General features: G+C 50.1%; 2 protein-coding genes and 1 pseudogene across 2 annotated transcripts; all 3 read left to right on the top strand.

The window, feature by feature from the left end:
- The first annotated feature begins 24,272 nt into the window (after nucleotides 1-24,272).
- LOC149330916 (uncharacterized) lies at nucleotides 24,273-25,750 on the top strand. Its single transcript, XM_089559514.1, has one exon. It carries the CDS (start codon nucleotides 24,273-24,275, stop codon nucleotides 25,707-25,709), a length of 1,437 nt encoding a protein of 478 aa, XP_089415640.1. The 3' UTR covers nucleotides 25,710-25,750.
- Nucleotides 25,751-42,888: 17,138 nt separating this feature from the next.
- LOC149330915 (uncharacterized) lies at nucleotides 42,889-49,816 on the top strand. The gene is made up of 2 exons (XM_089559512.1): nucleotides 42,889-42,919; nucleotides 47,550-49,816. The coding sequence occupies exons 1-2, from the start codon at nucleotides 42,889-42,891 to the stop codon at nucleotides 49,814-49,816; spliced, it is 2,298 nt and encodes a 765-aa protein (XP_089415638.1).
- Nucleotides 49,817-65,902: 16,086 nt separating this feature from the next.
- Nucleotides 65,903-69,984, top strand: LOC149330914 (uncharacterized; annotated as a pseudogene).
- Nucleotides 69,985-71,653: the final 1,669 nt, after the last annotated feature.

Here is a 71,653-nt window from a genome sequence, read left to right as displayed (position 1 = left end):
ACCAACCATCACGTGGCTCCACCGTGCGCGCACCGCCTGCTCTCCTCTTTCAATGACAACGTACAGAAGTAGACAGACGGGTTTTTGTTCGCAGCACTGTTTTAGTGGTAACGCATTAAAAAAAAGCAGGCTGAGCTAGCTTCCTACAGTTCAGCTGAGTGCTCCGGCAGCGACTAGGAAATAGAAACCCGTTAATTAGTGCCCGAGAAGGTATTATTAAAAGTTACTAAATTAGCGTGATTATACGATAACTGTTCACTACTGCCCTCAAGGGGCGCATTTGGGCATGGACAGAGATGAAGACCTGGATCAGTGGTGAGCGTGCTCGCCTGCTGAGTGAGTGAGTGAAAACTTTATTGTATCTTTCAAGGGATTCGCGGTTGTGAAGTCTCCGTCGTCTTCTCTGGCGCTGGCGACTTGAGGCTTCTCGTCAGCAAGGGTGGGCCCCTATTCCAAGGCTCCACTGAGTCGTGCTGCATCAGTCGCGTGCTACACTAAGGCCCTTTGGGTCGCGAGCTCGCCGCTGGTGAGCCGACTCTCCCATTGCTCCGCACTCGGGTGTTCGTGTTGGTGGAATGCTTTGTTGCGTTCGCATTCCCACGTGATATGATAAAGTGTAGGTGTGGCATCGCACCAAGGGCAGGTGGCTCTGTATTGTGTCGGGAACATCTTATTAAGTATGTGTAGGTTAGGAAAGGATGGTTTAGAATAACTTTTTGTTGGGCTAGACAGTGCATGTTGTAAGAAAGGAATAGTAGCGCAACCAAGACGAACACAAGAGAAGACCACACAGGACTAGGAAAGGAGTTGGTCTGTAATCTGCGCCAGCCGGTCGCTTCCTCCTTTGTTAGGGCTTTGTGTGGTGGTGGATATCTAATTCTAGCTCCCCTATGCAAGTGCAAGGTCTCTGCGTATCCCCCCTCGCAAGCCTGTAGGCGGAGGTTCACTTCACTTCACTTCACTTTATTTTCCTTAAAGACCCTTTTCCAGGGTGTTACATAAGGGGTGGGGTTTACAAAATGCAGGAATCAGCAGTGCTTGAAAATGATGATGAACATGTTATGGCAGCAATGTTATGGGGAAGGCCGTTCCAGTCAGCTGCTGCACGAGAAAAAAATGAGTTGGCAAAAACTGTGGTACGGCTACGTCGACGCAAAACTTGAAGAGAATGACCGATGCGATGGGACCTCCGTTGTGGAAGTGCGCAAATGTATGGTTCTTGTTTTAGTGGTGAATAAAAGAACTTGTGAAACAGGACAAGACTGGCTATGCGACGGCGACTAGAAAGATTAGCTAGACCTGACTGAGATTTGAGGGATGATATGCTCACGTCGTACGAGTATGAGGAGTGAATGAATCTGATAGCCCTGTTTTGAACAGCTTCGATAGCGTGTGTTAAATATTCTTGATGAGGGCTCCAGATGGGTGATGCGTATTCAAGTTTAGTTCTAACGAATGAGATGTACGCTTGTAGTCTTACGTGTTGTGGGGCTTCCCGTAGGTGACGTTTTAAGAAACCTAGTGTTTTATTAGCAGATGATATCAGGTTAGTCACGTGCAAACGCCAAGATAAATCATTAGAAATGGTGACTCCTAAGTATTTATATGACTGGACGAGGTCAACTGGGGAATTGCAGACTGTGTATTTGAAAACAAGAGGATTTCGACGGCGGTGAAAGGACATGCACTTGCATTTGTTAGAGTTGAGCATCATCATCCACTGGGAGCACCAGTCTTGCACATGGCGCAGGTCTGCCTGAAGGGATTCTTGGTCAGAATGGTTAGTCACTGAGCGATAAATGACGCAATCATCGGCGAACAAGCGGATGTGACAAGAGACATGCTGGGGTAAATCATTAATGTATATGATGAATAACAAAGGACCGAGAACAGAACCCTGTGGGACGCCAGAGGTTACAGGAAGCGGGTTGGAAAGTTCGTTATTAATGACGACGGACTGAGAGCGATGCGTGAGGAAAGCTTTAATCCATGCAATTATGTTCGGATGTAGGTTTAACTGGGAGAGCTTAAGAAGCAAGCGTTGATGAGGTACTTTGTCGAATGCCTTAGCGAAATCTAGGAAAATGGAGTCAGTTTGTAGGTTAGTATCAAGGTTGGCGTGAATATCATGTAGAAAAATGGCTAGTTGAGTTTCGCAGGAGAACCCCTTGCGAAATCCATGCTGTGATGGATGGAAGAAATTATTTGAATCCAAAAATTGCATGATTTGAGAGTAAATGACATGTTCCATGATTTTGCACGGTACACTTGTTAATGAAATGGGGCGATAATTAAGAGGTGAATCAGTACTACCTGATTTGTGGACGGGAACGACCTTCCCCACTTCGCAGTCGTCTGGAATGGTACCTTCGGAGAGTGATTGCGAGAACAATGAACAAAAAATGCTGCAACAGACTGATTTAGTGTTTTTCAGGACCTTTGAATTGATTTCGTCTATGCCGGAGGCCGAGGAATTGTTAATTTTGTCGATTATGCACGAAATTCCATTACTGTTGAAGGTTATCGCGTCCATGCCTGTGGTGATTATAAGAGGCAATCTAAAACACGGTGCTTCGGATTCGTTAGTAAAAACGGAAGAAAACGCAGTGTTAAACGCGTTTGCACATTCGATATCAGTCATCCTTTCACCAGAATTGTTAGTGAGGGTTGGAAGACGTGCTTCCTTCGGGTTTATCAATTTCCAGAACTTCTTGGGGTTATCGGTTATCATTTTTGGCAGATCAACTTCGTAAAATGAACGCTTCGCACTTCTAATCGCCGCCAAGTACGTGTGTTCGGTTTCGTAGTATTTATCCCAAGCCTGCTGGCTTGCTTGACGCTTAGCTGTACGAAATGCGCGTTTTTTCTTATTTTCAAGCTTTTTAAGAGCTTTTGTAAACCAGGGTTTTTGATTATTTTTTCGAAAACTTCGTGTCGGAATATATTTATTGATCAATTCCGAAAACTTATGTTTCAATAGCACCCAGTTGTCGTTTACACTTCTACTATGAAGATCCGTTTGAAACGTCGATAGAAAGTTAGTTAGTTCGGTGTTAATTGCGTCATAGTTTTCCTTATTGTAGAGGCTAATAGTTTTCTGAGTAGTTTGTCTTATTACAGGTGAGAAGTTAAAACTGGCATGGATTACTTTATGATCGCTGATTTCCCTGAGACACGTAATGAATTCTAGGCTGTCTGGATTGGTGGTCAGTATAAGGTCGAGTGTGTTAGCCGTTTCCCCTGCGACACGTGTTGGTTCGGAGATTAGTTGGGTTAAATGAAAATTAAGGCAAACGTCTATAAATTCTTTTGACTCCTCTTGACTGGCTATAGGCTGAGACTGGTTATGCCAGTCGATATTGGGGTAGTTGAAATCCCCAAACAGGAGGATGTGTGCTTTAGGGTGCTTGGAAACCATGTTATTTAAAATATTGTGAAGTTTGCGAGGAAAGTCAGGACTGCTGCGAGGTGGTCTATAACACACACCAAGTAATATTGTCAATGGGGATGCCCGGCACATGATCCATAGAATTTTTAAGTCAGAAGTGACTTCAATGCTAGAACAAGAAAACTGCGCATGGACTGCAATCAGAACTCCTCCCCCCCGAGCATCTTTGCGATCAGCGCGAAAAAGACGAAAATGAGGCAGGTCGAACAATATCTCGGAATCTGTGTTGTCGTTATTCAACCATGTTTCAGTTAGAACGAGCAGATTGCTGCCTGATGTTGTTACAAGATTTGACACGACATCACGTTTCGGCAGGAAGCTGCGAATGTTAGTAAAGATTACCGATAATGGAAAGTTGGCACGAGGAGTAGGCCTGGAAGATCGTGATGACCGGGAAGGATTAGTTGATTGTTACGATATCTCTTGTACAGACTGAGATGATTCATCAAAAATATAGCGTTTTGGGCCAATATGCATCGTTTTGAATCTCAGGGAAAAAGACGCAGACTTTGCCTTGGAAAAAGCCACAAGGTGTTTTCGGCAATTTTGGACACGACGTGAAAAGTCCTCACCGACGCTATAACCGGTATCCTTGAATTTCGGACATTTTGAAAGAACTGATTCCTTAGTTTTGAAGGATATAAATTTAACGATGACCGGGCGTTGCCGGTCTTCAGAGTGGCGTCCGAGGCGATGGGCACGTTCTATATCATTTGCACTTAGCTGGGTGTCGAGGTGTTCGGAGCAGTGACGAATTATTAGGTCCTCGGACTGCGAGTATGTTTCAGAAGGGTTAGTGTCAGGCAAACCATAGAAGATTAGGTTGTTGCGTCGGGAGCGATTTTCCGCGTCGTCAAGGCGATCCTCTAGTACACCAACTAGGCGAGCAGTCTCGGTTGCTGTGGTCTGCATTGCCTCTAGATCTGAACAGAGTGTGGGTAGATTTTCACAGTGGGTTTCTAGAGCACTGAGGCGTACGGTCAAATTAGACATTTTCTGGTCCATTGAGACCCTTAAAGGGGTTGTGAAAAGGAAATGAAGCTGCCCGGTTTTAATTTTTACTGCTTCCATAAACATTAGACATGCTGATTCCGAAATATTTCGACTCAATATTGAGTCTGCATATAATAAAGCCTGTTCGAAATCGCTGCTTTTTTGTGCTCATGAAACGACCATGCGCCGCCGTCGGCTGGCACACGCACTACTCGACGACGTCATTTTAAGATCTTCAGAAACGTACAGATATCTTCAACTTTCGTTTGCCCTAAAATAATAGCTTGATGAGAAATTCCGAAAGTGTAACAAGGTTTTCCAATTATTTGCACGCGTAACTGCACTCTGTTAAACTGCAGTACGTGGTCATACACCAATCACTGACCTGGGACTAGTTTCGATTTCGGTTCTGCTTCTCCATCTTCCTTGGCTTCAGTATCAGCGGCTCGACATAGCCTTGCTTACGTGAACCTATCTGTGGTGTTCTGAAAATACTGAATAAATAAAGATGTTTTCAATCAATCAATCAATATCTAGGTGGTGTTCCTTGTCAGCGGTGGTTTGAGTCAGAGAATCAAGCTGAGCAAGGCCAGCCCATCTCGACGACTCTGTTTACATGAACTCGATACGAACGAGTCAGCTATCGCGGCGCGCATCGGCTCCGCGCTTCTGTTCTTTGCTGCAGAAAAATATATTCCAGAAGCGTGAAGAGGGTTAGGCATAATTTGCAGACGGGGCTGCGAGTCAACCGACCCCTTGCGATAGAGATGAAGACTCGAGTCCACGACCGGGTTCGGAGGTTCACGGTCGGGGCTCCCGCAGGCAGAGGTGTCGCGGGCTCTCGGCATGACTGCTACTTGCCGGGCGCGCGACGTGCCGTTGCGAGAGGCGTAACAACGACTGACAGCAGCTCGCCGCCTGCGCTCAACGCACGCGGCGCGTCGCACTGACAAGGGGCAGAACGCGAGCGCGCAGAGCGCCAGAGTCATAATGACGTGGGGGCGCGTTTCTCGGGGCCGGCCTGTCAGCCTGGATGCTGGCCGCTGGCGTCAGAAAAACACGCTAGTATTATTTGTTCACGCTCATAACAAGCACTGGAATAGATGAATGCCAAAAATGAATCATTTTTTAGGATCGTTGGCTGATGCCGAGTTGCTGGCAGTATTTAATTCGGCGATACAAGCAAATTTCATCCCATGACCGCTTTATTTACTGGCTGGTCGCCGCTCGCATAGCTGGCATTTGCTAGCTCCGCTGGCGTCGCGGAAATCGAGCATATCTTTATTTTATTATGGGACAGGTTCGCAGTTAAAGGGGTGACGAGAGTAGTACCTTTTACAGCGCTGACCAGTTCCGAAGCTCCCTCAGCTGCGGTATCGATAGTATCGATGCAAAACCAGGTACACTGTAAACACAAATAAGCCCAAATAGGAGTATAAATGGCTAGTGTCCGCTTTTAAACTCCTTTTTGAAAATTGCGCAATCGACTTTAAGTTGTAAAAAAGAGGAAATCCTCCTTTTTTACTGCCGTCGCGAAATCGAGGAGTAAAATAAAGCATTTACATGATTTTACTACTTTTCCAAGCAGGAGTATGTCGGCTTCAATACTCCTTCAGGCCCTTTATACACTCCTTAGTGTCTGCCCGCCGCCTAGTGGCAGCTGCCGGTTCGCTGCACTTGCAGGTGACGACGCCGGCTCTGTCGTCGCTGCCTGCTCGCCTCTGCTTTTGCTGCTTCACGCACGTTTGTCATGTTACAAGACACCGGATCGCCGCAACCTCGCGACAGTGCCGCAGACAGTGCCTGTGAAGCCCCCAGTGTATTCGGAGAACGCTTGGTGTTGCATCGCCTGCGACGGCAGTCTGCGAGAGGCTTAGCCAGCCGAGCTCAGCCGAGCCAACATGGCGGTGTGTGACGCGTCGACCTCCCCGAAGCCGCCAGTTTGCCACCCGCTCCTTTGCGCGCTCTTGTCGTGACTTAAGACTGGACATCACCGAGCTTAGCAGCAACGTGCTGCAATGAACGTCTCACTCAAGCCAGCAATATGTGCAGAAGCAGCGGCTAGTCATTCATTGTCTACGCAGCATACAAGTGTTGGCTGCTGCCGTTTCGCCGCGCCGACATGGCGGTGTGTGTGTGACGCACCAGTTTTCTCGACATCGTCGGCCCCTCGTTCTTTCGCTGTATTGCAAGAATACTAAAGACCGGATTATCATCGTCGTGTGTTCTGGTAAGCAGTATTAAACTCTCCTTTGATGCCATAGACGCGCATGCACTTAACGCCGCTCCCTTTTCAGTGTGCGTAGACTTGCTGTGAACCGCGGGTGCGCCGAGATGAAAGACTTAACGAGAACAGCAAAACAGCAAAGGCTTCATTGTGGTCCGGTGGAGCCAACTCAAACAGCAGGCATGAAGTAAGTATCTGAGAAATTTGTTGTTGCATGCGGCTGAAAAAAAGAGTGTGGCACTGCAGTCGTGGCTGTTACGCTAACATGTACAGCTGGAAGTACGGTCAGTTCTTCTAGGGACCAAATTTTCTTCGTGCGTTCACGCCCCATGAATATGGAAAAGCTGTACAGGCAATGACAGGTGAAAATGCACAGCCTTGGGGTCTGTGAATTTTTGTCACGTTATTACGAACAGTGCTGAGAACCCTGCCCTAATCGGTTGTTTCCTTTCCTGTGTTTTAAGAGGGCCTTGTTATGCAAACAATGCAAGCGATTTTATTCTTTTCAGTCATAGCACAGGACATGACGACGGCTTAGCGCTCACGGAGATTAGCTAAACTGTTACGTTTTCCGAGTTGGTGGCATCTTAACGTCGCAGCGATTTTCGGCAGCGGACATGAGGTTTCAACCATACTGAACGCTGCCTTTTCTGGATGGTTAGGCGTCTAGTTCCAAAATGTGGTATCTTGTAAGCTCTTCGCATTTGAAAAATGTTAAAAGAAGTTTCCACTTCGCGTGCAGTTTCCGAACACATTCCATTATGTGAAACTCGTGGAGGCAAGCGTTCCGGTTCAGACTGCTGATCCCAGGAAGGCAGCGAAAGAAAAAGAATAAAGCAGACGCCAGTGTACAAGATCCCCTGCTCGTGCTGGACGTAGTACATTGGCGAAAGCAAGCATTTCCCAGAAAAACTGAAGCAGCACAAAGCGGATGCCAAACAAATGAACAAGGAAGTAAGCGCGGGTTGACAAGACTGACTTCGAGGGAACTATCCTTGCATCAACTGTCTACGATCAGTGACCCGGCGGATGACTAACCGAAGGCTTAAAAAAAAGGCAAGCTGTGACTCACTCGCAGTCACACCTGCTGAAAGAACCAAGATGATTCCGAAACATGTTTTCTTTTTTCATTGGCGTTCTTTCCCGAAAGTATATTCCTTTCCCAGCCAGATAGGCCTGTGTAGAATGTTTTCTTTTGAACCCTGGCCACGAATGTGAGGGCAAAGCTTAACAGAAGACAGGTGGCGGCGGGAGGGTGGGTCTGTTGGTAGCTTTCTATTCCTAACAATGCCTGCTATGTCAGTCACCCTTGCCCTGCCTTTGACCTATACACAGAATGACGACGTCCTGAAAATGCGTAGCTGCGGGCTCTCCCATCAAGGAAATTGCATGTAAGCTTCCGCTGCGTGTATGCAAAGCGCTGTCTTTTGTTTGCATGTTTTGATTTCAGTAATGGGTTCTGATATGGTGCCTGAAAAGCATGAGGGACCTCTGACAAGTAAAAAAAAAATTATATCTCGAGGCCTCTTTCGGTGCAGGAACGCAGCCAAAGGCAGCGCGAATGCGCAAGTGCCTCAGTAAGACCATTTTATTTTTTTCAGTTTTATGCTTTGCGGAAAAAATGTTCCCTATCGATGCTGCTTCTCATTCGCCGTATTGCCTTAACGTTTACGAAAGCGGCTCTCTGGAATTTGTGATTCCCTGAAAACCGCGTTTAGCCGCTGTCATCCGACAGGGTACAGGTATGTATTAGCTAGTTGATTACCTACTATGTTCTACTAGCTAATCTTTAGTCATGAAAAACGTTTAAACTTCAATAATACCTACTTTATTTAAAAGTGCACTCTGAACGGCTTTGGGACGTTGACTTCTACACTTGAAGCACGTCATACTTCAAGCTTAGAGGTGCAATTCCTCTGATGCATTTTTTTTCTAATCTTTCTTTCAGAAGGAGCCTGTATGTTGACAGCGAAGCATTTCAAAGTTCCCTCCTTGCTTTCAAGTGTGGCATGTCTATTTTCATTCCTTTGGGTATTTAAATTATGTACCCAAAGACAGCGTGGGTTAAGGCACTCTTCTTTTCTACAGGGGCCAAGACGTAGGTTCTCTGTAACCGTCGAAAGCAAGCTGCCGAACACATGTCTCAAATGTTTTGTACCCAATAAAATATTGTTTGAAATAAATCACTGTAAGTTCATCGACGCATTCATCCTGGAATATCAAGCTCTAAAATGAGCCTTCCATACGAATACTTTATTTCAAATCGGCTTCCGCATCAAGTGAAGTAATATACTTGTCTGGGAATCATAAATGTAACCCTATAGTAAGAAAAATTTCTCGAAAAATTTTCTGTCAAAACTACTTAAAAGGAACAGGCACGTACTCCTGAAATGTACTATAAAAGTAGCTGCAAAGGAGTATATAATACTTCTATTAATTGCCATGCTAACTCCTTTGTGATCACAACTTTACTCCTAAATAAACTCCCGTCTGCAGAGCGGTAACACTTTACTCCTTCTAGCACTCCGAAAGTACCCCTTCAAGCAGAGGAGTAGACGATATACTCCTATTCTGAGGAGTATAAAAACCCCTTTTCGGGAGTGCGCTACGCGATGAGCCATTTACTCCTATCCGGGTGTTTTTCGGTTTGCAGTGTAGGCTTAGCGACGACCAGGGCCGCCGGCAAGCCACGCATTTCATCGCCCGGCGCGTCCGCAGGCGGCGTCGTTGCCGATAGCTCGGCATGCTGCCACTGCTCGAATATAACAGGCAGCCTTTCTGATAGCATGGCTGTTTTGTTTTTTTCTGGTGTGAATGTGAAATACAGCGAGTCTGCAGGCCGGCCGGCAAACCTGGATCCCGTCCGCTGGCGTCATAAAAATGAGCTAAAGATTTTTCTTCACGTAAATAATAAACTGTGGGAGCAAGAAGTGTGGAAAATAGATCATTTTTGAGGATCGTTGAACAATGCCGAGTTGCTGGAAGAAGCAACAACTGTAATACGAGCAAATTTCTTGCCACAACCGCCGCTCAGCTGCCGCTGCCCGGCCGTTGCGGTCCGGCTTGCGCGCCTGGCGTCCGCTATATAGCTCCACTGCCGAGCGCACCGCAACAATGACCATATTTTTTGTTGTGAGACGATGCTGTTGACAGTAAAGCGATGCCAAAAGCAGGCATTTTATTATAACCCAGGCTACTTCCGAAGCGCTATCACCGCAACTTCGATGCGAAACAGGCCTAGCGACGACCAGGGCAGCCAGAGAGCAGTGCAGTTCGTCGCCCGGCGCGCCCGCGTCCAGCGCCGTTGCCGAAAGCGCGCTACGTGGGCAGGCATGTTTTGTCGCCGTCCGAGTACAGCCCGCAATCTTTCTGATAACATCGCTATTTTGTCTTTTCTGGTGCAAACTTCAGTAGCCAAGCAGCGCGCAGGCGCTGGTGTGCGGTGGCAAAGTGTTACACCGGATGTGGGCCGGGCATGAGTCTAGCGGACTTCTTACACCGTAGTCTAGCGGCGCAAAGATGCTTGCCGCTCCGTGTCCCTGCTTGCAGTAGGCGGCAGTTCGCAAACATCGACTGGTGCGGCGCGCCGGCCAAGTTTTCGCACATGTGTCAGCTTAACAGCTAGCAGACTCCATTCTGAGCATGATTCTGAGCAGACGACGGTGCCACATTCGAGTCAATATGCGTGCTGTAACCTCGGTCAACTATGGCTAAACAGGCCTCGCTAAGCCGCCATGTTGTGTTGACGACAGAAGCCTCTGATTGGCTTCTTAAAATGACGTTTGCTATGAGTTGAGGGGGACGCGCGCTGGGAAACCGAAATTTAGTTTTTTTCGCTATTCAATCAACCCAGACAATGTAACGAACCAAAGTAGACTATAGAATGAAGGGTCAGAATTCCAAATACACACGTCGTTCAAAATTTTCGGAAAACATTTCACGACCCCTTTAAGCCCCTGCACTTCATTCACTAACTCTGCCTGGCTAGAAGACACCTTCTTTAGTTCGCTAAGGATAGTGTCGAGCTTATCGGGGCCAGGGTTGCTCTCAATGTCACCGCACAGCAGCAGAAAAGACCGAACAACATTAAAGCACTCGACACTGATAACAAGGCAACACTGGAGCATTTGACTGCCCTGCTCGGAATGCGTTACCTCGAGCTAGGCTGTCTGCCCTTTCGTTCCCTACTATGCCCGCGTGGCCCGGGATCCAGATTAGGTTATGCCTGGGTTTCTCCTCGGCGGAGGTTACCCCGCTGAGTATGTTAAGGGCTGTTCTGCTGATCCTGCCCCTCGTGTAGTTCCTACACGTCTCCTTCGAGTCCGTCAGTAAGTTGAGAGATCGGCCCGTTCTGTAGCCTTCTGCTGCCGCCAGCGCAACGGCAATCTCTTCGGCCTCCGCTGTGCCGGCGACCTTTGCCGTGGCACACGTGATCATGTTTCCTTCCTTGTTTACCACTACCGTCGCGGCTACGCGTTCTCTCTCGCGCGGATATACGGCAGCGTCTGTGTATACGGTGTTGTCTAACTGGGCTAGCGTTCTCTCCACGTACTCGGCCCTCGCTTTTCGTCTGTTTTCGTGAAGATTGGGGTCCATGTTTTTCGGCAATGGTCCTACGTTAATGGTTTTCCTAAGGTGGTCCGGTACGTCCGCGTATCTGTGTACCAGTCCGCTCGTGTCCCGACCCAACCTTCTTAGCAGCGCTCGTCCCGTGGGGGTGCCTCTGAGTCTCGTGGTTTGCGTTTCCAGCAGAGCTTCGGCGAGCTCGCTGAAGGTGTTGCTGATGCCTAGCTGGAGCAACTTTTCGTTCGACGTGTACTTGGGTAGGTGCAGAGCAGTCCTGTACGCCTTCCTGAGAATGATGTCGGCTTGCTCTCTTTCCGCCTTGGTCGTCGCGTGGTACGGCAGGGAGTACGTGACTCGGCTTACAATTAGGCTGTTAACTAGCTTGAGAGTGTGTTCTTCTCTCATTCCATATCTCTTTTGGGAGACTCTGTTGATCATACGGCCCACCTGCTCTGCCGCCTTACTCAGCAGGCTGATGGTGCGGCTGCATTTCCGGCTTCCTTGCAACCACATGCCCAGGATCCTTATGTTATTTTCCGGGATGTTGTGTCCCTCGAGAACGACCTCCAATGTCGCTTGGGTGGGATGCTTGCCGACCCTGAGGAGTTCCGACTTCTCCGTCGAGCATCTTAGCCCCCTCTCTCTGGTGTAAGTTTCTACGCAAGTTGCCGCTTCCTGTAGTTTTTCTTGCTTCTCCCCGAGTGATCCTTGGGTGACCCATATCGTGATGTCGTCGGCGTACATCGCGTGTTGGATGCCCTGGATCTCCTTGAGCCGTCTTGAAAGTCCAATCATTGCCACGTTGAAGAGGACGGGCGATATGACGGATCCTTGGGGTGTGCCTTTGCACGGCGTGGGGAAGACGTCGCTTCTCAGCTCGCCCAGCCCCACGGTCGCCGTTCTGTCGCTCAGGAGGGCTCTGACGTAATCGTGCGTTCTCTTCCCGCAGTTGGTGTTGTTGATGCCCTCCATGATGGCCGCGTGGCTTACGTTGTCGAAAGCCCCCTTTATGTCGACGGCCATGACGACGTTTTCGCCCGCCTTCGGCATCGCCTCGAGCACTTCCTCCTTGAGTTGGAGCAGCACATCTTGCATAGAGAGGTTGGCTCTGAACCCGTACATGCTGTCCGGGTACCATTGTTCGTTTTCCAGGTGCGACTGGATTCTCTTCGTGATCACTTTCTCGTACAGCTTGCCCAGGCACGACGTTAGAGAAATCGGCCTGACGTTCTCGATCTGGAGCTTCTTGCCTGGCTTCGGAATCATCACGACGACGGCGTGTTTCCACTCCGCCGGCACTCTTCCCTCTTGCCAGAGCTTGCTGAGGTAGGTCGTAACCTGATCTATCGCCTCGTCACTGAGGTTCCTTATTAGCGAGTTCCGGATCTTGTCCGCCCCCGCCGCCGTGTTCTTCGTGGCCGATCTTATCGCTTCGACGACCTCCTCTCTCGTGATGGGTCGGTCCATGGCCGGGTTCTCCTCGCCACGGTATTCTTCTTGGTAGCTCTCGACCTGATCTTTGCCTTAGCACTTGATCCGGACCTCTTCGAGTAGTTGTTCGTCCGTGCCTTCGTATTGGTGCACCAGCCTCTGTATCGACTTGCTGCCTTCGGATTTGTTTTTGCTCGGGTCCATGAGGGCCTTGAGGATCTGCCACGTTCTGGCTGTGCTGAGGGTGCCGTTCAGCGAGTTGCTGAATTGCTGCCACCCCTGCCTGCCCAGCTGCGTCGCGTACTGCTCCGTTTGCTTGGTTATATCGGCAATTTTCCTCTTTAGCTTCCTGTTGAGTTTTTGTCTCTTCCACCGCTTGGTGAGCCCGCGTCTCGCCTCCCATAGGTTGAGGAGCCGCTTGTCCACCTCCGGCGTTTGTTCCGTTCTGTCTACTTCTTTCGTGTATAGGTCTTGGATCTGTCTGAGTTGTTGGCTCCACTCTTCCGCAGAACCGATGTCGCCCTCGAGCTGCTTGCAGTGCGCTCTGAAGGCGTCCCAGTCCGTCAGCCGAGCCGTGCCAATCTTCCTCCTGACGTTGTCCGCCACCGTGCAGATCCTTATTATGTGGTGGTCGCTTCCAAGGTTCTCGAGTAGGTTTTCCCACTCCGCTTGTTTGGCGCCCCTTATGAAGGTTAGGTCGGGACTCGTGTCTGGACTGACGCTGTTCCTCTGCCTAGTCGGTTGATTCTCGTCGGTTAGCAGCTCGCATCCTACGTTTTCTGCCGCCGTGCAGATGCCGCGCCCCTTTTTGTCCTCTCTGTTATAGCCCCATCTCGGACTCAGCAGCCGGCTGAGCCGGCTGCTGAGCCGAGCACCCGGGTTCAAACCCAGCCACACAGCGGCCGCGTTTTGATGGAGGCGAAATGCAGAAAGGCGCCCGTGTGCTGTGCGATTTCAGAGCACGTTAAAGATCCCCAAGGGGTCGAAATTATCCTGAGCGCTCCACAACGACACCACTTTTTTTTGCTGCCGCGGTGGATCAGTGCTTATGGCTCCCGGCTGCTGACGCGAAAAGGGCGGTTCGATCCCGGCCACGGCGGTCGAATTTCGATGGAGGCGGAATTCTAGAGGCCTGTGCGCTGTGCGATGCCAGTGCACATTAAAGAACCCCAGGTGGTCGAAATTTCTGCAGCCCTGGAGCCTAATGAAGCTTGAAACGGGCACGCTACGGCAATACTAAAAAAAAGCGCCAGGAATCGCTAGTGGCGCTATTATAATAGCGTACTAACTGAAAACACAAACCGCCGTTGTCATTTCCAATTAAAAGGCATCGTGAAAAGCACCAAGCACAAATACATGGAGAAGCAATATTTACACAACCCTGAAGGCGTGTCGCTTCTTCCACGGTGTTTCGAGCATTTGCGCTGCTAATCTGAACTCGATCCAAAAAGGCTCACTCTGTATATTAAGGCGAAAGCCTTTTATGGCTCATAGTCGCGGCCAAGGTCACGTCCGGTGTAACGCTGTCTTCCACGAATAACGCGGCAACTAACCAGGATGGTAAGAAGCGAAGGGTAGCATCACACAGAGTGGACGAAGTGTAACCCCGACGCCAAGTTTGATGACTGCAGAGTGATTAGTTAATTAGTTGCTAACAATTATAGCGCAAAAAAAAACAGAAAACAACGAAATGTGTCGATATAGCGCGGACGTCGATATACGTGAATGGTGTGACGTCACATCCACAAAAAATCCTCACAGCATAGTGAAAATTATCACAGAATGGGTGGAAAAACGCCGGATTTGTGTCAACTTGGATTGAAAAATGTGTAATTAAGCGTAAGTAGTACTTAAGATCACCGGAAGATCTAAATTTGGGTAAATACCGCTCAAAAACGAGGGAAAGTGGATGATGACGTCACATCAGACGAAACGACGTCGAAGCAGTGTGATCCTCCGCCAGGCAACAACTGCCGACGTGCTGAGCATGCGCAACGTGACGTCACCGCTTCCTCTCGCCACGCTTTTCTCTGTCGAGAAGTGAATTTAAGCGCGGCAATTTCAAATCAGTGCAGTGAGTCGCAAACGGTTTTCGCCTTCCCGCGCTTAAGAGATATCTAAGTGCCTCCAGCGAATTTTTTGTTGATCTCTGCTATTCTGGCGCATTCATTTCACCTATCTACGTAATTACGCGATTGCTTTCACGCTCCTGAAAGAACCCTAGGTGGTTGAAATTTCCGGAGCCCTTCACTATGGCGTCCCTCATCGCTTTGGGACGTTAAACCCCCATAAACCGAAAGAAAAGAGATTGGAGCTCATCCGTGCCTCCACCGAGCGAGTGCGTCGTGGGAAATGCCGGAATTGTTCTTAGTCTCAGGGGTATACGCCTTCCGTCACTAATACTGCTACTTCTCTTTGCAGAGTTTACCGACTAGTAGACTTCACGCTAAATGTCTTTGGGACATCAGTACTAGTTACTGACCAGTACTAACTGCTAACCAAAAAAATGGCTGGTGGTTTATTATTGCTATAAATAGAAAATAGTGCATGAAAGCACAGTTTTCTGCAGGTGGACATCACCGCCACATACCTGAATGCGCGATTGAGGTGTCCACTGACCCAGGGAGCCAGCTAATGCGCCTTTCCTCTCCTCAAAATCAACGGAGTCTACATTGTTGTCAATGCCAATTTACCCAATGGACGCCGGCCTCCAACTGCCCCAGCTCCGCGTTTCCCCCACAACGTTGTCAACGCCAAAGCACGAAGCGCACACCTCTCAGGCACTATAGCCTCGTAGCTCAAAACGCGATTGAGGTGTCCGCTGACCAAGGGAGCCAGTTATGCGCGTTTCCGTTCCTTTCGTGACTATCTCAGGAGGTTCACGTCCACCTGCGGAATTGAACGTGGTCCACCTGGCCTGCCACGTAGCTCTGTCCTGGATGGAGGCTGTATGTCTGAACATCGTAAAGGATGCGTCAACAACAGAGGACTGCGTCGCAGTGCTACACGTGTACACCAATCTCGGGTAGCATACTGTTGTGACGTCAGAGTGGGCCCTGCTTTCGAAACCGCCGTCGAATAAAAATATTGAGCGCCCCATTTGAACTGCGTGTCTATTATTTGAAAACTATTCAAACACTTGAGAACGCATTCGATTCGTTTCGAATAATTCTGAACACATATTATTTCATTTGTTAAGCCTAACGAATGGGAGGATATTCGATTCGATACTCGAAGATGTCGGATATTCGCGCACCCCTAGATGTTGCAGCGCATGGTTGCTCGCCCCGGTAGGCCCAATGAAGCTGAATTTTATTTATTATTTATTTCCAAATACTGTTGGCCGTGGGGCCGTTACAGTGGTGGGGCGTGACACTTGAGGAGTAACATGGTTCCTTTTGATTATACAAAAATACAAAGTTCATCTTCATCTACACAATCATATTTCTTGTAGCGTGATGTTTCTCTTTTTGTACAGAAGCAGTGTTAATAAGTATTACTTTAAAAACAGTTATTTCTGACAGAAAATGAAAAAGAAAACCATTTCTACATTCCCCTCCTGCCGCTGGTTTTGGGAGGCTTGTACTACCAGCGACAACAAGCCAATTAGCGGAAAGCAATGCGCATTCTCGTCTTACTATTTTTTACTTTTTATGGCTAGGGCTCAAGGCTGTCGCCGTACGCTCCCTCCGCAGTTTTTTTTTTTGTTCCTTCATGCGGGTTTGTAGGCATGTGGCAAAAAAGAAGGCGCTGCAGAAAGAGTTGTGCAGACGACGCGACGCCAAGGCTACGCCCAACCTTCTCCCGTCAGTCAGAACGGTGCACCAATGGAGTGCCTTTAGCGAAAGTAACCCCCATGACGTCAAGGGGGTTGAGAGTAGTGGGGCGGGTACGTTTTTGTTGAAGGAAAGAACGAGCGGGCTTTGATTTGAATTTTTGCAGCTTTTCGGGGGGCGCATGGCTCTAGTATTTTGCAGAGGTTATCTTCGATGCCTCATCTATGCAGTGGGCTTATTTTTCAAAAATGTCCGGAACCTGGTCAGTGGCCCTTTAAAGGGACTATGCAATAAATTAATTAAGGTCACGTAAAGCAGACGAGAGATAGCCATTCCATCACTCGTCAACCCAGCGCAAGAATTTTTGAGCTCACATCAATAACAAAGAAGTTACAGACGATTAAAAATCACGCCCTTCCTCTAAATAAAGAAAATAAAAAATAAAGAACACAGCTCTGGGAACGGGCCCCGCCCATGAAACGTCATTCGCTGACGTTCGTTTGCGATTTCCGGTTGTCGCACCCAGCACCCCAGCAGCAGCGTAGGCAGCGTCTCTCTTCGCCTTTCTGGATTGCGGCGCGTGTCGGATTTCTTTGCTTGTCACTGCAGTCTTGTTTACATGGGGCCCGATGTTGCGGGTCGGGTCGGGGAGCGCCAGATGTCGGGCTGGCCAGCCGGACCCCAGCGCGTTTACATGAACCGGTCTTCTGTGGGGTGGAGATTGTGGCTACCCCTAGCGTCGAGCAAGCAAACCACACGCATGCTAGAGGAGGAGGAACGCCCGGACGAAAAGTTCCCTTTCCCGACTGCTGCTCTTTCCGGTCAGTTGTTCGCCCGTCCACGTGCGCGCTCTCTTCGAGGCCGGTAGCGGCTCGCTTTGATTTCCAATGGGGGTCTCGGCTGCGGGAAAAAAATATCTCCAGACCAGAGAGGAGGCAAGAGAGGAAGAAGGAGAGGTGGCGCTAAGTGGCAGAGTCAACCAACCCCCTGCAGTCGGCCTGGCTCAGCTGGACTACCGGTTCTTGGCCCAAGCCTCCGGCTTTTGTGGGGCGACGACCGCGAATCCTCGGAACCTGAAGGAAGCAGGAACCTTCTCATCCCTCCCTCCTTAATAAAAAAAAAGAAACGCAGGAGCCATAGGCTGCTTGTTGTCGCTTAATAATAGAGCCACTATGGTCGGGAGGCAGGCTGGCGGCGGAGGGCTAGTTGTTGCCTCTCCAAAGCCAGTCGATGCTCAATATCTTATCACACCAGAGCTAAACGGCATGACGACTGCAAGCTGTGCCCGTGCAATCTCCGGAAGCTAATCAAGTGCGGTCATCGGAAGGAGTTTACGAGTTGTCAGAATAGCCAACGAAATGGGACCGTTGATAACTCTGTGGCACTGCAGCCAAAGCTACAGTCGGACACAGCTCAAGAACGCGACGGCTTTACCCCGTCAAAGGACCCCCCGTCTATCCAACGGCGTGGGCAGATTCTCATGACCCTGCTAGCTTGACAGTGCAGTAAGCGGCGCCACAATGGAGAGAAGGGTCTATCCCCGACCACAGAGGGTAGGGATTATCCCCTTTCATCTAACACTCTCTGCTTTGTCACACTAGCAGTGTCACGAGAATCTGCAGAAACAATTGGCTGGAATGGGGTTCTTCGATGGGGAAAAGCCGCTGTGTTCTTGAGTCTTTGTCCCCTTGCCCTTTGTGCCAATCAGGTCGGTCAGTAAACAAGGGTTGTTTCCGCCCGCTCCGGAAAATGAAGCTTCTGCCAATGATTTCTCCCCTGGTGTCTAATCTTGCGCAATTGATAGGGGCGGCTCGCGGGGTTGTTCTCTCATTGAGCACGAAAAAGCAGGAGCATATTTTATATAAACCTGTTAGGTTTGTCACCATGGTCTTGGGGACTAATCTACATAGAATGTTTAGTACTGCTTAGAAGGAAACCGCGCAAAAAGAGGACAAAGACAGGAACGTACAGCACAGGCGGTGACGTACAGTTGTAAGTCAGTGCCTGTGTTGTGCGTTCCTCTCTTTGTCCTGTGTTGACGCTGTTCCATTTTAAGGAATGTTAAACCAACTAGCCAGCAACAACACCCTCGTGGGTGTTTAGCACCTTGGAATCAGTGCGAAAGCAAGGATTTGTGCTAAGTAGAAGACAACGAAGAGCGGACAGTGCCGCGGGACGGAGAGCCCGCGCTAGTCCTTCTGCGAACAGGCAAGGGAACAGACAACGGACTATTTTGCTCGGGTTGCTGCTACCGATCGGATTAGTGCTTATGCACAGATAGCACTGACTGCTGACTCCAGGACAGTATTCGCCCCTGTTAAGCCAAAAGATGCAATTGCTTATCGGCGAGGTGTATGGTGTAACCGCACTCTTCCCTGATGGACACACACACAAATTCTTAAGAATGAACTGGAAAAAAAAAGTATATACGAGCTGCAACGTATAATTTATTGCCACCTTAGTACATGGCGATATCTCTAGAACACACTCCTGCAGAAGGCGACGCAGAAAGAAGCGAAACGACCCAGTAAAGAGATTCTCCGTCTCCTGCTCCGGCATGCACTGCTCATGCTACGCGCTGGACAACAAAGTTTGGTTTGCTTGGTTTATAAGGTTTAACGTCTTAGTGGACGCCTTGGGGTTCGTTAACGCGCGCTGACGTCGCATATGCACGCACGGGCCTCTAGTTTTCCGCCCCCATCGAAATGCGTCCCCGTGGCTGGGTCGAACACGCGTTTTTCGGGTCAGCAGCATAGAGCCGTAACAAAGGCGGCTGTGGACAACAAAATGGCGAAAATCGTGTTCAAACAGTAATGTTATCTGTTTGTCCAGCATACAAGCATTCTTAGTCATAAAAGAAAACCTCTTAACCACTCTGCACAAGAAAAAAAAGAGGCTTTGGTAGGAAGTTGTTTTCGCTTACCCTGGAGGTGTGGGAAGTGGGAAGAAGTGGGACGCGTCGTCTTCCAGACTAGACGTGTTAAGCCCCACCTCGATGGACACTTCCGAGGCGTACGGGCGGAGCGCCTACGCGCACGGGCGTAGGCTGGAGCCTGTCTGCGCATGCGCGAGGCGCGACGCGCGAGCAGGCGCGAGCGGGGCGCAGATATCTGTGCATGTCAGATATCGGCGCCTGCGCACGGGCGCTAGCGCGCGCGTCGGAAGCGGGGTCCGGTTGACAACAATCGGAGGACCGCGGGGCTCTCGAGGACTCTTTTCTTCATAGCTTCGTGTTCCCCGAACTTTTCTTCGCGGTTTAATTCGTCCTTTCAGCGCCCCCCAACCATCTTTTGTTCACGGCTTGACATTCTTTCAGTCGGCTCGGGAGGGGGAGCGAGCCAGCACCAGGAGCATGGAGGTGAATGCCAGTTTTCGACGCCCGTCGCGGCGCGTGCTGGGCGCGCAGGCGCTTCGCGTGTACGCCTGGGAAGTGTCCATCGAGGTTGGGCTTTAGCGATGCATCGATGCCACGGCGCGTTCTAATCACGACGGGCGGCACTGACCACCGGACAACCGTACGCGCAGAACTGCTGACAAGAAGTGGTTGCGGTGCGGAGAGAGAGAGACGACGGGAGACCAACACCAAGGGGAAGGAGTTGGGAATGTTCTCGGTGGAGAGAAGGAAGCTCCACGTGCAAGCGTGGCTTTTTGACAAGGGTGCATGACCGCCGAGGGAGCGAGCTCCTGCTTTCGCCCACTTCTAGGAAAAAGGAAAAGGAGGAGAGAAAGCCATCCGCATCGTACAATGCCTTTCTCTCTGCCAAGGTAGTGTCATGAATGCCTTTCGCTTGCCGGCGGTTGTCACATGAGCCAAAACTTGCTCGCCGGTCGACACTTGCGAACCGCCAGTCCACTGCAAACCTGGCCACATGGTCCAGAGGGTGTGGACACGGTGCGGCAAGCATCGATGCGGCGCTAAAAAATCGCCCCCCCCCCCTGTTCCTCCTTGGTTCAGGGCGGGGGTGGGGTGGGGGGGGGGGGGGGGGGGGGGGGTTCTGTTGCAAGGCGCTTTCGGGTGCCAAATCAGCTTCCCTGCTGACAACGGCATCTCGAGCTCCGCCCACAGCCAGTGCCACACTTGCGCACCATGCAGTAGTGCTTGAGCGCTACTTGGCTTGGTGTGCTTGAAGTTGGCAAAAGAAAAGAAAAAACAGCATTAGAAAAAACGTATTGCCAAGCATGGAATCGGCAAGCCACAGTACAGAATGGCAAAGGATTCCACTCTTTTATGGCCTAAACGAGAGGAGGCCATAACAATCTTGGACGGCGGCCGGCGTCCACGCTTGCAGGCCGGCCCCTAGATGCTCGCCCGTATACGTCAGGTAGATTTCACCTCCATCGAAACTCGACCGCCGCGGCCGGGATCGAACCCGCGTCTTTCGGGTCAGCAGGCGAGCGCCATAACCACTGAGCCGCTGCGGCGGCCTTCGGTATTCAGCTTCATCTGGGGCAGTCAATGTTTCCTAAATTCGCCTACATATGAGTATATTTGGTACCAATAATCACTGTCTGAATTTACGCATAGTTTGTGATACTGCTGGTTTTCCTCCAATTAGTGTCTCATATGAGAGAAGCCAATAGCCACAGAAACTAAGAAACACAGGGGACTTTTTTACATTTATTTATTTTGTGATGTTGATCAATGAAGAATATTACTGAATATGTTACAGCTTAAAGATAATTTATTAGAAAATCCGAAGAAAAAACAACCTCATGCCGCCGGTGGGAACCGAAAAGCGAGAAACAGCAGCTGCGCGGTGGTTCCGCAGACGAGGTTCTAGTTTTTCCGGCAAGCCAGATGGCAAGCCTTAGAGCCAGATGGAATTTTGGATTCACTGGAAAGATAACACACTTAATAATTCAGACATTGCGTCAAATGCATAAGCTTGTTCGCTTGGTACAAACGGACACCAAAAGCCAGAAGGCCAACAAAGGAAGGATCTGAAGCAGTTGTGGGTTCGCCTTGCGGCAAAACATGCCTGTGTGAGTATGTTGGCAGTGCTGGGTGTAGCTTTTATATACTCTTTTTACGGGGATCACCGCTTGCAGCCCTTCCCATGCTCTCAGCCCCTTAGTGAAAAAGAGACGGGGGACGCCCTCTCTAACGATGGACTATCTGAATGCCAGAAACACTGAGAAAGCCAAATTCCTCCTGCCCCATCCACGAAAACCCGCCTGCACTTTTTCCCAAGTATACTTGCTGTTGTTTTCAGTAGCAGTGAGCCTTCCTCAGAAAAACATAGGGCTCAAAATAGAGGACATCCAAGGCGGGAAGGGCTACATAGATGAGATGCGAGTCTAGCTGATAAGATTTCTTTCTAACAATTGTCGCAAAGGGAGATTTAATGCACGCAGAGTTCACAGGAAATGAAGCTGGTCCTAACTTTTCCGTCTTCCTTTAGCCATTCATTGAGTACGAGCGGAAACGCGAATGCCTTTCCTTTCCGTTTCTTTATTCCTCCCTTTTTCATTTTTATGTCACGGGGAGTAGGCTTAACTATGTCGACGTCCATGGCTATAGGACGTCCGTTTCCGAAACGGGCAAAATATGACGCCGTCCACGACTATCGTGGAATCCGTTTCCGAGACGGGCAAACTATGTCGACGTTCATGGATATCATGACGTCCGAAAGACCTTCGCGGAACTCGAACCGACGACCTTCACGGGACTCGAACCCACAATATTGCGGGATTCGACGCCATGACCTTCAATGACTCGAACTCAAGGCCTTTTTGATATCCCTATCATCATCATCACTATACCCACTATCAGTATCACTGTCACTACTACTATCTATCTCTAGCACTGATCCCTATCGGTAGCTATAATTATCACTATCAGTAGCCAGCATTCTCACTACCATAACTATCTCTACCCTCTGTCACTGTCGGCAGCTATCAATATCATCCTTACAACTACCACTATCTATCTTTAGCACTGTTACTAATAATAGATATCGTTATCACTATGTATTACTATTTTTTCCTATTTACTATCATTACATATACATGGCCTGTTCTGAAAGTAGTAGGACTCATTTTTTTAAACAAAATTTATTCAAGAGAATAGTACAAACGATTGCAATTTTTCAAGGTAGCACCCTTCCGCATACACGCTGCTGCCAATGAGTTTTACAGTTTTCGTACGCCTCCAGGAACGCCTGGACCGGAATGCTGTTTAGCTCCCTCGTCACGGCCTGTTGAACCACCTCTACCGATCCGTGATGTTTCCCCTCGAGCGTCGATTTTATTATCGGGAATAGAAAAAAGTCTGGCGGGGCCAAGTCGAAGCTGTAGGAGTGCTGAGGCAGCGTTGCCACCTTGTGCTGGGCAAAAAATAGGGGTCCTCATTCACATGATGAAGAAGATCCTACCGGTTGGCCTTTTCCTCCTCTGACAATACTCCCGGCACCAACTTCGCGCACGCTTTCCTCATGGATAATTTTTCTGTCACGAACTCAAAAACTTGGCTTTGAGGAATGCTCAAGTCATCAGCAATCATTCTGATACTCATTCTACGATCACTGTTAAGTAAATGTTGCACTCGCTACACATTTTCGTTGGTCTTGCTGGTCGAAGGGCGTCTCGAGCGGTCGTCTTCCTCCACTCTTTCCTTACCTTCTCGGAAAAGCTTGTGCCACTCAAAAAACACCTGATCTACCGATGGAAGCGTCACCGTAGGCCTAATTAATCATGTTGTGAGTCTCTTTGCCCGTTTTACCAAGATTTACTAAAAATTTGATCGCGTATCGCTGATCCAGTAAACGCTCGACGATTCAGCGTGACGAGACGTTTCGACAGAGGTTCACAGTACAAGCGACCTCCTGTCTTCAACGGCCGAGAGCCTACTGCCGATTTTCCCCAGCATCCCCAATATCCCCTTTCAACGATCCTGCACGCGCAGACAGCCTCTCGTCCGCCCGTTCGCCCAGGAAAAAACCAGTCCTACTACTTTCACAACAGACCCTGTATATGTAGCATATCAACTGCTACTTGATCAACTTTTACACGGTGTTTTATCACCACACAACTTGTGATTGACAGTTCTTGCGGACAACCTGCGCCTACAACTTCCGTCCACGTCACCCATGCGCCAAGAAAGGGTTTCGCCTTAGGCTTTCCCTCTCAATCTTGTAGGGGGAAATTGCGTTGATGATGATTATTGAAGGATGCTTGACGTCTTGCATATTCGATATTGCTCAATCACGTTGCTAGAGGACACTTCTGGAGAGGTTAACTTTTTGTTAAAATTAATAAAACAAAGAAATATAAAAGCTAATAGAAAACTTATTTACACTTGGCTGGCTCGTAGTTTTACGTGACTAAACCAGCCCTCGGTCCTGCCGAAACAGCTGGTTCTGAACCCAATGTCCTAACCCTCGGTGGGGACGGTAACAAGTCAGGTAACTCTACAAACATCCCCCCAATAAATCTTTGGGGAAAGGAAAACATCATAAATCAACAAGCGTGAACGGACAACACAGCCGATCAATGATTGGGGAAAGAGGATAGCTCATCTCGAGAAACACTGCACAAATATGTATGTACACTTTCCACCATCACGATTTCGGAGGATCCTACCTTCCTCCCGTGAGCTGCGCCAACATTCTCGCTTTCTCACGGTGCAAGATATATCAGCTTCCGGTTGACCCTGGTTCGAAGATAGTCACCTCAAGGCCCATCTGTTTAATATTGTTACTTACAAACTGTTATCAAGCCTGCTGCAATTTCCTGTTGACCGCGCATCAAGCTGTTAACGCGCGCCGCTGTAGACATGGGACAAAAGCTGCTCGACGCGGATCCGCCTCACCGCAAGAACGTGCACAACGGGATGCGACCTGACGTATGCGTTGCCGGATGGAGTTTGACCTCTCCCGTTTTTTTTTTCGGAATCCTCCGCTATACGGCGCCCCCCTATCACGCTGGGCTTCGGCAGGGATGCCCATTGTCTCCCCTCCTCTACCTGCTGTATGTGTGCGGACTGGAAAAGGCACTTCTACAGGCAAACCTGGGATTCGGCCTTAAGTACAGCACCAGAGGAATTGACAACTCCAGCCGACTGCCGGGTCTTGCCTTTGCTGATGACATAGTAATTATGGGAGAAACACCACAATATGTACAGAAAATGCTAGACGTTTGTGCCGTGGAGCTGCGAAGCCTTGGACTCAAGTTCAACCAACGAAAATGCATGGTTGTTCAGCTGGCGGGCGAGGCGACTGATCAGCTGTTGCTAATGCTGAACGAAGAGCCCCTGACAGTCGACACATCGTACAAATACCTGGGCATAAATTTGTGCGCTGAGACTGACATGTTCAGGCTGCACGAGGCCAAGGTCCGTCAGTCTGCTCTCCGAGCGCAATGCATCCTCAGACGTCGGTGCCTGTGGGGGTGCCATCAGTACACTATGGTCCGCGACCTCTGGAAGCTCGCGCACGTACCAGGACTCACGTTCGCCAACGCGGTGGTCTGCCTCCCATCAGCCCCCAGGAATTGGCTAGAGCGCAGACAGATAGAGGTCGGCCGCACTGCAGTCGGTTGTCATGGACGGGTGGCCAATGCAGCCATCCAAGGCGACCTTGGATGGTCTAGTTTTGAGGCAAGGGAGGCATGCAGCAAGCTAGAGTACCGCGGTCGACTCCAGTTCATGAGCCGCGACCGATGGGCTAGGCGGGTCTTTGAATATCTCGCTGCGACATGCCTACGCACTACATGGGTGAAGCGCCTCCACCGGATAGAAGGCAAGTATGGCCTTTTCCAGACACCCATAAATGCCGAATCAGCAACGGCGTGGAAACAGGAGGCAAGGAGACGGGTCCAAGAACGGGAGAATAAGCAGTGGCTGCAGGCGCTCGCTGAAAAACCGACACTGGCTGTGTACCGCGAGTGCAAGAACAGCATCGGACCCGAAAAGATCTTTGACAACGGCGTTGGTAGCACACTGCTGTTTGAGGCCCGGGCCGGAGCGCTGCGGACACTGGTGTACCGCCGTCGCTTCGATGCAACATCAGAAGCACAGGCAGCACCATGCCGAGCGTGTGGCGATGTGGAGGAGACCATCGAGCACCTGGTGATGTCGTGCCAGAGACTCCATCCGATGCCGACAGAGGGCACCACATTCCCTCAGGCGCTCGGCTTTCACGATCCTGCGGTGGACGACGAGGGAGACAACTCCAAGCACAAGAGCGAGGGTGTGCTGCGAACCAAGCGTCGACTGACTCTTTGGTGGCGCACTGTGTCTAACCGCGCGAAACCGCAGAGTCGGATGTGAACGCGGTCGATGAGCGAACTCCTTGCTTTGAACTTTGCGTTTTTTTTCTCTCCTTTCTTGTGCGCTTTCATCTCGTTTTTTTTGTGTGTTTTTTTGTTTTTTGGTCTGGGTGCTCACTTTAGTGGTGCCCGCCCGTTACAAAGGGTACGGCCTCAAGTATCTATCTATCTATCTAGCGAGTGTGACTCACCGCCTTCTCTGCAGTTTTGCAGAGGGCAGAAGAAAAAAACGCGATGGGCATTCCATATCGCGAACCCGGACAATGCACAGCACCGCGAACTTCGCTCCCCTCCTTTTGCTTCGGCACGGCCACCGATGCTCAACCCACTCAAATTTGCCAGCAATGTGGGTACCACGTGCGCACGCAAACGCTGCTGGCTGGAGTATGTCGTCTGACCCACCCACACTGGTGAGGGTTCGTCGCAGCGCCGCAAGGCGGCGACTCTTCTCTATCTCACGGCCAATAGAGGGGCTTCAGCGTTGCCCTTACCCATGCCCTTACCCAAGCCATGCGAACGTATGCAGCGGCGATGCCCTGCGCATGGCTTCCTTACCCTCGCCGCCAGATAATTTTCCTCTTCTACAAAGCGCTCAGAGTCTTTCGCTTCGCAGTGCTGCTAAGACCTAGCGATAAGGTGGAGCACGTCGGCCACAGTGGACGAGCCTACTGCAGCGACGTCAGACTCTGTCCTGCCTTCGGTAAGCTGAACGAGTTTTTCTACCAAAATTTTTGTTGGGCACAGATGTTAATAGTTTTTCTTCCTACCGCCTCACTCTAACAGGCAAGGGATGTTCTTGTGCTTGGCAAACACGTAATAGAGGCTTTTAGTACAGTGCGCACGCATTAGCGTATGCCTTTCGTTCTAAAAGCTTTCGCTTGAACGCCATACCGCCTGTTGATGGCGACTGCTGTCCTCGCAATACTTAGTTGCGGAAATGAACCGTAAAAGCAATGGAGGTGCGCTGACGGCGCTGGAACACGACGCGTTATCTCAACTGCGGTCGCTCGTTGCGATTCGTCTTATGCGAGTTCATGCTTTATCGTCGTGAAACTTTTCTGAAATAATTCGTAACTCAGCCCAAGTAACCGATAGTCGGCCCAGCAACTTCTTTATACCAATGTCAACCAGCGCTCGTTACATGGAGGTCTCAAATACACGCGCTTCAATGGGGATGGCGTTGCGAATAGGTGAGGAAATGGTCCCTCGCACTTCGGGACGAGGACAAGCCATCCACTGCCCGGGTGACGAGTGCTCGGGCGTGCTCCAGTGGCGTGTTTCTGCCACAACGTTGCCTGTGCCAACGCATGCAGCCCACATATCTGTCACTACCGCCACGCGGCTTCTGAGAGGTGTCCACTGTCCCAGGGGGGCCAGTTATGCTACTCTGCTTTCGAAGCCCCCGCTCTTGATCAGATCGGCTTCCCGTTTAGCGCGTTTACGCTCCCTATCGGTTGCTAAATCCCTCGGACGGTTGGTAATGTCGACCGGATGATCAGACATCTGCGAGCAGCCACTCTCGAGGGCATCTCCCTCGCGTCATACACGCCGCGCTCATCCTAAAACCCCGTTCCTAAGAATGTCCACCCTGAACACTGTAATGTAAGGGAAGACTTCACGCAAGACGTTTACTCTAGCCCTCTGCCAGAGACGCGTTCCAAGCGAACAGCCCCAAGCGATGACGATGGGAATCGACAGGTGAAAGAGAATGATGTCGCAGCCAGAGAGGCGACGACGACGAAGGTGAATGAAGTGCTCACACAGACTACCCGCGCGGGCCGAAGCGGCCAGCCTGGCCAGGATTAGTCCGATGCAGAGCGCCGAATGAATGGCTTGAGGCGGGAAACGCGTACAATTTCAGTCTCGCGGTAACGGCGGTCCGTAGGAGGATTAACAGGAGTGACGCAGTAGTTCACCGGAGAAGTTTGGTTGAGCACCAAGTATGGACCAATGAAACGGGGCTGAAACTTGTAGCACCGGTTTTTGCTGCGATGTAATTGCAAGCATCTTTGTTACAGGGGCTACTTATTTGCTAATACCCCTGCTACACGGGCGTTTCGAATGCCTTCCAACCGAACGTCATTCGACTCGAATGCCAAATGTGCGCTGCTACACGACGTTTTTGAACGGCATTCGGTTGGAATGACTTTCCAGTCGAAGGAGCTCCGCGGAGACATTCCAGATTTTGGAATGCCTTCGAAACGCGAACACAGCCCGAACCAACCAATAGCCGTCGCCGCCGCCGTCTCTTCGCCCCGCCCACCGCCGCGCGACTGCTTTCGGCTCTGTGGCTGTTCATTTCGATACCCGCTACTCGCTTTTTTCTGCTGTTTGTTTAGCAAATAGTTCGTGTTCCGTCTAGGTGAGTGCTTGCAGATAATAGTACACCAATGAACATTTACCGCGTGAGCATGAAATTTCCCCAGGAGTGCGCCGATGAGGACGACTGCAGTCATACTGCTGTTTACATTGGTTTACATCGATTCGTATGAACAGCTTGTGCTCGTTTGCAAGACACAAAACGAAATATGCGGTTTAGTTCTATTAAATAATCTCTTCTCTTCTGTACCAATTGTACCCGTGCTTGTTTACGCAGTGCGACAATCTGTGGGAAGCGCCGACGCGATCGCTCGCCTGAGAAACACTTGACAGCCGGGTTGTTGACATCGGATGATCGGCGCTTCTCGCTAATTTTCCCGGCTTCCTCCAACATGCCCAGTACTTTATTTTAAGCTACTTTATCCAGAAGTATGTTTGGTGACCGTTCGCGTTAACTGAAATGGCCTAACTTGTTAGTCACAAGCTAGCGACGGCGACGACTGCTGCTGGCCGTAAAGCACTGCTCGGCAGCTCGAGTCACACCGCCGCTTCCCGTGCATCGTATGCGCGTCCTGCGATGTAAGCAATAGTTGATTTCATGTCACTGTTGTCAAAACTACACTCGTTGACCATTTGCATTCGCTAAAACTTGTGAATTCGTTCTTCAACACCACCGCAATCACCGATCCAACTTTGCGGACTCGCTAGGCCTAGTCGTCGCTGAAGGGAACGGAGTCGTCGTCGGCTGAAATTGATTTGGCAAGTGGTTATCGCTATCGAGTGTCCAAGTGTGCACATGTGAAATATAGCCGTTCGTTTCGCTTATTTCCAATACGGATAATGTATAAGCGCGCATGTATTCGCACTGTCCCCTCATCAGCGTGTTTTCGCTCAGCCGCCGAACTCCCGAGGGCATGAAGGCTGACCGTCCGCCGATGGGATTCGTCGGTGTCGTTTAGCCAAAAAACTTGTCCCACTACAATCATGTTATAGTAAACTAGATAGTTCACTATAATCACATGATGCTGTACACCGTGATAGTGCCGTTGTCGGACTAGTGTGACCGTCGTCGTCGTTGTACACTGAAAACGAGCTGAGAATTTCGAATGCGTTTGGAAACTGCCGTGTAGCACCGCGGGAGTCCGTCGAGTTCGAATGCCATTCCAAGTTTCGAATGCCATTCGACTCAGATGTCATTCGAAAGTACCCGTGTAGCACAGGTATAAGTTTGAATTGATAACTGAAATATCTGCATGCCTTTCAGCAGATGCCGCATGTGCATGGGAACAGCCTGCGGTGTATGTATCGCTATTCGATACTGGTTCGATGTTTCTGCTTCACGCGCGCAGCCAGAACGCGCTCAGATTAAATGTTTGGAGGTGTAGTAACGGAGTGATCCGTTCGGCGCTTTAATCACTCGCCACCACACACATTCTTTTTCTACAACACAACAACCACCATTTATTTACATGGATGAGAAAAGGCGGCACACTAAATCACCGACCACGCCAAGTCCACAACACCACACACACTCCCTGACAAGGGCGTCCGCAGAATTTTTTGCAGGGGGGGGCCCCATTGGTTGTTGGCGCCGGAGGGTGGGGGGGGGGGGTATGTTCGTAGCAAAAAGGCACTATTTGCGGAGTAAATTTATTTATTTATATACAAATAAAATAAATAAGTAAAATGCACACATGAAAGAAAAATTACAAACAGCAAATTAAAGCGAGGTGAGATACATTGAAGTTTATCAACGAAGAAACAATTAAAATTAATAAAAATGCAAAAAGATACTATCACTTCATGGAGAAGAGTGCTCAGTCTTGCTGCATACGGGTTCTCGACACACCCGGATTGATGACCAGCACACAGCACAATATGTTCACAAACACGCAACGATAGTCACTCAGTCAGTCTTCCTTGAACAGAAACTGTAGACGCCTCGGATTTTTCTGGGCGAATTGCGTGATGACACTGGTGATAAATTCATTTCTGTGCTTCATTACACGCTCTCGGTGCACACTCATCATACAAAGGCCGTCCAGTCTGTCGTTTGTCATCGTTGAGCGTAGCCACGTTTTCACTCTCCTGATTGTACTGAAGGAGCGTTCGACCGTACAGGTTTGGTTTATGGGGTTTAACGTCCCAAAGCGACTGAGGCTATGAGAGACGCCGTAGTGAAGGGCTCCGGAAATTTCGACCACCTGGGGTTCTTTAACGTGCACTGACATCGCACAGTACACGGGCCTCTAGAATTTCTCCTCCAAAGAAATTCCAGCCGCCGCGGCCGGGATCGAACCCGCGTCTTTCGGGTCAGCAGCCGAGCACCATAACCGCTGAGCCACCGCGGCGGCCGACCGTACAGGTAGTAACTGGCAAAGCCAGAGCCACCTCAATGGCTTTTGCAACACCAGGGAAGAATGTCTTGGCCTGATGTAGAAGCTCGCAGTAAGTTATTTCTGATGGGTCCCCAGTTTTGTTGCACCACATCTCGTACCAAGAGATGGCCTCTTCCTTGAAGTTGTCGATGCCGTAAAAGCACTGGAGTTCTTCGGCGAGAACAGCGAACTCAACACGGCTCAAGTGCTTCATTTTTGATGGATGCAGCTGGAGAAGTTTGAAGCTCCTCTCATTGCTTTCAGAAAAGCGCCGAGCTAAAGAAGCAGTGAGGGAGTCCAAGTACGGCACATATATTGCCACACGGTAGTATTCCTCTGGCGACTGAATCCCGTAGTTGTCTCGGTGGGCCTGACGAGAGACTTGTCTTGGTACAGATATCACCACATTTAAGTGATTGGCTGCCTCCCTTGCTGCATTCATGATGTTAGAGAACTCCTCTACAGCGTTTGTCCGGTGGCCGCGAAAAATACGTTGTAGCTCAGTGATGTGGCCATGCACAGAATGGAAGTCCATGGATACACCTTGCAGAATGTTCGTAGCTGGTTCGAGCCGAGCGCTGTACTTCGCTACAATATGCAAGCAGACGATGAAAGATGAGCTTGTTGTTGCGCAGTAGAGGATGTGAGCTCGTTGTCTAGTTGCAGCGTTCGAGCATGATTCCGTGGACGCGAGCTGCTCGAGTGCTTCGACTATGGCCACGTAATGCTGAGAGAAGATCCTAATAGACTTGTACTTTGCAGACCATCTTGTCTCACACAGCATCGGAATGTTGGGCACCAATTTTCTCCGGAGCACGCTCTCGCGGAAGAAGTTTATGGTTTGTTTGATTATCCCAATTGTGTTTCGAATTTCAGAGACGTCGTTCAAATCGTTGATGACGAGATTTAGTTTGTGACTTGCACAGTGGAAAAATAGTGCCTTCGGGAACTGTTTTTGTATAATTTTGTTCACTCCAGCTTCTTTTCCAGCCATTGTAGAGCATCCATCGTACCCCTGTCCAACGAGGTTCGAAAGAATCAGTCCGACATTCGTCAAAAGCTTCAAGATTGCCGCGGCGATGCAAGCGGAGTTTAATTGCTCCAGCTCTACAAATCCCAAAAACTGCTCTCGAACGCACACTTCGACTTCCGCCTTGTCAATAAAGCGAACGCCTATAGACATCTGCTCTTTTCCTGAAATATCTGCAGTTTCGTCAGCAAGAACGGAAAAAGCAAACGCTTTGTTAGTTTCGGTAACTATCTGCTCTCTCAGGATGTCGCCACAGATTGTGATGATCTCGTTCTGGACGCGGACAGAAGTGTACTTGGCATTGCCAGCAGAAGAAGCGAAGTGCTCCTGAAGTAGAGTATCTCCAGCTTCTACACGAAAGTCAAGCAGATCATTGAAGACTCCACTATCGGACTGCTTGCCGCGAATCGGCAAGTCATGCGTCGCGCAAAAGACAATGGTGGAAACTATTGGAAATAGTTTCTCACGGTTCCTTTCAACTTGCGCGTGCAGTGCTCTGTTCAGCTGCTGTACAACGGGTAGCTGCTTGCCTTTCATCACATCCATAAAGTTCTGTGAGGCCGTCATTGCCTCCTGGTGCCATTGGGATTTTACGTGATCCCTGCACGCCTCGTGCATTTTTCTGTAGTTACTGAAAGCGCGCACGATAAAACTACCTTGAGTACCCCGGTGAACACGCGGAGGAAAAATGACGCAAAAACGACAAAAGGCGCCTTTCGCTGTCGCTGAGTACGCAAGCCAGGGGGCGTAATCTCCCAGCCACTGATGTCGAAAAGGCCTCTTTCCAGGTGTTACATCCTTCTTAAAATCATATGTGACATTTGGCGACCATGGCTTAGTAAGAAGACGTAACTTCAAAAAGTCCGGTATGCCAGTGAGTTTAGCTTTGCCTAGAAACTCTCCTAAGTCATATTCTTGAGGCAAGTTATTTGTTTTCTTGATGTTGTCTCCGGACTTCGATCCCAAGCAAGGAGAAAGGGAATCGTTTCGGCTTACTGCGTGACCGGAGCTCGCTGGTGGAGTTCCTTCCATGGAGACGACGACGCCGGCTACTGTCCGGTGATGAAAGGTTGCATCGCTCTGGTCAAATCCGGACTTGAATCCCAAGAAAGGAGAAATGGAATCATCTCGGCCTGCTGCATCACCTGAACTCACTGTTGACAGAGTCCCTTCCATGGAGTCGACGACATCAGCTACTGTCCGGTGATAAAAGCTTGCATCACTCTGTTCAAATGCTACACCGTTGTCACATGTCACACCAGAATCTGCAGGGGCGCATTTGGATAATGCTTCGTCAGACAACCGCTGACGCTTGAAGAAGCGTCGAATATCCATCATTCGGGACCGCGCGAGACAAAGCTGGCTATGGAGTTCCTCGGGGTTGGTAGTGTTAAAAATATATACACATTGATTGGAAAAACGGTTGAATGCGTACGTTGAAAACAAAAAATGACTATGTATGCAGCGAAAACTTATTTACAAGATAAATGCACGCTCGCAGCTTCATACACCTCGCTTCATCTTGCTCGCGCAACCGCACAGTCGAGTATTTGCACACACACTACTCGCCGCTCGTCGTTTTCTCGTCCGCTGTCTTGGTTGTTCTCAGCTTCGTTGACAACCGGCCACTAAAAACACCGAAGCACAAACAAAGAGGCGCGCACACGCAAGGAACGCCGCGCGACTTCCGAGGGGAAGGGACACTCGCCACTCCGGTCGGAAAATTTGTTTTGTGTGTTTTTATGAGGTTCAGAGCCCCAAAACGACTCAGGCTATGAGGGACGGACGGTCTCTTTACCATGCACTGACATCGCACAGTACATGGGCGCTGTTGGGATTTGAGGCCCAGCCAGAGGTGACAGGCGAGCCAGGCAGGCGCCATCGGGCTGCCTTGACCAAAGGCGCTGGTTTCCGGAGAAGACGCAAGGAACGCTGGTGTGGGGGCGCCTCTGGAGACTGCGTCGCCGTGAACAAAAGCAGCTAATCCCCTTTGCCGAAAATTCTGAAAGCGGCGTTTGTACCGAACTGCGCTCTCCCGTGGATCGGAGGAGACAGCGAGCGGCGGCGGCGCCAACTCATCGCCCGCTTGCCCCTGAGCAGTCCGACAAAGCTGGGATGGACACGGCTGATTTGTCCCTCCCTCCTGAAGAATTCATCGGTGGCCGGGGTGTGCACTGTCTGCCTCCGTGTCGCTATCTCTCTAGAGATCAAAGAAACAGGCACACATCTCAAGACGGCTCGAAACACATGCTCGCCGGTGCCGCTGTATGTCTGCAACGACGCGTCCCCGGACGCGGCACTTTGCAGATGTGACCCAAAGCGTGGAAGCAGGGCCGCTTTTACTCTTTTGGCTGAGCGCACCGCCGCCCCTGACGTGCGGCCATCACTCACGGTTCGAGTGAGTGATTTTCCAGGGGGGTGCAGCCGCCCCCCCTTGCCCCCCCCTCCGGACGCCCATGCTCCCTGACAACCCCGTCTCTGTCCCCACCGCGACCGTCCCGACCCTTTCCCAGGAAGGGCATATAATCCCCTCCGAGGTCGTCGTGCGGGGAGGTTCGGCGCGTTCGGCGCCCACTGGTCTCAGGGCAAAGGGGTAATGCCCTGTGCGGCTACCAGCGTCCGTCCGCTACTACCGTCCGTCCGTCCGCGGCTACCAACTTCGATCCGAAGGAATTCCAGAAGTGCGCGCAGCTCTTTCTTATGCACCGACTCTGTTCTTGTCTCGGAGCTGGTGTCGGTGGTTGAGGCGTTGCCGTTGCTGGAGCCCTCTGCGTCCTTCGAAGCCATCATCCTGTTGTACAGCAGGCTCAGGTCGTACGGAAGTGCCCAGAGTACAAGAGGGTAGAGCATTGCGCAGTACAATTTGTCTCCTACACCCAACGCCTTAAGGCCTCGCATGCGAGCCTGAAGGCTGTCATACCAGCGCCGCAGAGTGCGGGCACTGCCTGTCGATGACACCTGTGCGGCAGCCATGAGGCCCTCCATCTGGTCCTGAATGAGGATGGCTTGATTAGCGAATCGCTGCTTTAGGATGTCAATGGCGTGGTTGTAGCACTCCGCCGTCAGTTGCAACCCCTCGATGGCAGATGCTCCGTCTCATGTCAGTGCAGATCGCAAATACTGGAATTTCTCTGCTGGTGATAGGTCCGAATTCTTGTGGATCGATCTTTCAAATAGCTCCCAAAATGGCTTCCAATTCCTTCTTTCGCCGCTGAATTTCAGGAGTTCCAATTTGGGGAGTCTTGTCTTGGCAGTCGTTCCTGTCGTTGTGCTTCGATCTTCGTTTGAGTTAATGCTGCCAACGTTCGTTCCTTCTGTGATGCATTTCGCTGCAGACTTCAGCTTGGCTAGAGAAGTGACGATCTTGTCGCCGTATTCGATCACGGTTGCAAACTCTGCGTCGGCTTCCTGTTCGGTGATCAAAGGCTCGATCGCAGCGTCTACATCATTCAATTGACGTCGAGTAAATTGTAGACGCTCGATAATAACTTCCAGATCCTCGGCGTTCGGTGCGGTAGACTTCAGCAATGCTTCTGCCTCACCAACCAGAAGCGTTGCTTGAGTTCGCAGGGCCTTCCTCTTCCTCTTCGAGATCTCCATGTCTGTCGAGGAGTCGATCTTGGTGGTCCGTTGATGTTGCAGAATAGTTCTCCCGGGTTTCGGCACCAGAAATTAGTGTAGTAACGGAGTGATCCGTTCGGCGTTTTAATCACTCGCCACCACACGCATTCTTTTTCTACAACACAACAACCACCATTTATTTACATGGAGGAGAAAAGGCGGCACACTACATCACCGACCACGGCAAGTCCACAACAGCACACACACTCCCTGACAACCGGGCCCCGTATCCGTCCCCACCGCGACCGTCCCGACCCTTTCCCAGAAAGGGCCTATAATCCTCTCCGAGGTCGTCGTGCGGGGAGGTTCTGTCGGGATGCACAAATCTTGTTGTCTTGTTGGTGAAGAGTTTGTTCATGCTCCTTATTGCTTAGCATTAAGGTCTTTATTTTTGATTGCCTCATGATTGTATGCTAAACATTATGTGTAAATTTTCTTTGAAGTTATAATCGGTGCTTCGTGAATACTGCTTGCTGTAGAACTGGTGAGAACTTTGAACTTGTAATTCTTGTTAATGTATATTATGTTAGTTTGCTATTATCTACGTTTTTAGTCATATATTTTGAGTAAAACATTTTATTTTTTTTTAATACTCTGCATCATCAATTCATCACCGGCTGCCTCGTTGGCGGTTTTGTAGGCCTCTGTCAGGCTGTCAGGAACAGCTTTTTGCCTGTAAACCCGCCAGAATCTTTCTGGAAAATAAATTGAATTGAATTACGGAGGAAAGCAACATATGGTTGAATAGCAGCTCGTGCTTCTTGGAGCTTATGCTTATCAATGTATGACTGAACTTTTAACTTAAACTCTCAGCGATCTGTAATACATTTTCCTAATTAGTCTCCTTTGCTTATTGCTGCGTGTATTCTTCATGAGCAATAAACGCTCTTACGAGTAGGCGACTTGTGCTTGTCCCCTCTGGCCGGAACTCGCTGTGGTCTTTAGCGTGCACTGACATCGCACAGCACACGGGCCTCTAGAATTCCGCCTTCATCGAAATTCAGCCGCCGCGGCCGGGATCGAACCCACGTCTTTCAGTTCAGCAGCCGAGCGCCGTAACCACTCAGCCACCGCGGCGGGGCATGTGTGTCTTCTGCAGCACATTCTAAACAAGACGGTAATAAAATCTCACTCGAAGACTTTCCAGCTCATCAAGTGAATTTGTTCGCATAAAATCTCCGAGCATTATGTGCTCGTGCAACCACTGCAGAACACAGCGTAACTCGAAGCCTTGTGTAACAAGGGACGTCTTGGGATAGTGCTGCTGCGCGCACATATGGGCTATTTGATTCATGCGTCTTCATCACATGTAGTACACATCCAACGTAGATTATTTTCCCTTAGTTCCAAGCATGGTCACCTATTTTGTAATGGCTATAGTCTAACGAGTGTGGCCGACATAATATGGGAAGTCTTTGTCTTTCAATGCAGTGGTTGTTTAATATCTTCAATTCGCAAAGTAATGCATTGAGCACAAATGATAATTGGTGAAAAAACATTTATAATGCTCTCTCAACCAACATAAGGAGCCACTGAACACATATGGAGTGTAGTGCTACGATATCAGTATGTCACTGTAAACACACTGGTACCCCACACTTAAAGTAGAACAATTTTTTTCGGGTAAAATATGCAAGTATGAATGTTAATTGTTGGCTGTCCTCTGCAGATATCCTGTTCCGGCAGCAAAGTGTTCATAATAGTGGCCTGCAGACATTTCATAATTTGAAGGACAAAACTTGCTACTATCTACAAACACAGGATGCCCTGCTGCTAACGCAGTTTAAAAATCTAGACCATGCATGTTTGGTGCCGACGGGCCATAAGTAAGCAATAAACCTAAATATGGAGTGTACAGTCATCCTACTAAACCAAATGATAGCCCAGAGTGAAAATATGTATAGAAAAAAAATGTCTCAAAAGGCGTGTATGAATGCATTACTCTACATGAAATTAGGGGGGGGGGGGGCACGTCCTCGACTTTGACAGAATAAATCTAGCTGCCACCTGCAAACACAGGATGCTCCGCTACAAATGCAAGAGAATGGTACCATGCCCATGTATACAGAGAACGGGAACGAATTACCACTGTGATAAAATATGTGAAAGTTTTCAGACATGAGCAAAGCAATAAAGTGCACATGCCTGGTTATATTCACCGTAATTGCTTGAAATGCTGCACAAGACTGTTAAAGAAAGCCAAATGCTTCTTCACTGGCTGGGGTGGTGCAGAGGCTACAGCATCGAGCTGCTTAGCATGAGTTGGAAGTGTTATCGCAGCTGTAGCATTCACATTTCATTGGAGACAAGCAAAAATGCCCATGTGCTGAGAGACAGTATTAAAGACCCCAGATGGGCGAGAAAAATTGGTGACAGGTGCTTAATGTGGCATCTCTTATAGCTACAACACAGCTTCAGGACATGACCTCCGCAAAAAAAAAAGACTTTACACAACTGCGCATAGATCAAAAGTGTTCCTTGAAAACACAAAATGAACAAGGGAGGCTGTTCTTGCTGGCATTTAGACGAGAGGGATTTGTCTTCGCCCACACGAAGACAATGCTCTTGTCGAAACATTGGCATTCATAAGAACCCCAAGGCTCTTTCCTCCCTTGTTCACTTTGTGACGATCACAGTCATGCCATGCCAGCTGAACAGAATGTACGAGTGTTCTTCAAGCATTCTCCAGCACAACACGCAAAGCACACATGCAAACATTTGAAGAAAGCAATATATCTGTAATGTAATAGCAAAATGTGCAAATTACATAAGATACCCATCTTCAATTTTCAATGAAGCACCTGAATAATTTAAGACAGACAGATGAATTTATTTGAAAAAACTTACTATGTAGTCAGCCTGGAGATTTATGCAAAATACAAGTATACAGTTCTTTAACTGAGTAAGCTTAACGAAAATTTTCGATAACCAATTGCTATCCAGTTTTTACTATGGTGAATGTACTCCTCGAGCTGCCCCTATCAACCATTGCTCAATCAATATCTAGAGCTAGCAAAGCAGGACATTATACGAGGTATGATGCACGTATTTGCATCGCGATGTTCCGTACTGCACTCTCAGCACGCAGATTTCGTACTAATAGCATTCTTAATTCTGCGCTTAAAGACACACTCGGTAGATGCATGCTGCACTTCAGTTCACGCTTGTCTCACACCAACAGCGTAAGTATTGCACCACTCGTAAGTCGGACTAGATGCGACGACGCCAAGGGTGCACGGTGTCAGCCCACTTCCTTCGACGGAGCTTACTTTTCAACAAAGTGCGCAAGTGAACGTTGCGCAGCACGTTTCGCTTGGCGTAAGCAGATGATTCGATTAAATGCTCACTTCGGAAACTGAAACGTCGTGCACGCGACTTGCAGCGTGAAACACCAAACCTGACTTATGACACTCCACTGCCACGTCACGGCCGTCTCAAAAAATGTCTGCCTCTCCGGTAACCGAGAGTAGAGTATGCATGAAATGTTTTTTTTTTTTTTTATTCGAGAATTCTGCCATGAGGCATAAGTTGAGAAAAGGGGGAGTGGAATGTAGGTTACAAAGTTAAAAGTTAAAAGGAGTGTAGACCAATTTCGGCGAGGTACTCGCATAGGCTGCTGGTGAAGTGATTGTCCATAGTCCACTTCACATAGTCCCCGTCGCGGTTCCACCACAGGCCGACCTCCCTGAGGAGCCGTTTTCTAATAGGGGCCGTCGCTGGGCAAGTCCACAACAGGTGCCGCACATCACAAATGTCCGGTGCAGCGCCGCAGTGAGGGCACCTGTCAGTTGCTGACAGATATTTATCACCCCACCGATAACGGACAGATGGGGTCAGGGCCACCCCTGCCCGAATCCGGCGCACTGATACCTCCTCCTGCCGAGCAAGACTACGGGGGAGAGGGTGCGAACACGGAGGAATTAGAGCGCGTGTTCGCTGGCGCAGAGCTTGAGAATCGGAGACATGGGACAGGAACGGATCTGGGGGAAGAGGGGAAGGTGGCGGGTCGTCTGATGTGTCAATGTGAGTCATAGCATCTGCTTGAATGTTATGTGAATCGTGAGCATGACCGCGAATCCAGTGTATGCGTACAGGACATGGGTATTTTGCGCAGAGTAGGTGAATTGATTGTGTAATCTGGAATGTGCGTCGAACAGCCTTAAGCTGTTTAAGGGCGGCGTGGGAGTCTGTATAAATATGAACTGCATTGAATGTGGGAACGAGCGGAAGGGAAGCAATGGCATTGTAAATGGCTTGAAGTTCCAATGCCAGGGGGGTACATGTATCTGCGGTGTACGTCGCACGAGAGTTGAGATGCGGATGGGAGGGACTATATACAGCAGTAACTCCCCGCTCTGCAGTATGTGATGCATCGGTGTACAATATGCACCCTTCAGGCAGATGCGCGGCTGATACCGACGGGGAAACAGTGGGACGATTGTCTGTGAGCTGACAATACGACCACGGAGGGAGCGTCTTTAAACGATGAAGTTGCAGAGACTGTTTGCGAGCTCTGTTTGCCACCCGCTGGTCGATGAGTTCACTGAGAGTATTAATTTGGGCGAACTCCTGAAGCACGGGTATGGGTGTCAAACGAGGCAAAAATGTTATGGCGCGCATAGCCTCACGATTGATAGCTTCAAGGGAGTCCCACTGTCTGCGGGTGAGACGTTGAAATTGTGCCTGATATATTATCCGTGGCTGAAGGATAGAGCGCACAAGCTGGCGGGCCGTATGAGCACGTGCGCCACCAGATCGCATAGCTATGCGACGAATCAGACCTATAGTAGCGTGAGCTGATTTACGTGTGGCTGTCAGCCAAAGGGTGCCAGTCCCAGAGGTATGAAGGAGGCGGCCAAGAATACGAACAGTTTCTACCTGAAGAATCGGAGAACTATCTACTGTAAAGTTTAAAGGGGCAGCTTTCCGTAAGCCGGCTTTGTTACCAATGCGAATGAAACATGACTTAGTAGGCGAGAGGGTTAGACCCAGAGGTGGGAGGCGAGATATCAAGACATCTAGCGCATGTTGGAGGGCCGACTGATGGATAGACGTATCTGGGTGACAGCACCACAAGGTTATTCATCGGCGTACGCAAGCACACGGATAGAAGGGATGGTCTCTAGGGCTCTAACAAGAGGAATAAAAGCCACATTGAATGATGTGGGGGCGAGAACGGAGCCCTGGGGCACTCCTCTATAGACCCTTTAGAAAATTCAGTCTGGCAACTCGGCAGGCATCATCATTAGCAACTTTCGTCGGCGTCGTGCGCCATATTTTGGGCACCTTTGGCTGGAAGACGCGCAGCTATAGCGCTCTGCACGGCCTTTGCACTAGTTTCCACCTTGTGGCATGTCTGGTTGCGTTTGTGAAAGCGATGGCGGAAAATTTGCAGTGGTCGAGGGACCTGACTGTCATCCCGGGCGGATTTTCGGAAAGGCTTTTGGACTCCTATCGTCCGGCCGCACCTCTCAGCGAAGCTACAAGTCGGTATCACTGCGATCCGTCGACAGTGCGCGTTGCCGTGTCACCCTGCAGGTCGAATCTACTGTCGATAAAGGAGGGCTAACAACACTTGGACCGGACTCGACTACGAGCAGGCGCACTGCAGGGCGAAATGCGTGTGGATCCGGATACGGGCGCTCGATCAGCGATCTAGGCCTAGCGACGACTAGGGCAGTCGGGGACCAGCGCGCAGTTCGTCGCCCGGCGTTGCCGCAGGCGGTGTCGTTGCCGAAAGCTCCACTCTAGCACAGGCATGCTGTCGTTGCTAGAATCTAGCAAGCATCCTTTCTGGTAGCATGGCTGTTTTGTATTTTCTTGTGCGAACGTGAAGTAAGCTGAGCCTGCCGGCCGGCCAGCCTTGATCCCCTGCCGGCGTCATAAAAACGAGCTAATGAGTGTTCTCGACGTAAATAATAAACCCTGTGATAGGGAAATGAGAAAATATATCATTTTTCTGGGTCATTGGTCAATACCGAGTTGCTGGTAAAAGTGACAACTCTGGTACGAGCGAATTTGTTGCGAGAACCGCCTCGAAGCTGCCGCTGGCCCGACGCTGGGGTCCGGCTCGACTGGCGCCCGCTAGCTCCGCTGCTGAAGGCGCCGTAGAAATTGACCATACTATTATTTTATTGTGAGATTATGCTGTTGACAGCAAAGCGGAGTGAAGAATAGGCCTTCAATTATAGCGCAGGCGACTTCCGAAGCGCCGGCCCCTGCCGCTTCGATGCGAAGCAGGCTATAGGCCTAGCGACGACCACGGCAGATAGGCAGCCGCAGAGCTCTTCGCCCGGAGCGCCCGCGAGCGGTGCCGTTGCCCAAAGCCCGCAACATCAGCTGGCATGCTTTGTCGCCGCTCGAGTATAGCTGGCAGTCTTTCTGATAACAAGGCGATGCCGTCTTTTCTTGCAATATTTGTACACCAAGCCAAGCAGCGCTCGGGCACTGCTGCGCTGCGGCGAAGTGCGACACCGGTTGTGGGCGGAGCTTGGGTAGAGCGAGCCAGCAGTGCTTGCCGCTGCGTGTGTCCCTGCTTGCTGTGGTGTGGCAGTTCGGAAGCGGCGCGACGGACGTGTTGCCGGACATGTGTCTCCTGCCTTAGCCAGAGTGCACAGGCCCTGACCGAACGAAAACACACAGCTGCTGCTGCTGCATTCCGCCTATGTCGCCGTCGTTTGCTGCATGTTCGCAACGGAGAGAACGACGGCGCTCCTCGCCGCGCCGCATCGTCGTGCTCTTCTTCGCGCACACGGAACTCTCAACGAATGGGCGTGGATGCTTGAAAATCCAAAACAAGCGCGTTTGAGCTACGTTTTGATTTTGTGACGCGCCGAAGCAGTCGCCAGCATCGGAATGCATGTCCTCGAGTGCGCCGAAGGTGGCACCTTTATTTTTTGTGCTCACTATACAGCGGAGCGGCTACACGGTAGAAGGAACTTTTCGCTGCTCTTTCAATACTTATATCATTTATTTTAATGTGAAAATGAACAGGTCACGGACGAGACGAAAGAAGCATGCAGCTACTCCATGCGCTCCGTGCTCTGGTAACACAGCTTGTTTCCGTGCGCGTCTCTTCGCCGCGCTGGCTGCAGAAAGGCACACAGCAGCATGCCGGCATCGCGACTATAGCTTGGTGCAGAGAGCCAATGTCAAGGAACATGGCTAGGACGCAGAAACAATAAAATTGCGCTTGTTGTGGCTTCGCCGGGCGCGCGTACTTTTCAATCTGGCCCGAGCGCATACCGGCAGGCGTATGCCCAAGTAATGGCGGAGGCACCGCGGTTTGCGCACCACACACCAGATGGCGCTGAATTTTCGAAAGGGTCTATTGGAAGTGAAGTTACCAAAGGGCTTTCCATGGACCCGTACACTGAAGGTTCGATTTGAAATGTTTACGGGCATAACACATTGGTTGTAGATGGTACTAGTCAAAATCTTGAAATGGGTCTAGTGTTCAACACAACACACCACACCACACTCTTCTTGTTGCATCGAAGCGATCGCCTGCAATAGTGCGGGCTTAGGTAGGCAGCCGCGAACCGTGGCGGCCTTGTCGCTTTCGGGAGCGGCCGCATAAACATGGCGTTCTCGGCAGGGACGACCAGTCTTCTGTGGCGTATCACTCGCGTAGCGATCGCTTTCCGCAAGACGCTTCCTACCTCTCTTTTCATCAGGTTCCATTGCTCGGCTTAAGCAGCCGTGACGGTGGCGGCACTGAAATGCAGGACGATGCAGAAGCGTACGCAGACACTACGACACGCAAGCCTGACAAGAATGTATATGCAGCACGTTCGAATACTCCGCGAGCGTGTATACATCTTCTAAACGTCATGAAGGCTCAGAGGCCGGTCTTTTACATGCGTGAGTATGGGACCGCAGCGCCATCCTTGGGGACGGCGCGGAAGCAGTTTTTCCGCCCAAAGCCCTTCTCGCCCTGGAGCTCCCCTCTTGCTCTAAGCGGCCCTCCCTCAAAGCCCTAACAGATCACGTATGAGTCTCGTTAAATCTCGTACGGTGCCCGGATGTTCTCATTTCAGTGCCCGGATGTTGGCTCTCGGTCTCAGCGTGACGTCACCACACTGCCGACAAAGGGAGCTAAAAGCATTTCATGCTTAAAACACTCTGACGACGCAGCGAACGCAACTACGCACAACACATTCAGAAGTTTCTCTTTCGAGCGACGCGGCGCTACCCGAGCCGCGCGCGAGGGGAACATTGTGAGGAGAGAGAAAAACGGAGGAGGAGAGATGAGCCAACTTCCGGTTGCGAGGCGGCTTCACAAAAAGTGACGTCAGGTCCTCTCCTTATTTCTTTCCTTCCTGCATGACTGGCGCACAGCCGCGGCTCTGCGGTGCAACGCCGCCGGCCCCCATGATCGAGGTACACGTAGCAGAGGAAGTCCAGCTACGCAAGCATGTTTTCTTCCAGTGTCGCACTGCCGCTTGGAATCCGGGTGCATCGGGGATTGGGCCGGCAGTCGTCGGGCGTGACAGCCGCTCAAAACTACGTCGTAAACGATTCCCACTTTGATTGGGCAGCTGCGCTAGTTAGCGCTGCTCGAGCCTGTCAGATGGTCGCGGGTTTAGTTCCCCTCGAATCTGGGATTGAAGCTCGGATAGCGGTCAGTGACAGCAGCGCTTCCGTGAAATCAGAGGCGTCCGGTTTCACCCGGTACAAACGTGGAGGCTAACGAAGAGGGTTCAGCTTAAAGGTGCCCTGCGACGTATATAAAGCATGGGGTCTTTATTCTTTGTATGCAGAGTAAGGGACATTGTGAGTCCCGAACGCGCAATGAGATCACCGAAATCATAATATTTGATATTTTAATCTTCGCTAGAAATGCTTGTTTCGAGCCGATGGTGTCGCAACGCGGCGGCCATTTGCGGCAGCGGAAATGAGGAGGCATCCAGATAGGGCGCTGCCTTTCTCATTGGTTGGGCGTCCAGTTTGCATATTATTCCTTTATACTTGCGAAATGAATCCAAAATATTATGTCTCTGAGTACTGAAAGCTTTTCGCATGCCACAAAAACTGGAAAGAAGCAGGGAAAGCGAATGAAAACTAACAAGAATACAGCTAGGGGCGACACTTTCCATTCCGCTTCAAACCTTCGTGGCAGCCAGCGCTGTTCAAAAAACCTTGGCTCAAACCAGAAAGCGCGCGCGTCGAGACCGGCCGTGACCATACCAAGACGGCAGCGAAAAAAAAAAGCCAGTCGACAAGAAAGGCCGGACAGGAGACCGGAGTCGAGTTTGGGGGGGGAGGAGGGCTACTGCCCACTGCCTTCCAGTCCGACTAAAAAAGAAACTTCGGGGAGCTTCCTTTGTTGCTAGTCACCCCTGCCCTGAGTACGGCGTCGCGTACACGGGGGGAAGACGCCGTCAAAATGCGCGGGTGTCTACAGCCCCGACAAAGCAACAACTGCATGGACGCTTCCGCTGCGTGTGCGCCAGGCGCGGTTCTGATTGGTAGCGCCCAATCTCGGTACTGGGTGAGTTAAATGGGCGAGTGAAGTGCGTTTTCGTCTGAGCTTTTCATTTCGAATTTTCAGAGTGGAATAACTTTCGTTTGCATGCTCCGATTTCAATAATTCTTTTTGCTCTGGTCTCTGGAAAGCATGATGAATCTATTTAATGATATTAACTGGCACCGAGGAAATCATCACGGTGCCCCTTTAAGGACAACGCAGCGAGCTATGGCGGCTCTTTTGCATGTAAACAAGAGCTTGACCGCTAAAATTGGTAAATATGCCAAGCATTTTACCGAAAAAGGCGGATAACACGCTTTTTTTCGCGATTTATTGCCGTATCATTGCACCTGGCGGCCGCCTGTGGAAGCTGCGACTAGACGTCATTACACCCGCGCGCCCACCGTTCCCGCAGAAGCACGATTGTCATCGCTACTCGTGGCTTTTCCATGTCTGTCGTCTGCTCACGGCGAACACAGATATGTCGAAATGTTAATCGATGCTGTCTACGTACCATAACCGTATGCACGCTTACGTCCGCTAAATGCAGCTGCTTTTTCCGGACCTTACGCCATTTCTAACATTCTCACTTTTAACACAGAAGCGCGACGATGTTCAGACTAGTAGCGCCATCTGGTGGTTAGGAGGGGAAGCATTGGTGTCAACAAACCGACACCCCTCTTAGCCTAAAGAGGGCAGAATCGTCACTGTAAATAAAAAATGAAGCAAATGTATTACTCGTAAGTTTTCTTATGGGCGACAGGAGACGAAGCGAAAGACCGGTGGCCCATTTATGGCCAGTGAACGCGCTGAAGAAGCCAGTAACAACGACGCAACCAGTCCGAAGTAAGGTTTCATGCATCGAAGGGCGCCGCCACATTTGTCGCCGCGGGAGGGTGCCATGACGTCACGCTCTTCACCTCGCGCTAGCCGAGAGGGCTTGGCGCGCGCTCATGAAACATCGAAAACAAAATCATCCGCTGAAAAATATGCGCAGTCACGATTAGATTTCGGTGTAATCACATTCCGAGAATCTATTTTAAGCGTTTTTGTTCAATTTTCAGATTTTACTTCAGTATCCTTTTAAGGAGTGGATGAGGGAACTAACGCGTGTTAACATCTTACACCCCTGCTACATGGGCGTTTCGAATGCCTTCGAACCGAATGTCATTCGACTCAACTGCCGAACTAACGCTGCTACACGAAGTTTTTCAACAGCATTCCGTTCAGATGACATTCGAGTCGTCGGAGCTCCGCGGAGACATTCCAGATTTTGGAGGACGACTGCAGTCATACTGCTATTTACATTGGTTTACATCGCTTCGTATGAAGAGCTTGTGCTCGTTTGCAAGACGCAAAACGAAATATGCGCTTTAATTCTATTAAATAATCTCTTCTCTTCTGTACCGGTTGTACCCGTGCTTGTTTACGCAGTGCGACAATCTGTGGGAAGCGCCGACGCGATCGCTCGCCTGAGAAACACTTGACAGCCGGGTTGTTGACATCGGATGATCGGCGCTTCTCGCTAATTTTCCCGGCTTCCTCCGACATGCCCAGTACTTTATTTTAAACTACTTTATCCAGAAGTATGTTTGGTGACCGTTCGCGCTAACTGATATGGCCTAACTTGTTAGTCACAAGCTAGCGACGGCGACGACTGCTGCTGGCCGTAAAGCACTGCTCTGCAGCTCGAGTCACACCGCCGCTTCCCGTTCATCGTATGCGCGTCCTGCGATGTAAGCAATATTGTATTTCATTGTAACTACACTCGTTGACCATTTGCATTCGCTAAAACTTGTGAATTCGTTCTTCACAACCACCGCAATCACCGATCAAACCTTGCGGACTCTCTAGGCCTAGTCGTCGCTGAAGGGGACGGAGTCGTCGTCGACTGAAATTAATTTGGCAAGTGGTTAGCGCTATTGAGTGTCCAAGTGTGCACATGTGAAATATAGCCGTTCGTTTCGCTTATTTCCAATACGGATAATGTATAAGCGCGCATGTATTCGCACTGTCCCCTCATCAGCGTGTTTTTGCTCAGCCGCCGAACTCCCGAAGGCATGAAGGCTGACCGTCCGCCGATCGGATTCGTCGGTGTCATTTAGCCAAAAAACTTGTCCCCCTACAATAATATTAAAGTGAACTGGATAGTTCACTATAATCATATGATGCTGTCCACCGTGATAGTGCCGTTGTCGGACTAGTGTGACCGTCGTCGTCGTTGTACACTGAAAACGAGCTGAGAATTTCGAATGCGTTTGGAAAGTGCCGTGTAGCACCGCGGGAGTCCGTCGAGTTCGAATGCCATTCCAAGTCTCGACTCCCATTCGACTCAGATGTCATTCGAAAGTACCCGTGTACCACAGGTATTCGTCTGAATCAAAAGGAAGATATGGGCTTGGGCAGGACATGTAATGCGAATGCAAGAGACAAGGCAAGCGTGCAGAGGGCAGCAGAAAGTTAGGTGTGCGGATGAGATTAAGAGGTTTGCGGGGCTAAGGTGGCCGCAGCTGGCGAAGGCCAGGTTTAAAGGTAGACGCCTGGCAGAGCCCTATTCCCTGCCAGGGGGGGGGGGGGGGGGGGTGTAGTCAGGCTGATGATGATGATGCAGAGGCTGTGGCTTTTTAAGCCTACTGTTGGCCAGAGGCACGGTCATACTATTCTTACGTTTAAGGGAGCAGCATTGCAGGCAACAGGAGGACGTTCAGCGACCTTTCTTTTGAGTTTCCTCCATGTGGATCCCAAAGGGGAAGCGGTTGGATGTGAAGTATTTTCGTAATCATCAACCTAGTTAAGGCTGTAAAAAGAAAGAGGACCTCTCCCGTTTCAGCCAAGTTAACCCTTTCCTGCTCTAGCTTCAAGCACCCATCCCGATGAAATTTGTGATCTAGCCACATGATTTTTTGCTGCTCACTGCTGTGCGACACCTTTTATTCGAATGCACTCGTTTGCATTCAAGAGCATGTTTCCCGTCATTTACGTTTGATCAGAGTCTTTCGCCTTCCTTTGATGCTTGTCTCGCAGGGCTCCGACACGCCGGCGCTACCGCGGTAACCAAGCGAGGCCCTGTGGAGGGTGACCTGCTGGAAGAGGTCGCGGACTCCGGGGCAACACCACTGGCTCTCCAAAAGATGGGCCGAGCCCTCAGCCGCTACGCTGGTCTAAGCGTCGACCACCGCCAGCCATGCACGAGCCAGGAAGGCCGCCTGTGCCAAATCTTCGGTAGCTTGAAAGCTTGGAACAGCTTCCTCTGGATGATCGGGCTGGAACTGCAGGAGAAGTCTGCCTCGGAGCTCTCCCTGGTGACGGCAAGCGACGGCACGCGCCTCACGCATATGGCCACGGAGAATGAGAAGGTGTTGGTGAGGATGTATCTGTACCATTTGTTAGCCGACCACCACTGCGTTGTCGAAGCGACCATCAACGACGTAATCCTCGCCGATCATCAAGACATCATTTGCCACGCAATTCGCGACAGCAGAGGGTTGAAGAGGATCACGCTCGAGTTGAAATCCCCCAGGGTACTCTTCTCATGGATCCACCTCGCCGAGGCCATAGCTTCAGTGACACGCCTGGAATCGCTCTCCTTGCAGGGGTGCATACAAGGCGCTCTGATCGCCAATCTCGCACCCATCCTGGCGGGAACTGCTTCGTTGAGATTCTTCTGTGCTGACGACATTTGTGTGGAAAATCCGCCCGTCAACGCCTTAATGGACGGGCTGTTAAAAAGCACGAGCATCACGCACCTGTCACTCACGACAAAAGTTCTTGGCCGCAGCAGCCGGCGCTCTGGCTCAGGCATCCTGGATGTCGGCCTTGCTGCATACCTACGGGCCAATATGACCCTCACGTCACTGAAGATAACTGCTCCACAAAGTGGCCCGGAGATCGACGTCAGAACAATCTGCCTGGGCCTATCGGAGAGCACAGTATTGACTAGGCTATATGTAGAGCTGTACAGGCTCAGGTCGGACCATGCCAAGCCGATTAAGTGCCTTCTGAACAGCAGCAAGTCGCTGAAGTACTTCAGCCTCACCTACCACTATATCGACCGCAGCGGTGCAGTCAGCAACGAACATAGAGATCCCGTCCATGTTCTGTCCCTTATGCAGTACTGCCCACAGTGCTGCAAAGCCCACTCAGAAGTAACTCATCGCGTGAGGCCATGGATAAACGCACTGCTGACCGACGGTACGGCCCTGCAGGAACTGACATTCTCTATGTGGGGCTTTTGTCTTTTGGAATGCCAAGGATTTCTTCAAGCAATGGCCAAAAACAAGACTCTGCACCAGCTAACCATTAATGACCTGCATCGTAACACGTTGCGGATATGCAGCGCTCTCAGTGAAAGTGACGCGCAGAAAAGGGTTGTGGTCAACGGCAAGAGCACCGTCATCTACCCAGAAGACACTCCGTCCAGGAGGGGCCACTTCCAACCTGTGCCTTTCAGCATCCTCCAAGCCGCCGCTAGACAACTGACCACGACCAGTAACCTCACGGAAATTCATCTGCAAGTCTTCTCGATTCTGTGCGCCAGCGGTGAAACGGATCCAGTATCAACGGACATCGTCCAACTGATAGAACGGGCACGTTGTATCAAGGTCCTGACACTGAGTATTCAGCGTGAGTGCTGCAACAACTGCTGGAATCTATGCGCCCCCGCTATATGCGACGCAGTGTGCAGCAATTCAATCATCAGGAGCCTGAGCGTCCATTTCGCGAGGCGAGGTCACTCTGACATGGCACCGTTGGCCAGCCTTCTGCACCGAAGCCGCACCCTGCGCGCGTTCTCATTGAAACCAAAGGGCAGCAACGGTTTCACAAAGTTCGTCTCGGAGCTCTTGAAGCCCGAGTTTGGAAACAACTACTCCCTGCACAGCCTGAACTTTTCTTACGACGGCGGCGAGATGATGAACGAGCGTCTGGCCATACAAGACCTTGTGCACAGGAATCGGATCTTGCTAAAGCACGCTGCTGACTACGTCACCGGCACTACTCTCAAGTACACAGCAGAGGCCTTTGAGAAGGTCTCCGAGTCCCCCGCACTGATCGAGGAGCTCAAATCGGTGGCGTTCATCGAGGAGGCTCGAGCGAAGCGACTGGTTGCTGGGAGCGCCCTCCGACTGGCGAACTTCACCGAGTTCATGCGCCTCGCAGGCGTGGTCTCCGATTCGGTGGAGTGCAATCCCAGCGAGGACGGGAAAAAGCAGCTGGCTGACTTGCCCGAGCTCTGCCTCCGTCACATACGGCAGTTCTTGCGCCTGAGCGACGTTATCGAATCCCCGGAGTAAGCACAGAACAGACCAATCACCATCCATTCAGAACTACCACGCGCAGTTTTTATTTTATGCGGAGCATATTAACGTAGGTTTCGGGCCTTCGCGCGACGCCCGGCGGTGGCCACCATTCACCTTGAAGTGAGATCACATGATGTGACGTCACGTGATGACGTCACACCGGCTGCAGATGGGGCCTCATATCGCGCCGTCGGACGTCGCCCGGCGGAGGCCTCCACGCTTCGGTTCGCGCCGTCGCGCACGACGCGGCGGCGGCGCCACCATCGCTGCATCACGTGATATGTGACGTCACGCCAGGGATGAAGCGGCGCGCGCCCGCCGTTGCGTCAGTCTCAGTGCCCGCAACCGCCAGCGTCTTTGCGCCGGGCGTGTATGCGGTCAAGATGCCTCCAAACGCTAAGGACGTTAATAATAAGAATGCAAAACGAAGGCTGCTTCGCATCCACTGGGCTTAACCTTGATAAGCCTCCAACTTTTTTTTCACGTTCTTTTTTGGTCTTGTTTTTGGTGCATAGACAGGGTCCTATAGTCAAAACGTGAAGAAAGGGGGGGGGGATGGGGGAAGAGATAGCAACAGGGCAGAGTTGGTCAGGGGAGAAATGGGAGTTAATCATAGGCGAAATCAAGAAGAAACTGGCGTATGATCTGAAGGCAAGTTAACTCTTGGTCGTTAAACAGACCGATTGCTGAGCAAAACGCGTCAAGAGTTTATGGTGTCTCGTAATGTTTGAATTGTGCCCTGCAGTACCGAAGAAACAAGCATTTATAATTTTAATTTCGTGTTGAATACGGCATAGAGTACTCAGCATACAGTACTTCTAACCAAAGTGTTTCGGAATCAAGCACATTATACAGGAAGCTTAAAATTCAGTATTCTGTAAAGGAATGGAGCCCGAGAGATGGCAAGCGTAGCAGGGAAAGGTAGAAAGGCAAGTGGGTGGATGAGATTTGGAACCCTCCGAAGATATGGTGGCTGCAGCTGGCACAAAACCGTCTGGGGATGAATGGAAGAAGCCTTTGTCCTACCGTGGGTACAGTGAACTAGAATATTTATCAGTGAAGCGAGCGGAGGGGGCAGCGCCTTGCTACGCGCGCCACCGAGAGTGTCTCCTGAAGTGTCTCGCCCACCCTTGAAGGCGGCCGGCGGCGGCGGTTCATAGCACGCCCGACGGCGCTTCAGTTGTGCGCTGGCTTTTCGTTCAGTGTGGTTGCATTGCACGAGTGTTTTGATGTCAGTGTATTAACTTCTTGCAAGAATGAGTGCAAAGAAACGGCTCAACCACTGCAACGCCCCAGGGTGCAACACAGGACACGCAAGAACAAGAAACGTGCGAAAGTTGTCGCTATTCAAGGTGCCTGCTGATCCTTGTACAGAAGTCTGTAATTGACTTCATTGTAGCTTCATACTTGCACCATTTAAACTCTACACATGTCACTTTTTTCACAAAAGGAAATGTGGTTAGGTTTTTGAATAGAGCTGCGCACGGGCGGCAATTTCCAACCCGCGCCCGGCCAGGAGGCCCAGCCCGACACTGTAGGACCCTGAGCACGCTCGGGCCCGGCCCGACCTGCAAAGCGGCGACGACACAAAAAGAGAATTTCAGGAAAATGAGTTTATTTCAATCACATTCAATTTTTGACCTCGCATTCCAGATGACAGTTTGCGAATATACACCAGACACAACGCATAAAAGTATAGATTTATCACTCTAAGTTAATATGCAAGTTCATTGATGATGGCTTCGTCGAAACAAGAGCGGCGCTCCTTCATTACGAATCCTGCGGCGCTGAAATTGTTCTCGCTGCTTGAATATAGCAAAAAGAGAAACGCTTGAAGTACGAAGTTGATCTCAGTGAAAATTACGAACACCTGCATTAAAATTGTATTAAGCAGTTTTTCGACTGTTTTTTGCGTCAATCGCTTTTATGGTGTATACCATATGTGTTGACTGAAGCGCATTCTCGTATCAGCATGGAATCATTAGTTATACACACCTAATATTCGGTGAATTTGTGTCTTGGTTCATAATGAAAACGGTATATATATATATATAAATTTTAATCGCGTATATCCCGTGAGAAATGGTCCCACGAATAACTGTTACTTTGCGAAATTTAGTGTCTCGAAATATGTCGGAACTGCGACAGTTTGTAATACTTAGCTCAAAAAAAAAAACGTTTACAGTGCGCTCAGTAGCCTTCGTCTGTTATCGCTTGCTATGGCGGGATCGACATTGTACACTCAATTCAGTAAATATCCGCACATGCCAAATATCTTCAAATATTAAAGACATATAGCAAGCGCAAAACAAAACTACGTTAAACGCGCAGCTAAATAACGAAGCAGGCTTTCCAGTCTCATGTGCTGGCATCGCACGCTGCGGAGGCGAGCCGAGCGTTCAAGGGCGGCCGATCGCAGCGCCGCCGCTGCAGGGGACACGGCGTGCGTCAGGCTGGGAGGCGCGGTCGCGCCACTGGAAAATATTAGAGAGTTTTAGTATAGCGTCACCCTATCGCTTTGGGTCATAGGGGAATAGCGGGATGCTACTGCGCATGCGCAGAACGCTAACGCCCCTTGGGTGTTTGGGTGAGCGGGCGACGCTAACGCTAAATCGGCGAAATAGCGTGCGCCCCTAAGCCGCTTTACGTTGGGACAACATGGCGGCGCCCGCCGAAGCGGGCCCTCTCGCTTCATCACCGATTCGTCGTTGCCGCTGCTCTGTGGCTCACGCTCACATCAAACTAAAGGCGCACGAGGCTTTCGCTTTGGCTGAAGTTGCCTGAACAACAAAATTTTAGCGATAAAACACGCCTAATTTTCAGATTGCTTCCGTGTTTACAGAGCTGCTAGGCTTAGCGTGTTCGTCGACTGACGTCAGAAAGCGCGGGAGGTTTGAACTACTGATCTCCACAAACAGGTTTGCAATTTTTTACCAGACCTTCACGCGCGTGCGACCTGTATATATTTATATTTATCGTGTATATATGTATATATATTTATTGTCAGTGTACCCCTCCCCCTGTCCTTTCTACTATCCCCTCACCCCTTTCTTTTCACTTCTACACACTGCCTGCTATCCTTTATTTCCGCTGCCCCAGCTCAGGTGCTTCCAGCAGCGATAGCAGATGCAGGGGTAGAAAAAATTCTTCTACCTTCCATATTCAATGCAAAATATTAAAAAAAACCATTACTACTACTACTCTTCCTGTGTGAATAGCCTTGGCTCGGATTGAACATGTCCGCATTATAAAAAAATATTTGCATCATTTTTCGCTTTTCCTAATTAGTAATTGGTAACTGAAACAGTTTGCGCGTCATTTTATTTACACAGTAAAAAAAGTGCAGCATATATATCAACTTATTTGTTCTGAAAGCTTCTCTTTCCCGCCGTCATGGCGCTGACTTCAAGCAACGCAAAGCGACCATCCGCGACCCTATTCTATAGACAGAAAACGTGAACGCGTTCCCCTAACGCTAAGTGCATGCGGATAGGGTCACCCTATTCGCCACGACGCTATTCTAAAACTCTCTATTCTAGTTCACTGTACCCTGGGCGCAGCTTGGCTGATGATGATGATATAGTTCGGAGGAACCGGTGATTTTTTTCCCCATCTGTGATAGAGTGAGCAGACAGACTTAATTCAAACTCAAAGTTCGAGGTGTGTGTGTGGGGGGGGGGGAGAAATAGGCGGCTTAGCAGATTTAGAGAGGGTAGAGTGGTTCGCCGCAGATGGCACATTGGAGCGCTCGTTTGAGTGTGAGCGTGTGTATGTTAGTCACTGGAGAATGATCCAGCGAGTCTACTGTATGTCTGCTGGGAGCGCCATCCACCGGCACGGGGACGCGAAGTCTGTGTCCAAACTCATGAACGCGCTCATTTGTAAGATTGCCCTCAAGCCCAGGACCCCAGTAATGATTTGTTGTGAGGGGGCTGGCATTTCAGACAGTATGTGGACGCGGTGCATTAGCGGGAAACTCTGTATCCTATTTGAGAATTCCCTCCACGTTGTTATGTAATCCCAGCAATAGCAGTTTGGAGCTATTACCGTGTCGTCATAGGCGTAGCTCTGCTCTTACATTTATTCAGCGTTTTGTGTTCAGAGTTTAGACGTGTATTAGTGAGGTTATGATCCGCTGTTAAGATGTGTATACTATCTTTTATCTTTTAGTATGCCTGTTTGGAGAGGCCATTGATGAGATGTATTCTTTGCAGGTGTATGCTGTGCGCTGCCTTCATGCCTTGCTGGATGTGTAGGCCAAGATAAAATGTTTGTACTGTGCGTAGGGGTTTGCTGGAAAGGATTATGTCGTGTCTTGCGAGGGGAAACGACACTGTAGCCGAGGTGCAACAAGAACTCGGGTTTATTGTCAGCCGGCCGTCAGACCGCGCGTCCCGCTGGTCGACGACTGCCCGTGCAAACCAACACGCATGTGCTTATATCGAGATACAGACAGGCAAGGGGGCGGTGCCCAAATACCGGCACGTGGCCGTGAGTTCGCCGTTTGCTTATCGTGATACAAACACTACAGATTATTTGCGTGGATGGAGCCTGGATGGGAGTTTTGATTAGAGGCATCTCGGATCTCGTGGGCGCTCAGGTGAGGCCTACGGATTGCGTCTGTGTTTGTATAGTGTCGGTTGCTGTTTGTACACTATGCTGTCCGTGCCCAGGAGTTTCAGTGGTGGACAAGAGTGTGATATCATCGGGATATATATTGAGTGTTGAAAGTTGGAAGTAATATCATGTAGTATAGGTAGCGGAGTGACGGCGATGTTCAATGGAGGGAGCGATAAAACTGATCCTTCTAGAGCGCCGTGGTTGGTTAAAGGGATACTGAGGTGGTTTTCGAATCAGTTAATTGTTTGGGTTTTGAAGGAATGTCATTGCTGATCACGTCTGTGAAATTATTTTTTCGATTTTGGCTATAACAGTGGCGCAATCACCAATTGAAAGCGCGATGCTTAAATCTCCCGCGCATCGCGGAGCTCAGGAGATGAGAACAGCGGGGAGGGATGTCGGCCAATGTGACGTCACGTTGAGGAGCCGGGGATACTTCGGCACACCCCACCCGAGCGAGCTTTCAGCGCGCGTTGTTCCTCTTACTGCGTCAGTTGTCACGTGTAAAGCGTGTCAGCCGACCTTGAGAATCAGGTTCAACACGAGGTACTCCTCTGCGTTCGTGTCTTCGAGCAACCACGGCCGCCACTGTGTCGTATTCCACTGTTTTCTTCAAGATCAAGCTCGCAGCGCAAGCGCTCGCTGCTATGACGAAGAATTCAAGCCGACCAAAGGAAGCGTACTGTGCTCAAACACTTTTGTAAGAGCGGCTACATGCAGAGCTTGTCCCTAATGTGATCTCTGGAGATTTCTGTCGAAAAGGCACCGCTGAACCATGACACAGTTCCTCCGATTTTCTCGCGCATCTGTCACCATTCCGAAGAAGCGCTTCTACTAAAAGTTGAACCATGCTCACTCAGCCCCTGCAGAAACCTTATAGAGGCTCAAGCATGAGTCTCTCTCCTCAGCTTAGGTGCGGCCAGACCACCGAGGCATGCTCAGCAAGGCTCGGTTAGTGATTTTATACTCGGTTCGACGTGTCCAAGCAACCAAGCAAGCAAAGCAAAGCACAATAAAGCAGAGCAAGCATCGAAGCTCTTCATATGCGGCATCTCGTTTAATCGTAGCTAAGCGATTAAAATGAAAGCGTTCGACAGCGTTCGACGTCCTGATTTCGGATGCAAATTTAAGAGAGAAATGAATGCCAAGTGCAAAAAACACCATGTTTCGCAACCTCATTCGGTATCTTCATCAAGTTGTGGCAGCGGGCGAGTTGCAGCTAGCTTGGCTTTTACAAACACACATATAGTTGGCCACCACTTCACTGAACCTATACTGCAAATCTAGGAAGGGCTAACGTTTCCGAGGGAGCGATTAATATTTTCCGGCATCTGTTGAACGCGCCACGAGTGAAGCAGCAGCCTTGTGCGCGTATTTGGCTTTGTTTCCAGCGCACAATGATTGCGTCACTATCCTGTGGTCACATGCCTCGCAGTGCTTGGCCACTGCGCTTCGCTCATTTTGGCATCAACTTTGTGCTACTTAATCGTTTCCGTGAAATACTTTCTTGCCCCAACCTACAACGCCGGGTACTGAGAACAGGATTTTTTGTACGCAGCGCTTTGGGCCTTTTCCTTCGGACGAGGCTCTTTCCAACGAGCCAGGAGGCGTCCAGTGGGGGTAATTGACTTAAGTATTGTTCGCACCCCTTCCTTTCCGAGAATACGAGCCGAGGTTGTACTGGCACCTTTTACGCATGGTCTGCATACTTGTCTTTCCCACTGGCGTATGCTTGTGCTAGGCGTAGAATTTTTTGCTGGCGTCTTTTTTGGTTTCAGGTGATACTTGGAATTAAACTGTAGTATACTTTTCTTTGGAGGTCAGTAAAAAAATAGTCGCCATATTCGCTTTTACAACACCACGGAAAGCTTCGATCTGCACTCAACGCCGTGCCGGATACGCATCGGCAGCTTCTCCAGTCCTCAAAGTGTCGTCACGACCTCTTGACCAATCACGGGCGGCGACGCGCCGCACGGTGTGAGGCCGCATATTTCTGCTCAAAAAGGCAATTCGCGCTTGTTTTTGCCTTATATGGATGCGATATTCCAGTATACAGCATGAAAAACTATAGTACGCCGCTGCCAGCCTGATTTTCAGAAAAAGTGCTTCAGTCTCCCTTTAAATGGACGGTGGTTGTTGTGAGGGCTCCCAGCGTCCCTGTCGCTGGGCGAGGCAATAGGAATACCTGTACGTATATCCATGCACGTGTGCCATGTTGGGTTGTTCCTGTAGTCTGATGCAACTGAGGCTGTCCAATCAATGAATGGTGGAGACGTATTTTCATGACATCGCGGTAAATACTTGTTAACTCTAGGAGGGCTTCCGGGACAGGGGATAGGCGACATGCGGAAGAGATCGCGCCATCTAACCGCGATGTCATATAGATCGGTCGACACCTTTGGCTGGAGAGTCTGCTCTGAGAGGGATTATTCGATTCTTTCTCGAGTTGTACCCTAATGCAGAGCCGCTCGAATGTGGTCTTGGCTGCCGTTTTCAAAGGCTTTTTGTATGCCTAGCGCGAGTATTGTTTTGGCGGTGTGTTTGTGTATCCGATTGTTTAGCACCGTTTCTCTTCTGTTAAGTTTTGTTATGCTTCAAAAGGCGGGTTGATAGCCCCAATAAATCGCTTATTTGCACTCGTCTCCTGCGTGGTGTTTTTTTCTCAGCAAGAACTTTTTTCCAGCAGAGATTTCATCCCACTGTGCTCTTCCCGAGATTTTTTACTATGTGTGCACCTGACTACTGCAGCCGCATGCGCCCCTAGCGTCATTTCTGGAACAGACAGATTAGGTGGGTCCTGTTATCTGGTAACGTGCGAGATGTACAGCGATAATCACGTATCGAGAAGAGAGAGGCTGACAAGCTTGAATTGTGGTTTGTAGACAGAATAGGGAGGCTGTAAGTACATGGTATGACGGAAATACCATATGTGGATAACCATAAATATCTGGCAGTGTGGATCAGTAAATGCACAAGAAGAAGCTCGATGACAAAGCACTGGAGAACGTGAAGAACCTAAGATATCCTGAAGAACAAAACTTACAGACAGCATATGCACTAAGATGAAACGAGTATTCGGTCAACGGAAAAAGAACCGCAAACGCAAAGGGTTTTGACGTAGTTAAACTGAGTAGACGTACGAAGGCATCTATTTAGCCTGATTCACTCATTGTTTTGCTTTGCTAGGTCGTCGGTGTTAGTTCTATAGTAGTATTAGTTGATGAAGACGACGATGTCCAATGCACAGCGTATACGAGTGTGTTGCTGTTCAATGCTAGGCGTGATCGGCTTCTGCGACAGGATACTGCTCTCGTGCTGTGGCCAGCGAAGCTCCTGAGTTCGCGCCGCCGGGGGTTCGAATTCTAGTCGCGACAATATTTATTTATTTATAGTTTGTCCAAGGCCACCTTTAAGGTCAAGCTTCGCACAACATCTGTGAGCCAGTTAGACCTCGTGAAGTAATGCTTTCGCATGAAGGAACGTAGCAGCGAATGCCCGTAAGAGGAGCCCCTCCACCCAATGGCGTCGACCGATTCTTCTATTTGACTTGCTAGTGTGAAATCGCAGGCGGTGGCAGATGAATGGGGAATAACCGCGTCTTTAGCGTTTTAACCGCGACGTCATTAGAATGAATCAACGCCATTGGCTGGAACTCCCCGTTGACCAGCGCTTGTCCTCTGTCTTTCTTACTCTGGTTACTCGTATTTTGCGCCGTGTGTCACTATGAATCTTTACCAACTAGCCCAGCTGAACGTCTCGCTGCTCCGTTGAGGAGCATATGCGCGCTCAACGGAGCTAGCGTTGTATCTTATTATAGTGGATTAAAAACAGTGGAGGTTTCTATCGTGCATTTCTTTTTAGGTTGTATATAATTGTCAGACATCGCTGGCAAGGAAGTGCAACTTGCGCATAAAGCGAACACATGCTTGAAACTATGTCCTAAAATAATTTTAATGCATGTTAACTGCTTCTGGAGCATGGCTTCAAAAACAGCATAATCTCAAAACAAAATGGCGCTGAAGGTGAGAAATATCCTCTGCCAGTAGCGGCGAGTGGTGTGAAATATACACGCGACACCATTTCAACTTCGCATGCTTTCAGTTTGTTCGATCTACAGGGTATCGAAAAGTAATATTTCAAGATTCGTTAAAAAAGAAATGGTCAGCGCTACATGGATGAAGTTTTGAGGTTGCGTTATGCAACCAGGTGAACAGGCACAAAACTCGTTGAGATAAATAAACTATCAAAAAATTAAAGAAGATTACTCCTCTTTAGCCACCATAAAGGACGAAGTAGCGAGCATGAAGACGCTTGCAGACGACAACGTGAAACAAATCACTATCAGGACGGACAGAGTAGACGATGCAGAAAATACGGCCCACTGCTCAGATCTTGTTTTCTTCAATATAAATGACGTCAGAGTTATAATCCGTAAGCCATATAGCTACAGACTGCTCGTGCTACGAAACAAGGACTAACCCGTCCTTTTCCCCTAGACAAACATCCCAAGTATTTCACCAGAAATCAGGTCCATTACGTAGTTTTAATGATGCTACCGAATGTTAAATAGTGATGAGAGCTGAGACATGGTTAAATCGCTCTGTTACTGAATTCAAATTATCTACTGCTTGCATTGACCATAGTTGTTCGTTGTATATAAGACGAGTTGCCATTGCCTCATTCATATTTTGATGGTAGCACCACACCCTTTCGGAATGTACAAAAGCCACAAAGCAACTGAAACAGGTCGTAGTCGCACGTGGATACTCCGTAGCTGGAGCGATCTATTTCCAAAGGAGTACACACAAATATTTTGGGTGCCCGTTGGTTTTCCTTGCAAGAAGCCCACGCACAAATTAGTTATGAAAATGAGCCCAAAACACCAATGAGCAGCGTTAATGATTACGAACGACTTTGTACAGACAGTTTCGGTCTCTGTCGGCGCCAGCACAGAAGTGTACCGTGACGTCACGGTCGGCTGGCCAACCTTGACTACCACAATACTGATGACATCAGCGTCGCCGGCACGCACTAGTTGTTCCTGATAACTAGTTTTGGTGACGTCGCAATAACTGGAGTACACCTCGACGTCACTCGAGTATGTAGAAATCCGGAACGATTCCTCGGAGAACATAAAAATATGTTGAACTCAACGCCTGTAATTGGAACTTGCTTGAAGGCATCTCCTTACGGTCATGAAAAGAACTATTCTTTGTCTGCAACAAAAATTTTGTGTCAACCTATTTAGGTCTGCTATTTAAGACGCTGCTAAGAGCGGCGGCCGTTCACTTCGCCACGGTCAGCGGGCTCGATCAGTTTGCTCGAAGCGCCGTTGAGAGCGCTGCAATTTGGTAGCGCATGAGCGTAGTCACGTGGTATTTTTTCATATTTCGCGGGCTTTTAGATGCCGGAAAAAAGGACCCCGTACGAGATACGATGCTAGAATAAACTGGATCGGTTGTTTATAAACCTGCTCTACAACCTTACGTAACGGTCTTGGCACTAAAATGAATGTTTGAGAATTTACACAATTCATTTAGTTAATTATCTAATTAAGCGCAATAAAAAGAGATTATGAGGAGCGCCACATGATGGCGAACAATGTATCATTGGTTTCAGCGGGCTGCGGTTTACCGCTATTTTTAAATCCCTGGTTCAAGTTACGCGAAACACCCTGTAGAATCCAGGACACACACAACCGCTCAGCGATGGATGGTCCCGTTCTACAAATAAAAAAGAACAGTAAAATTGTTGGATAAAACGCAAATAATAAACTAGCCATATACAAGGGAATCATATTGCAGATATTTATAGGGCAAAAAAGCACTGCTGCCTCTTTGGAGGTATCAGGCCACAATCTCACAGCCGGGTTTTCCCTTGCTCTGTCGCGTTCGTCGCGCCCGCAGCAGACGGAGAGGGCTGTTTTGAAGCGAAAAGATTCACTATACTCCGTTTCATACATAGCAGTCAACGCAGCCAAGGCTGCGGCGCCTGTTCGCGCTCCTCGTCCGCATCGTAATGTAGTGCGTCAAAAGTAAAAATCGTAATGAACTCAAAATTAAAGTAAATCTTGGTTGATATTGCAGTACAATGATAACGGTGTTTTATTTTGCAAAAAGATTGTTTTTTCTTTTATGTTCGACAAAACTGAGTGCCTTAGTTTGTTTTTTTTTTAGTCCCTCCTGTATCAGGTTTTCGCAGCTAGGCCGGCCGCGCAGGCCGGCCGGTCATGTCGTCTGCTTGAGTGGTTCACCGGAAGCATTTCCTTCCTCCGAGACCTGGTGCGCTGTTCTCTTTTCTGTAAAAATCACCGACCGTACAACCGCTGTAGGCCACTCACATGATACGCGTAGCAACTGTTATATATACCATTCCATAACCTACAGCACCAGTTTCTACACTCTTGTGAGTTGTGGCAGCAGTGAAAAAACAACGATAGTAGATTACGATCGATAAAAAGGACAACTTTAGTTACCAAGATTAAAAACATGAGAGCGGATGTCCACAATTAAATGCCAGCCACAACGTTCACTCACGCTGCGCTTACATCTCATTGGTGTGTAAGAAGCCCGAATTTTTACTCGTTTATATCGTTACCGCGAGAGGACGATGACGAGCTACTGTGTGGAGAACGAACAGCGAGCTTCGTCAACCTCTTTGTGCGCCCTATTCAGGAACCAGGCAACCTCGTCGTCGGCTTCTCACAATAACAATGTCAACTGCAGCGGCAAGTGCGCTAATATAAGACACCACTTGTTGCGTTCGATGACCTGCGCAGCGGAATCTTTGCTCACGGCCCAAATACACAGCTTTCAACAATCCCCATCTAACCGCACTCGCTCACACCCATAACACACCGAATCCGACATGTAATACAAAACATTACTACGAACGGAAGTACTTCAATTTTCTTTGTGCCAACAGCTCAAAAGTGGAGACTTTCCGAATCAGACGCCGCTCACTTTAAAGCCGCTGAGTACGCCGATCAATGCCGGGTTGCCGCTAGCCGAGGCGCTGCTCGGAATAATCGACGGCGCACTGAATTCTATGACCACTGTGGGTTTCTAAGTGGACACAGGCCACCACCCACCGCGGGTTCGAGCTTCGCGCGAGCCAAGGGCCCCGATCAGCCGTCACCACACACACACTGGGACACCGATGCGGCGCACTCAACCTCCGCTGGGAGGAGAGCGATTCGCCGCAAAGAAATAGGCCTCCAAGTTCACAAAGGAGACGTTTATTCACGTCGTCCTCTAGCAGATACACACACACACAATAGTCACCCCGTCCCGGGGGCGCGCGAGGAGCAAGGCTCCGCTGCGCGCACGAAGCGACTCCAGTAATGCGCGCCGCTAGCACGCCGCTGAAGGAGAATGTCCCCGCGGCAGTGCTGTGATCTCTCTCTGGGCCCCGCTCGGACGGTCGCGGGGTGCGCGGCCGCCAAAACGGGTCCCGGATTCCCGCCAAAAGGCGCCAATGGCAAAGGCCCTTGGGGAGCCGGGGCGGAGCTGTGGCTAAATGACAGTGATTAGTCACCCAGCCGCCTCTCCACCGCCTGAGGCGGGAGCAAGAGAAAGAGGAGAAACAACGCGGGAGGCCGGCAGAGCCGCGCAAAGGCGACGGCGGAAAGCCAGGTTTCCCACACCACACAATTAATGATTCATTGTGTGCCGCATGCAAAAGAGTCACTGAACGCCCGAGAACAGCACTTCGCAATCACGTCCGTCGCCAATACACTACACTGCTTTTTCCCTTCGAAACAAGTAAGCAGCGCAAGTAAATAGCGCAGCGTTTTTCAAAGTAGGCATTAGAGTTTGACAGTTTCAACTTTCTACCTAGTGATAATTATAAGAAAGATAAAAATAAATGAAAAAACAAGCCGGGAGTCGAACCTAGGCCCTTTGTAAAATGAACACACAGGCGGGCGCTTCGTACTGGAGCACTGTCGTATACGTTTTGCCAGTGCAGCGCGCGCCGTCTGCACTTTCCTCTTCGTTTTGTACAAGTGCAGGCCTAGTTCTCGACGAGTTCTCGACTGCGCTGCACTCACTTCGGAGCCAGTGCCAGCCAGTTCACGATGCCGGGTGGCCTGCACATTTTGTGAACTTGCCTATTCGTTTTGACGGCGACAGCGCGGCGCTAGTGTTGTGAACTGCCGCGGAACCGGCCTTGCGCGCTCGTTGCACGGTGGCGGAACTTTAGCAAAACTAGTGCAGCCAGTGCAGCCAAATCGAAGAGACCAGCTGCCGCGACTCTGCAATAACCGCGTGACGTCACAGGAGAGGCGCATGCCGCCGCGGCTCTGCCTGTTGACCTTTGGCTGCTGCCGCGCGCTTCGGCGCATGCGCGGCTGGGGTCGGAGCTGCTGTGAGCGCTATGAGAGGAGCGCAGGCGGCCATGGAAGACGATGCTGAAGTGGTGGCGTGGAAATTGGCCGAGAAGCAGCGAATAAATGCGAGACGTAGGGCTCAACAAGCTGCTGAAACGCCTGAAGAGCGGGAGGCTCGCCTTGCACTGTAGCCTTGCTACACGGCGACAAAGAGATGCTGAGCGTCGTGGTACTGTGGAAACAGAATAAAGTTGATTTATGTGATGTATGGCTGAACCCAATGTTTCACCGTGAGGATAAGCCATGGAATATCTACAAGTACAACCGTGTAACAGCAAGATAAGCCACAACTACGCCTAGGAAACCATAAGCTAAGCCATGGCATCGCCGAAGCTTTTCGCTTCTGATATCCGGGCTTAACAGAGCTAAGCCCCAGCCAATTTTTTTTGGACCGGTTTCTGCCCGAAATCGGGCGGATGGTGCCGTTAGGTCCTGCTCTACGTTTCCGTCGAGCGGCGGCGACGGAGCCCCGCCCCACGGAGAGCGCGCTAGTCACAGCACGAGCTCGCTTCACGTGACCCGCGGCTTGCATGCTGCGACCAAGAGATGGCGCTGGCGAGCGTCGCGGCTTCGGCGGCGATGCGCGGGTGCGCGGGCGGGAGCACGAAAAAAAAAAGCTTTTTTTTTATCCGTCGGTAGATGCGCACGTACTGCACCCCGAAAAGCGCCCGCTGCAAAGGAACAGAGAGCAGATCACGGTTTTATTACATTTGGCAATGTACGAGGTGTTCCAGCTAAACAAGTCTCCGACTAGATTTTGTGTTTGTATATTAGAAAGGAAAACATTAGAAGAAAAGTGCAGCCAATCAGCCAAGCAGGTCACTTAGTATGAAGACAAATTTCACAAGTTCCAGGGAAACTTTCCTATATTGGTAACAAAGTTCGTTATCTCTCTAGATATCTTCAATTTCGCTTACTGACCAGAATAATTTGAGTGCATTGCGCATTTCTGTACCGCTTTAATACTAGCTTGCCATATTCGTATCCATTAGCTTTAGCGCAGTACGCGTGGTGTTTTGCAGCAAACAGTAGAGATGCGCATAGTTATTGAAACTAGCGCCAAACTTTCGCAAGAGCTCGCGAGATCACGATTTTTCTACGGTAAGAGACAAACAAACCAAAGCCGAGGAGACGACAGACGACTTTCAGCAGACCGTTTTTCGGAGCCCGCTTCGGAGAGGGAAAAAAAAGGCCCCGACGTAGAGTCACGTGGGAGCAGCGAGCGCCCATCCAAACTGGTTAGCCGCTGTCCGCCGCTTCTTTCGATTCGAACACGATTCTGTTCTGTTGCAGCCGCGGTTTCTGGCTCCGTCGCCGCCGCGCCGTAGAGGAGGCCGGCTGTGAGAATGGTGTTTCACAATTCTCCGCTCTTCGACAGCAAGCGGAGAAATGCGCAAAATTATTACGATGGCACGCATGTAATACAATTGGTTTGGATTTTGAGGAAAGGAAATGCCGCAGTATCTGTCCCACATATCTCGGTGGACACCTGATTCTAAGGGAAGGGAGGAAGGTGGGAGTGAAAGAGGTGCCCTAGTGGAGGGCTCTGGAATAATTTCGACCACCTGGGGATATTTGATGTGCACTGACATCGCACAGCACACGGGCGCCTTTCGTGTTTCATCTCCATCAGCCGCTGCGGCCGGATTCGAACCCAGGAACTCCAGCAGCCGAGCGCCTTAACCATGCACTGAGCCACCGCGGCGGGTGTAATTCAAAAACAATGCACGCTTTAAGTAATACCGGGATGAACCGAACTCGCAAACTATCGCGTCTTTTATTTGTGAAAAGTGGCACGGCATATGCATATATGCGTAATAATTGAATATACATCGCAATCGCCGTTTGCGTAGAACTAACCAGACTATAATTATTCACTGAAGCTGGCGTAACAAGTTGAAAAGTGTGTGTCGCATACGGGTGGTGTTCACGTTTATTTATAACGGAAACTACAATGTCGCCACGGTTACACATTGTGTTGAAAATGAAAAAATTATTTCGCGCAAAAAAAGGCAATGTAGAGTTTTGTGAGACCATGTAACAACTGACACACCACGCTGTACTGTAAGCACATACACTGCACCATTATTTTCTTCTCCTTAGCCTCAAATGATTTTTCTTTCCGTTGCGAGCTCTTGTCCCGGTTCAGTGATTTCGCTACAAATCGAAGCCGTAAAATTACATAAAACTTTATGACTTGAAATGGGAGCCTTTTTTTTATGCGCCTCGCAGCCCATCCTCGGAAGTTCGACACTTTCGAGAAAAGTTGCGAAATCTGAAGTGCTAGACGCGCTCAATTTTCTGGAGCTAAAAAAGAAACTGAATGAATCCTACAGAGTACTAACTAGTTGAGAAAGGCGCCCAGAACGGTGCACCCGAGTTAAATTTCTCGGTGTATTGGGACCTACGATCCATCCTGGCAGGAGCTCCAACTCTAAACACTGATGTTGCTTTCATGCGGCGTATCGATGGGTCACAGTGAAAAAAGAAAGGGCACACATCCTTCAACAACAGTGCTCACCATCAGATTATATTTGTTACAAGCTGTAGCATACAACTTCATACAACGCGCCTGCAAACAAGCGCACACCTCACGCAACCCACTTCGCCGCGCTGCGCAGCCGACGCAGCGGCGCCTCCGCCATCGCAGCAACGGCGCAAAGCATCCCAACGCTCCCATGCATTCACGGCGCGTGCCGCAGAGCGGGGATGCCCATGAGCGGCGCCCGAACTGGGGAGCGTGAGTGCCGCCATCTCTTGGCTCCTACCGAAGTTACATTCCAGCGGCGGCAGCGGTGCCTCACGTGCTCCAGAAGCAGGGACGACAACCGGTTTGTCATCAAAAGAAGGCTGCGCTGCAGCGCCTTCCCGCGCACTCCTCGACGCCGGTGTGGACCCCACTTTTGCGCCGCACATAGGGTCGTCAGCCGCTCCGAAGCGAGGCAGCGCATGCGCAGAACGTTATTCGTTCGAAAACCGGCTGGGAGAGGAGGCGAGTGGCGAAGGGGGTAGAAGGGAGGAGAGGCGTGGGAGGCGCGCGCGGTGCATTCTGGGTGGACGGAGTGGCGGCAATGGTTCCGGTGCCACGCGAGGTGAGCGGAACATTCCTCCAGCACTTTTTTTCGTGTGTTGTCTGTTTTGTGCTTTTTCGCCGCCATACGCGAGCGTAACGCTCAGTCGCTACGGCAGTTCGCTTTGACTCATGCTTGTCCCTTCTTTACCGTACCCGCTGTGATGGCGACTTACCGCGCCTCGGGGTGGTCTCCGACGTGGCGTGCGCGCGGCACGGCGGCGTCACGTCGGTAAAACGCTACCGTAGTCACATCCGGTCGCTGGGGGATCGAATAATTTCACAGTAGTAGCCTGCACTGGATGGCTAATTACTATGTGGAGTAGGCATCGCGCTTAAGAAAATGATCCAAAGAGTCCTAGGAGCGGTCAGGCTTCAGCGGGGACGGGCGAATGGCTCGACAGTGATAGTGCCGTCACGTGCGAGTTATAGGCGCTCCATAGGCGCCCCAGCAGCAGCGGCTTGCGGCAGGGAGCGGTGACGCCGCGCCGTCGGGATGACGGCGGGGCGGCGCGGTCGCGCGGCGGCCCACGGGAAGGCGAGAAAGAAAGGCCGACGCTGCCGTTGGCGTCGGACGTTTTGCGCATGTCCTTCGTCGTGCGCCGCGTATGTGCGCCGAGTCGGAGTAAGTCGGAGTGGTCGGACTGGCGCGCCGTTGCCAACGTCAGGCAACGCCACGCCAGGTGCAAATTCTGCGTTGCGAACTCGACGTTGACAATGCCGCGTTTCTGGACCAACTTGACCGACCACCACCGGCGCCCGCCCGCACGCCGATAGCTTCGCAGTATATCCGCGCGTACTATCATTACTATCCTACTACTATCTGCCACTACTGGCTCCTAGCACTTTGAGCGCCATTACAAGAATAACCCCATATGCATAACCGTCTTTCTAACAACTTTTTTTTTTGCATTTTAGGCGCGTAGCTTGTGCAGTTGGGCGTGAAAACGATTCGGCTGTCCCATGAGCACAGCCGCGGCGCTGCGATTCAACGCCGGCGGACGCCATGATTCAGGCTCAAATAGCTGAAGCACTGTCCCGCAAGCATGTTTTCTTCCGGTGTCGCACTGCCGCTTGGAATCCGGGTGCATCGGGGATTGGGCCGGCAGTATAGTCGGGCGCGACAGCCGCACGAAACTACGTCTTAAATTATTGCCACTTCTATTGGGCAGCTGCTCTTGTTAGCACTGCTCGAGCCTGTCATGTATGTGTTTTCCCGAAATGCATTGTACTTCCTTAGCCGCACGCTTCTATGCTGCCCCGTGTGCTAGGGGGTCAGGGCTCGTCAAGCTGTTTCTCACAGCATTTAACAGCCGTAATCGTAAATTTTTTTGGTTCCTAATAAAATTTCAGTTGATTTGATGTGACTAAATTATGACGTCGCAAAATCAGTGACGTCATCAATCACCAATTTTATATAATAATGACGTCACCAATAAATAACCAATTGGGTTGCTATATCGATTTACTATGGGGGCCGCCATCTTGAATTCCTCGGACTTTCACGCCGAAGAAAGGTGGTAGCAGACCCTAAGAAATCGAGAAACGTGGTGTATAGCTAACGCTCTTAAAAGAGAAAAGACCTCTCCCGTTCCAGATCAGTTAGCCCTTTCCTGATCTGGCTTCAAGCACCCATCCCGATGAAATTTATAATCTAGCCATATTTTTTTGCTGCCCGTGCTGTGCGTATACCTTCCATACTCGTCTACATTCAGGAGCATGTATCGCGTCATTCAGATATCAGCAGTGTCCTCGGCCTTCCCTTGATGCTTGTCTCGCAGGGCTCCGACGCGCCGGCGCTACAGCGATACCCAAACGGAATCAAGACCAGGATAAACATTGAAGCGTGACTCTGCATGCGGAAAGAGACCTGCTGGAAGAGGTCGCGGTGTCCGGGGCCCAACACCACTTGCACTGGAAAAGATGGGCGGGGCCCTCAGCCGGTACGCTGGTCTAAGCGTCGACCACCGCCAGGCATGCACGAGCCACGAAGGCCACCTGTGCCAAATCTTCGGCCGCTTGAAAGCTTGGAACAGCTTCCTCTGGATGATCGGGCTGGAACTGCAGGAGAAGTCTGCCTCGGAGCTCTCCCTGGTGACGGCAAGCGACGGCACGCGCCTCACGCAGATGACCACAGAGAACGAGAAGGTGTTGGTGAGGATGTATCTGTACCATTTGTTAGCCGACCACCATTGCGTTGTCGAAGCGACCATCAACGACGCAATCCTCGCCGATCATCAAGACACCATTTGCCACGCAATTCGCGACAGCAGAGGGTTGAAGAGGATCACGCTCGCGTTGAAATCCCCCAGGGTACTCTTCTCATGGCGACACCTCGCCGAGGCCATAGCTTCAGTAACGCGCCTGGAATCGCTCTCCTTGCGCGGGAACATACAAGGCGCTCTGGTCGCCAGTCTCGCACCTATGCTAGCAGGAACTGCTTCGTTGGGAGTCTTCTGTGCTACCGATATTTCTGTGGAAAATCCGCCCGTCAACGTCTTCATGGATGGTCTGTTCAAAAACACGAGCATCAAGCACCTGTCACTAACGACAAAAGTTCTTGGCCGGGGCAGCTGGCGCTCTGGCTCAGGCAACCTGGATGTCGGCCTTGCTGCATACCTACGGGCCAATACGACGCTGACGTCATTGAAGATAACTGCTCCACAAAGTGGCCCGGAGATCGACGTCAGAACACTCTGCCTGGCCCTATCGGAGAACACGGTGCTGGCTAGGCTTGATGTAGAACTGTACAGGCTCAGGTCGGACTATGCCACGCCGATTAAGTGCCTTCTAAACAGCAGCAAGTCGCTGAAGTACTTCAGCCTCGCCTACCACTTTATCGATCGCAGCGGTGCTGTCACCAACGAACTTCGAGATCCTGTGGACGTTCTGTCTCCTATGCAGTACTGCCCACAGTGCCGCAAAGCCCACTCAGAAGTTACCGATCGTGTGCGACCATGGATAATCGCACTGCTAACCGGCGGTACGGCCCTCCAGCAACTGACATTCTCAATGTGGGGCTTTTGTCTCTTGGAATGCAAAGGATTTCTGCAAGCAATGGCCAGAAACAAGACTCTGCACCAGCTCACCATTAATGATCTGCATCGTAACACCTTGCCGATATGCAGCGCTCTCAGTGGAAGTGACGTGCAGAAAAGGGTTGTGGTCAACGGCAAGAGCACCGTAATCTACCCAGAAGACACCCCGTCCAGGAGGGGCCACTTTCAGCCGGTGCCTTTCAGCATCCTCCAAGCCGCCGTTATACAAGTGACCACGACCAGTAACCTCACGGAAATCCATCTGCAAGTTTTCTCGATTCTGTGCGCCAGCGGTGAAACGGATCCAGCATCAACGGACATCGTTCAGCTGATAGAACGGGCGCGTTAGATCAAGGTCCTGACACTGAGTATTCAGCGCGAGTGCTGCAACAACTGCTGGAATCTATGCGCACCCGCTATATGCGACGCAGTGTGCAGCAATTCAACCATCAGGAGCCTGAGCGTCCATTTCGCGAGGCGAGGTCGCTTTGACATGGCACCGTTGGCCAGCCCTCTGCACCGAAGCCGCACCCTGCGCGCGTTCTCATTGCAACCAGAGGGCAGCAACGGTTTCACAAAGTTCGTCTTGGAGCTCTTGAAGCCCGAGTTTGAAAACAACTACTCCCTGCACAGCCTGAACTTTTCTTACGAGGGCGGCGAGATGATGAACGAGCGTCTGGCCATACAAGACCTTGTGCACAGGAACTGGGCCTTGCCAAAGCGCGCTGCTGCCTATGTCACCGGCAACAGGGCCAGGTACGCAGCTGAGGCCTTTGAGAAGGTCTCCGAGTCCCCCGCACTGATCGAGGAGCTTCAATCGGTGGCATTCATCGAGGAAGCTCGAGCAAACCGACTGGTTGCTGAGAGCGCCCTCCGACTGGCGAACTTCAGCGAGTTCATGCGCCTCGCAGGCGTTGTGTTCGATTCGGTGGAGTGCAATCCCAGGGAGGACGGGAAAAAGCAGCTGGCTGACTTGCCCGAACTCTGCCTCCGTCACATACGGCAGTTTTTGCGTCTGAGCGACGTTCTCGAATCCCCGCAGTAAGCACACGGCAGACTAGTCACCATCCAATCAGAACTACCAGTTTTAATTTTTTTTTTGTTTTTTTAAAGAATCCTTTTTTTTTCAGTGGATAGAGAGGGTCATATTGTCAAAACGTGAAGATACGTGGGGGTAAATAAGGGTTTGACTTAATTTGAGGGCAACCCAACGAAAAGAACAACAATCGGGGAAACAAGAGATAGCAACAGGGCAGAGTTGGCCAGGGAACAAATGGAAGTTAATCATAGGCAAAATCAAGAAGAAACGGGATGATGATCCGAATGAAAGTTAACTCTTGGTCGTTAAACAGACCGATCGCTGAGCAGAACACGTGAAGCGTGTGTGGTGGGAATCAGCTTATGGTGCCTCGTATTTTGAGGATTGTGCACTGCAGTATCGAAGAAACAAGCATTTATAATTTTAATTTCTTTGAATATCGCATAGAGTATTCAGCATACATCACTTCTAACAAATCCTTTCGGAATCAAGCACATTATACAGGAAGCTTTCCACTGCGCTGAAAAAAACTCGGTGCTTAAAATTCACTACTCTGTCCCCTTAAGGGTCAAGGACTGAAGCCCAAGGGAAGGCAAGCGTAGCAGGGAGCGGGAGGAAGAGCATTGGGTGAGGGGGACATATCGAAAAAGGAATATGCGGAAGTAAAAAACCGTAATGGCGGTACAACGGACGCAGCACAAGGCAATATGGTGCCCGCAGCTGGCACAAAACCGTCCGAACTGAGGATGAATGGAAGAAGCCCTTGCCATACCGTGGACGCACCTTGGCTACATGGCCATGATGATAAAGAGGAACCGGTGATTTATCTCCCATCTGTGATAGAGAGAGTAGACAGAATTAATTTTATTTCAACTTAAAGTCATAACCTTCCCAAGAGCTCGAGGGGATGGCCGAGGAAACAGGCGGCACGCCGACTAAGTTTAGCATTCGCCTTATCAGAAGTGGGGAGGGCAAAGTGGTTCGCCGCAGGTGGCACGGTGCAGCGCTCGTTTGGGTGAACGTATATATGTTAAAAGAGTACAGACACCTAATATTGGTGACATGTTTTCCTCTCTACCATGGAGATGCGGAAGACACTACTATGCATGAATAACCTTGTGGTATTCGACTGCGACCGCTAATTTATAATTGGATCTTTCTGTCATGCTGTTTCGGTTTCAACAGCCGAACAATGCTTGTGACGTCAAAGAGGATACAAATCACGTGAGGCGTAGAAAAACTGCGATATAAGTGCTGCTTCATCGTTTTATTAATTCACTACACTGCTGAAGCCAGCCTTCTTCAAGAGCTGGAATGAGAAGCATCGATTATATTCCAGTTTTTTATGCCTCAAGTGACTGTATGGTGTCCTCTTTTACAGCCATTGTTGGGCTGTCGAAATCGAAACAGCACGATAACGAAATTCGATTATAAATTATTTTGCGCTCGTAAGAGGATACCACGTGGTAATCCGTTTATCATATTGCCTTGCGTCACATTACAAAGAAGAAGTTGGGTGTGGATACTCCGTTAAAGTTACTGCATAATTATTTAGTGACTAATATATGTGGGCTGGGAACGCCATGCACCGGCACGAGGATGCCAAATGGGGCCAAACTCACCTTGGGCACGAATGATGATTTCTTACGGTGGTGCTAGCATTTTGGACGGTATG

The sequence above is a fragment of the Amblyomma mixtum genome, chromosome 9 (assembly GCF_055824585.1).
Source record: "Amblyomma mixtum isolate Tamu chromosome 9, ASM5582458v1, whole genome shotgun sequence".
In the NCBI taxonomy this organism is placed as follows: domain Eukaryota; kingdom Metazoa; phylum Arthropoda; class Arachnida; order Ixodida; family Ixodidae; genus Amblyomma; species Amblyomma mixtum.
The sequence above is the reverse complement of the archived record's forward strand: the minus strand, read 5'-3'. Positions and strand labels throughout refer to the sequence as shown.

What these genes read in the sequence shown, in the direction of transcription:
- LOC149330916 (XM_089559514.1), top strand. Translation starts at nt 24,273, where the DNA reads ATGCGACCTGACGTATGCGTTGCCGGATGGAGTTTGACCTCTCCCGTT.
- LOC149330915 (XM_089559512.1), top strand. Translation starts at nt 42,889, where the DNA reads ATGAAGGCTCAGAGGCCGGTCTTTTACATGC. An exon ending in GAGGCCGGTCTTTTACATGC is followed by an intron (nt 42,920 to 47,549) that starts GTGAGTATGGGA and finishes CTTGTCTCGCAG; the next exon opens with GGCTCCGACACGCCGGCGCT.